The sequence below is a fragment of the Hylaeus volcanicus genome, chromosome 2 (assembly GCF_026283585.1).
Source record: "Hylaeus volcanicus isolate JK05 chromosome 2, UHH_iyHylVolc1.0_haploid, whole genome shotgun sequence".
In the NCBI taxonomy this organism is placed as follows: Eukaryota; Metazoa; Arthropoda; class Insecta; order Hymenoptera; family Colletidae; genus Hylaeus; species Hylaeus volcanicus.
In genome coordinates, this window is record NC_071977.1 from 15198252 (window position 1) to 15253271 (window position 55020).

Sequence of the window (55020 nt, forward strand, 5' to 3'; positions counted from 1 at the left end):
CATTTGATTACAAGTGGTAGTTGTTATTTAAAAAAGTAACGTTTTAAGCATCAGATGATATTTCATTCTTTATCATGTGAGGAACTTTAAAATTCATTATAAACTAATATGTATAAAAATCAAGAATAATAATAAAAAAAAGACAAAATTATTAAAGAAAATGAGAATGAAAATTAACGAAATAGATACAAACAAACGTATTCCATTTTCTTTTTTTTTTCATTCGTATTGTATATTTTGTATGTACTATATTATTTTCATACATAGTTTTAAAACTCCTCACCTGAAGATGGTCATACCATCTGAGAATTAGAACATCATTGAATGAAGAATAATTACCTACTATGTATTATACTTATTACGTAAGATTACCACATAATATAAACTAATCATCAAGTTTGTATTTGAAACTTAAAGCAAAAGATGAATAAATACTACGTAAGTTAACTCATGAAACGATGTTATTTACTGTGATATGTTTGGTTTAAGGATGCCATCCTCGAATGTATTTTGCGCTGTAAACATTGTTATTTAACATATTTTAACAGTCAAAACAAATAAAAAACTAAATAATATTTTATCCACGATTAAAACTCTAATCAGAGGAGTTTGAAAATAAACATGATGGTGCTACAATCACTCGTCAAAATAAGGTTGGAAGTTGTAAGCAATCACATGTGCCGCTTTAAGCAAAGATTAGGTACGTAGCGCACATATATAGAAGTGTAATCATGAATGAAATTTTAGAGAATAATTTCAATGAGAATTTTCTGAAATTGGAAAACGATGTTAAAAATGCATCGTTTATTGCCATCGACGCAGAATTTACGGGAATACAGTCAGGTGAAGATTTCAAGTATAGGTTAGTTTGATTCAATATTTAGAAGTGATTTGTATTATGACCGCACTTATTATCGTTCGTACTATTTCATTTCAGCCTTTTCGATACAGTTGATATCCGATATCAAAATATAAAGAACAACATTCAGCCATTTGTTATAATTCAATGTGGTATTGCAACATTTCAACATGTACCCAGGGAAAATAGATACAACGTACAGTGCTACAATTTCTATTTGATGCCAAGATCTGTACCATACAATAACAGACAATTCTCGTGGCAAGTGGCTGCTCTAGAATTTCTTTCTGCAAATAAGTTTGACTTTGGCAAAGTATGTGGTAAAAATGTTGAAATAACTTAACTCTTTTCACTCCGCTGGCGCTTGTATTAAAAAATGTTTAAATTGCAAGAGGAGAATAATGATATTTCAGTGGTTTCTTTTTCATTTTGTAAAGGAAACTTAAGTAAACAATACAACAAAGTATTCTCCAATTTGTGTAATTATTTAAAAAGATACAGGTGTTTTAATATCGCCAAATTTTTAAAGCAAATTAAGATAGATGAGATAAGTATGCACAATTTGGTACTGGTGGAGCAGAATGTGCGAAGCTCACAGAGTACAAAGGGTTAAATACAATCCAGTAAGTGTGTAGCGCATAAATAATGCAATTCATGTTTCAGTTTGCAAACTCAGGAATATCGTATCTTGATGAGATAGATGAAAAACTACTAAAACAACATTTGGATGAAGGTAATTTGTCCCAAAATATGGAACATTTATCATATGAAGAAGAAGATGACTTCAAAGACTGTAAAAATAAAGTTTTCAATTGGTTAAAACGTTCTCCAAACCAAGTCTCGTTGGAGATAAAAACAGCCTCTCCTATTTTACAATATATGGTACACAGAGAATTGAGGAGTAGGTTTAATAACATTTGGACAGTGTCAGGATGTAAATCAGTATGCAAGAAATATTATTTATTATCAATGTTCTATCTAGATTGGAACAGTGTTTAAGATTGCTTTTATCTTTCAGGTAACAGTTTTAAGAGTATCAAAAGACATTCGTTCAGTTTTAGAAAAAGAAGAAGGTGGTTTACTGGAAAAAGGATTGTTAGATTGCTATATAGGATTCTCTAAAGTATTTAAGCTATTGACTGATGCAAAGAAGCCAATCGTAGGACATAATGTATTTCTGGACTTAATGTTTATACATAAACAGTTCTATAGACCATTGCCAAGTAACTACAAATACAAATACAAATTAAGATGTACATTTAATAGTCAGAAAAAATTTCTAAAAATTTTATAATTAAGAATTACATTTGTTCCAGATAAATATATAGAATTCAAAAATAATATCCATACATTGTTTCCACAAATATATGATACAAAATTCATGAGTATTGAATTGAAGAAAGTATTGAATAAAGATGGTGAGAATATTTTTAAGAGAATTAAATTATAAACAAATGATATTGAAACTAACAGAAATATTTTGTTTTTCAAGCAAATTGGAAAATAAATTCATTGAGCCATATATACGAATATTTTACATTGTATCGTGGGAAATATTGTATAGTCAATTCACCAGCTGTACAGCTTGAAAATGATTCTTTAGGTAATAATTTCTTTATTTCCTTATGATAATGAACATTGCTGTATTTTCCAGGTAGACATTCCTAATTGATTTTAAATTTATTTTCAGACGAACATTTTTATCATAATGCAGGATGGGATGCATACTATGCTGGGTACATATTTATAAAGATGGGATTCTTATTTACCATAGGGAAATATGGAAAGTATGTTTAATTTATGATAAATACATTTCACTATTGATGATATTTCCGATTTTACTCTCCGAACGGTTATGAACTTTTTCTAAACTTAAGGGGTTTAGCAGACAGAACGGTGACACATACTGAATTAATGAGTGCCATAAAAGGTTTTGCAAACTCCATAAATGTAATAAGAGGCAACGAAACGTACTTGGTAAGAAAGAATATTTATTATTATGATTATCATTCTAATTTAGTTTAATTACGGATGTTTCAGAAACTAGATGGAGATGATCCATCGTTAACGAGGTCAGAATGGCTTCACGTGAAGTTAAAATCGCCATCTTTGGATGTAAAAGAGGTAGGATATCACATAATCACTATAATCACATAAGAAATTTTCTCTTAAAATTATTTTTATTACTGTTTTTTCAATCAGAAATTTCTATCTTAGGTAGCCGTACAATTTTCATCTTTTGGACCTGTGGATGTGATGCCTTTCGCTCGGAAACGTGTCTTAGTAGCTGTCGCGAACCATAGGAGGTGAGTCAAATTTCTCGCTTTCTTCATCTGGTGTATTCAAGCCAATTGTGGCGTATATTGTTGAATAAGCATGGTTTATTCATTTAATAATAAGTAGATAAAGCAACATATTAAATAAACAAATTACATTTGTTGAATCCTATTCGATACATGGAATTCAAACATTTTTCAAGAAACCACTCGTGTCACTTTGAGATAGTAAAAACTTCTAACCAGTCGTTCAATGTTGTGTATATCTTCATCCTACGAATTGCAAATATTGGTGCGTCCATAAAGCCTTTCAAACAGATATCTCGTTCAGAGGGAAACAAATTTAAACTCGGTTGTCGTCGGGCACAAATAACCCCGCTGCAGCCTGTCAAACTGACATGAAACATGCTCACAGAAACTCATATTTTACATTTTGCACGCTACAGTATCCGGGTTAACAAAACAATGGAGAGATTAAAGGGAAACGATGGGTACAGCGAATCTCTTAGATGATTCGTAACATATTGAGAGTCTCTAACGGGTACCGTACGAGCGCCAATTGACAAGTCTGGTAATCGTTTTATTTACCCGTTATACTTTACTTCACGCATCGGGCAAATATAATTAGGTATTAAGTACGCAGTTGGTATTTTAGTATGAAGCTGCTTCGAAGTAAGGTGGCGGAACTATTTTGGATCATATCCAAGGGCAATCGCGTATACTCATCGTTGCACTTACAAAGTGTAATATCGGTGCACGTGATTTTATACGACGTAACTGCATTTTCATTTTGCCAAAATTTGCTCGGGTTAGACCTCCCCTGGTATTCCGAAATGATATTGTGCCGAAAGAACTATATGCGAACGCGTGCGATAGAATGTCTCTCTTTATTTAACGCGGAAGACAACTACTTTCAATTACGGAATGGAAAATACGTCCGAATAAAATGACGAGTAATATGTTTTATCGAATGCAAGGAGCTGGATATAAACTTACCGAAAAATGATTAATTATAATCGTACATGATGTCAGTAGAGCATCACCAGGAACGCTATAAATATCAGCGGGAAAGGTAAACGACCTAAGATCCTTTGAAGATTATTTAGACCATTGGAGTTCTTACATAAACGTTTAGTATAAATTAAATTCTTGATACGCATAATGTACGAATGTATCTCATATGTACATATTTATTTTCACATACATATGACAAATAAGGTAGACAAGCAGGATGAAATGTGAATAACTTTTGTGGCATTTACAGCATGATTGTCTATTATTGCTCATTACAACTGTTATTTGAAAATATCATTAAAAATGTTCTATGTGTATTGCTTCCTGGAAAAGAAGAATTCATAACTTCGTTTATGTATTTGTTTTCCTGGCGCATTGATAACGAGTCGAGAATTACAGTTGATGACACACGTGACCATTAATCATAATTCGCTAGACGATTGATTTTAATTTTCCATTTCAGTGTCAGTACAAGGAATAATTCATTTATCAATACTACCTTTATCAAATTTAGATCTAAACGATTTAGCACGGAGAAAGTAATTAATTGTATAAAAATAAAAATATCAATGAACCAAGACTATGTCTCAAGGATCTTGACAAATCTGAAAAGACGTAAAACGTGGTCGACGAGAAGAAATGACCAACGATGAATCTGCTTTATGCGCGGTCTCAAATCATTGTACTCACAAAGTCACAACAATCCTCACATGCAGTTTGTTTCTTCGGGCAACTAGAATGAACAATCGGTCGCGTTTTCTTAATTCAGACAGCTTGGAATCACAAACCGCCGCCAGTTAAATATCGGATTCAAGCGAATCCATTAAAATCGGTTTACTTTTCATTCGACGAGCTGTCGAAACAATGAGCACTTACATAAGAACTATCGGAACTGGAATATCGTTCGGTCTCACTGTTTAAATTGCATCGTAAATTTCGTCTACCCAAGCGTTTATTGTTCCATTAACTGTCTAATAACCATATCTTATCCAAGAAATTCGTATAGTTCGTAACAAAAACTCTTCATATTGTTGCAAAACCAAGAACAATGTGACATTATCCTGACAAAACTCACTTTCAGGTTTCTATTGCAGTCGGCAATTGAGTATATCTTTTGCATTTAAGTCGAATAGCGCTTTTATATTTTTTGAAATATTTAAGAATTCCTTATACATAAATTAAAAGTAAAATTAGTTTAAAGCTATGATTTTGTAGTTTTTGTATGTAATGGGCTGTTTTGGTAGTTAAATATTTGATGGCAGGAGTAAGAAATTATTCTTGAAATATTGATTTCCCAATTTTGTCTTTCCTTCTACTGTATTCGCAGGTAATAGTAATGACCCCAGGTTAAAATTCTATTATAAATAAAAATATAAATAACAATTCGGTAGAAGTATATTAATCAGCTAACGACAAGCATTTATGTTTGTGTATATTAAGAGCTTCGTAAATTTCAAAAGTTGACGATACTTATTCTCTTCTCTTGCGAGGGTAGATGGTGTTCCAAATTGCACCAATAACTTTTGTTAAGAACACAAAGAGAAGGATTCTTCATGAAGGTGACTTCATCATTCCCGAATTAGAACAAAATGAATTACCCGATGCCCCACTATCAAGTATGCATTTTCACGAGCGTGGTGCATTTTCTTTCACGTTCACCGCTATTCTACACAATTCACTCGCGGCGGCCTACCGACGTTCATATATTATAAGCGTCAGATTTTCTTCTCGCCACTGGCGTTGTTCCAAAGTCTCTGTATCGTTTCTAACCAACGAACTTTTGTATTAGTTCGCGCATACCTCGTTCAAGAACTATGCAAATCCCTAACGATTGTTTTCAATGAAATTACACGATTTGTTGATAGGTGCGAGATGAGAGTGAGATTCCACGCTTGATTATATTGTATTTTACTTACCCATCGTCAAGGTCAGGGTCTCATTATTAACAATCTGGCTCTGACTCACATATTACTTTCGTTACATTAAGTTAATTAGTTTGGACTCAAGCGAATTCGAAAACAATAAATTTGAATTACGTGAATGATTTTATTAATCGTGGTTCTTAATATGAATACTGCGGAGCATAACTATAGCACCTTTAAACATTTCAAACTTTTGAATTAGTATGAAATAGAATCGTATGAATTGAACGTATCAAGACATTAATGTTGAATTCTTTAGTCTGAACATTTCTAGAAACCAATAAGAGATGGTCAAAAAAAAAAAAAAAAATCCTAAAAAATACTTCAATGAATAATAAACTTAACTAGCGTTTTTCCAATTTCGATACATGTTTTATCATACTTTAATCTAGCAATTTCATTCTGTGTAAAAAGTTCAGGTGCACTTTCGCTTTTGTTTTACAACGTTAGGAGCTTTTTTAAAGATTTGATGTACAATCCATCGTGAAATATTCAGATTATATTCTCTTGGTTTTGGATTACTAGAATTTATTGAGATGCTGGCAACTTTTATAATTACTCGTTCAGCACATGAACTCAGTTTTTTCTTTGAACCGCCACTGTTGCCATAGTTGGTTGGATTACTTAAAAAGTTTATTACAATATTGCGAGATCTTCCCGGTCTACGGGCAGTTCCTCGGATGCTGACAATAAATTCCACTCGATGTATTAAAATTCACCTTTCTCTTCAGCATTAAGAAAAATGTACCATCTCTCATTTTTTTAATGTATTATATTAACTTTATTAAAAAGGAAATTAGTGAATTCATCCACGCGTGTCGCAATTCTAAATCTAACAAAATTCGTTTATTTATATGGATGCTATAATTATGCAACAATTGAAAATCACTACTTAAATTGTTTCATGTCGTTTTTAAGAGTAACTTCGAAAAGATTAATTTAAAAATCATTATTTATCATATCCTTTCAGTTGTAATTGATCTTTTTTTATTCCTACTCAAAAGCTTGATATATTTAAAATTATCAATGGTGCTATAGTTATGGTTCGCAGTGTATAATCTCTCTCTTTTTTTTTCGTTTTTACATTCAAATAGGCAGATTGCTTTTTGTAGGACGTATTTAAAAGTGCCAAAACGACGTACAAAATAAATTGCATTTAGTAATATTCCCGATGATCCCAATTGTATATTTATGTTGTAAGAAAATCAACTCACCACTGAGTTTTCTTTACGGACAATTTCGACGAGTTACCCAAAAATACAAGAATGGACTGTCAGTTGGACGTCCTGGTCAAATAAAGGTCCACACACACGTTAGACGGTTATTGTTAACTTCATAAACGGCTAAATTATTTTTATCGGAACCAAAAATTGTAATATTGAATTATATTTACAAAAGTTACATAACTAATGAAATAAGTTAATATATGGTTGTCTAACGAGGAACATGAGACTGTTAAGTCCTACAAATTGTTGATAAATAGAATTTCTGATCCATTAACTCTCGATACTGGAACTACCAAACCTATCAATTTGACCTACATAGTCTAAACTTCTTTTGGGATTAATTAATCAAACAATGCTTTTGCTGCAATTTTGTCGCGACTATTACTGAAATAAGGAGTTAATTCGTCACACATTTTAAGAGAGCACATATTGTTATAAGACCAATTGTCGTGTGTATTCCATTACTATGATGGTAATCTAACAAGATCAAACGTGCCACGTTACAAATTGTTATAAATAATTAAGTACTACACCTAGTTAATATAAATTCTACACTTAATATATTCATAAATTGATTTGCTCCCTTAATTTTTAAAACGTAGTAATAAAATAGATAGTAGTTCCAAGACCGATTGTATAATAAAGTAATTGATAAATTAATTCCTCGTCCACCTTTGCGCTACGTGTTGAACGACGGTGCAGGCCAGCGCAATGCTTAACGTAATCGATACAAAATTATTTTTACCTACGTGTTATAATCGTGGCCGCTTTAAAAATTCTGTTTCAGCGCGCTGAACATATTGAACCATTTCAAGAACAACACGGAATTGCAAGTGGCGCGATACAACCCTATAAGGCACGCTCCTCCGAGTAGGGTCTTTTTATGGTACGTATACCGAAAATTTATGTTCTTAATCATCAACACTATTACGTTAATTCGCAGGAAAAATATTTCATTTAGTGAATGATTACCACTTGCACAATAGGTGGCCGCGTGGAACAAAGCTTTCTGACCTAATTTCTCTTAATCCTACAGGCATGAATTAAATATTTTCAGCTTTAATATTGTTAGGCGTAGACATTAATTCGGTGCCTTTCTATTCGAACCAGAATTATAATTAATTATGTAAATGAAGATATACAGAATTAATTTCTCTAGTTGACAATTGTCAATTAAACTGGTATACAGTATTTTGTATATTAGAGGAACAGTGTTACTGAACTTTGAATTCTATAGATAAATTGTAATGGCCGTCAGAGTGGCCGTGAGACTTGATTATGTACAGTTTCATTGTGATTTATATTATATTGTAATTAATTTAAAATCAGATTGAGAACTTAGAAGGTTGATAATTCAACATAATAAAATGATGAGTATTTGTACTTAAACTACAGTTATAAACAAATGAATGTAAAGGTACAGAATTCATTTCTACATCTAATATTTTGATAGTAGGAACTCTCACCTTATGCTTTATTCTTTGAGGTTGCTCAAATTGCGTTACTCGTTGCGAGAATTATGCTGATGTATTTATAAATTTCTCCATTAAGGAAAAATACTTTTTTGTAACATTCGTAAATTACACACAAAGTAGCGTCAATTTAATAATTTCATATAATAAAAAATTTCATACCATCAACGACTACGGCTCTAAACTGCAGTGTTGTGGAAATATCGTTTAAAACCTATTCCTTACCACCCCCAAAACGAAACGCGGAATTGCGGCGCGGCTGGTAGGCAAGTGTGTGGCCCGTCGAAGTGATTTAACGGCCCGGGACATTTATCGCCGCATAATTGACTGCATTATCGTTGATCCTAAAATTATGTAGTCCGTTGGTACGGTAGAATAATTATTTCGCGAAAGCGAACGAGATATTCGTTCTTGGTTGACCCCGAAGACAAAATATTTCACGATTAGAGCCGGCAATTTTCGCGATTTCGCCGGGATTTTCGAACAAATTTTTTGGCCAATCTAATACTTCTTATTTTAATTTTAATTCAAATATGCCCAGGTCTGGCACCAATTCAGTAACATTCTTCACCCGTGACGTAATCGTGATCCCAACGAATGTGCGAGGTACAGATTCGATTCGTGTTTGCGGACGAGACTATCCACGTTACGTCAAACAAATTAATGGGGCCTTCTTACCGAGCCGCAAAACCTGTGCCCGCAAAATCTCTAATTAGCACTAAGATTGCCGTAGATGCACAAGCGTCGATCGCAGTGCCAATTGTTGCGAAGGCAGCGTTACTGCGTGGCACCCATCGCGTTACCCAATACTAAAACCTGAACCGTTGAAGACGCTCCGTTTTCGGTTGCTTCTCCTCGAACCTTACGAAACCCTAATTACATAAAACAGGGATTAGCAGAGACGAATCCATATAGCAATTTTTCTAGACCTTTTTGTGAATTAAGAAAGAAGGTGTTTTTTTACTGAACAGAATTTCTTGCTCCACTTGACACTAGAACTATCAATAGTCATACCTATTATTGTAAAATTTAGGAAAATGAAGAAGTGGTCAAATAATAACGTAAACAAACACGTTCTTTAGTGTTCGAGAAACTTTATTGTGAAAATACAAATAATAAAGAAAATAATGTGATTATGCGATGTCACCCTTAAAAAAGAGAGACATTCCTTTGTAGGCCAGTCATATTAGACAATTTTTTTGAAAAAAATTCCAGTAAATACTGTAACTTTGCTTTTTTGATAGGAACCACTCAGATACTATAAATCTAGATTTGCAACCCTCAAAAATATGAGCCAACCGAGTTACAGTCGAAAAACCGCGAAATTTTCGCCCTTTTTTCAGTTTTTCGCAACAAAGTCACCAAAGAAATATCCTGACGAGAGAAATCATTACAGTTACCTTTTTTTAAGTAGACACAATTGTCTACAATTGTAGATGTGTTGGTGCTTCGTAGCTGTTTAGTTCTAGAGATACTGTGTTCTGCGAAAATTGGCAATTTTTCCGAAAAAGTGGAAGTTTTAACTTTCGACCGATACATTGATATAAATACTCATCCTACACTAAACTTATGAGAAATGAAGTTCCAGCAAATTTAATTGCCTTAATTTTAAGACCACAACAGAACCTGTATGTAGATCAAATTGACTCGCTTGGTAGCTTCCGTGTTAGCCATGCTAAATTTCTACAGTGAAACGTATTGAAATTGTCATTTTGTGTGTCATAATAGCGAGGAGAAATGATTCATAAGCTCCAAATTATTAGTAATATATGCACAAAATTGTCTTCATTTAATACTTGTTTATATAATCACATCACTTAATAATTTATTTATTTATTCAGTTATCAAATTTGTTTTAATCCTATATAGCCCCGTCTAATTTTCAGGTCACACACTAATAGATCGACAGTTTCGTAAATAATTTTAGTTTTTTTTTTTTTCACAAAATGACGTTCACGTCTTAATTATATAATGTTTCTAAGATAATCAATACCGATATTGACGACAATTGGCATCATGATCAATCTGAAAATAAAGTAAATGGCTTGGAAGTTGTCTACAGATTAAAAAAATTCAGTCCATTGATGGTTAAATGTACTTTCATCAATTTCCAATTTCACTGCTTCACATTAGAGATGGCTAGAATTGCTACTTGTGAATCACTCGTGATTCGATCACGTGATGGCAATCACGGTGATTTTTCACAGTGATTCGTGATTTTTCGTGATCGCTTCTGATTAGTGAAGAACATAACCGTTCCTTGCACGCGTTGTTAGAATCTTCAGCCTAAATGCAAATGCACCGTAATGAAAAACTAACCTGTATATTTTACATATATTCTACATAAGTATGTAATTAACGACATCAAAACAAAAATGCGAATTACCTACACCGCATAAAATAAAGTAAACTAAAGAATAGTAAATAAAGGAATGCTTTAATGAGGAATAGTGAAGAGTAATGAATATAAGTCAATAATTATGAATTGCAAGTCTTAGTTTAGTTGTAAGTGTGTTTAGACTTTTACAAAATGTAACACTTTAGAAAATAATATAATTAATACATAAAACATAATACGAATACTATAAATAAAATACAAAGAACAAAATAACAATGGAATAAAATATATATAATAACAAATAAGTAACTATGTATTGCTCTTCAAGAATAATAGCATAGAGAATTTCTCTGCTTGCAATCCGTTTCTTTTTTCCGTTAAAAGTAATCCTGCTTTAGAAAATATTCTTTCGCATGGGACTGAAGTAGCCACCACACAAAATAAATGATCTACTAATTTACTTAATAAAGGAAATTGAAATTGATATTATATGCGGATTTTTTATGCAAACTATGTATATTGAAACATTTTATAAAAAGTAATTTAATTAAGATCGAGAATTGTGATCACGCAATTCTAGCTAGATAAAAGAACCACGATCACGCTCGTGTATGAAATTAAATCACGATCAGCCTTGTGAATGAAATTAAATCACATCCGTGATCGTGATTTTGCGATCACTGTGATAAATAACGGTTAGTGATTTTGCACGCCATCTCTACTCCACATACACCCCAGAACAACGTTGAACCGAGGAAATACGTATCAAACGCCATCAGGATATCACTATTGTAGATCCAAAGATCGTGGGTTCGAATCTCCGTTCCTTAACCACTATTTTCACGAGTCTGATTCGTGATGCAAATTTTATACCAAATTTAAAAATCACGAGTCAGGCTCGTTGTGAAGTTTAAGGGCGATCATTCGGACGCACAGGTTTGGCACAGCTTTTTCCAAGTTTCAGCGTAGTGCAAGGAGTTATTTTTCGTAGAGACTCCTACACTATATATTAGCGCAACCACGTGCAATTGTTCGACACCAATCGCTTTAAATTTCAGGAGCGGAATCGTCTTATCCGGTGGGATGATCGCCTGGATGATGCATCGCATATTCAAGAAGTCCGTGACGCTAAACTAATCGGACAGGGTTGTGCAATACCGTTCGTTCAGGACGTCACGACGGGGCAAGTGTGGATAAATTTTCGATTGCTCTCTATCGGGCGTCAGTAGTATCGATTACATACGTCGAGGGAATAGACAAAGTGGAAAAAAGTCAAGTTGCGAGCGACAGTGAAGTATTAGCGCCGAGATGACGAAACGAACTCGTTTTATCTCGGAATGTTTTTGATACCAGCGTACGATAAGCGAACACACCATTGTAAAGAAAAACGAATGAAAAGGATGAGAAAGAAAAGCAAACTTTGAGTCAGTTCCCGGACGTTGGACACACACCTTCATTTGCGTTCCTTTGAACGGCGAGGTTCTATTTAAATTTTCGATCAAGAAATCATGAGTGGGTATCTTCCGCACGAGGTGTCGTTATTATTATTTCTATACTCGTTGGTGCCTCGTCGAGGGCCAGAGCTTCGCCGCTGCCAAAGCCGTAGTACTCTTTGAAAAATCCAATTATCCCTGCCCCGCGACGACGCACGTCGATCGCCGCGGCGCTCGTCCATCTATCATATCTTTTTTCCGCCTTTCATCGGCCACGTCACGGACCTGCCCGTGCCAAATAACACCAGACGTTCCGTGACGTCACCGGCGTCGAGAATTCCTTGGACACTTTCACGTTGTTGCGTCGTCGAACGATCCTCCTTGCGCTCGATGACGTTCTTTATATTTAGTTCCAGCTGCGAAGGCTGTTGGAGAAAATTTCAGGGACACGGAACAGATTGTACCTTTTTGGATGTTTTGGGGAGAAGAGCGTTTAAAATGATTTTCATTGTTTTGGAAATCATAGCGGGAAGCAGGTTCTCTTCCTCGATAGATCTATTGTAAAACAATTGGAGGACTTTTAATTGCATAATATGATTAGTTGGGGGCACAGAGCAATGCTGGGGAAAATTTGAAAAATATTAGCGCTATGTATCCTATAGGAGACATTTCTAGAGATTCTGTTGCTTGTTGTTTAACATGGAGATTAATTAATTTATGAATGTATACTGGCCAACACAGCATTACATTTAATTTAATCATGAAACACTGTGGATAGTTTTGAAAATCAGAGTGAGGGGCAGGTTCACTCGTTTGATAAATCTATTCTAAAACAATTGGGAGACGATAGAGGACGTTACATAGGAGAAAAGTTTATGAGAAAATCATGTGTAGAATATATGCCGAAGGTCCCCACGATATGTGTACCTGTGAACAATGAAATAAAACTTGTTGGAGAATGTTCTCTGAAAAGTAGTTCCTCTAGAAATGAGTAAATTTACAGCACTGGTAAAGGTGAAACTAATTGTGACAATGATTATTAAAGTGTAAACGTTATACATTCATGTAAACAAGAATTCACTATAGTCACCATGATTTGCAACAGAGTTGTTTGAGGTAAAGAACAGTTAAATTTGAAAGGGAAGATAGAGAACTTTAAGAAACCATTGATTCAATTGAGAAAGGTACATGCAAGAAATGTTTACTTTGTTATGCCTATGTGATATGTTCAATGTGTGTGACATATAGCAGCTGGAATTAGACAGAACAAAGAAAAAATGTCATTATTGTTGACACTTGTTTTACATTACTTTGTATGTGTTGCTTTTCTTGTTGATTATTCCTGATTATGTTCAGAGTATTCACAGATCAATCGTCTGAATTTTGACCACATTTTAAAGCACCTATTCCACAACACAGCGCCGTAGTAAATGGGAACGTGTGGTTGACACGTGACGGTGCACGTCGTAATTTTTGTTGTAATCTTGGCAGACGGTGCAACGATCTACGGTCTACAGGAGAGGACAACAACTGCTGATTTACGGTATGTGAGACACGCCCATTACAATGTCTACGGATGTAGAACTGAAATAAAAGAGTAAGTATAGAGTCGAAGTTGCAAAATCTGTGTCAGATACCGATACATCCGTGGATACTTCTGGAAGAAATTTCGATGCACTTGGAATTTGATAGCCAAACGATGAAAATCTGTACTAATATTATACAGAGGTAAAGTTTTCTTGTTTGTTTGAAATGTTTGCTCTATAAAAGCTTTCCATTGGATTTATTTGAAAAAATTATTTTTGGCCCTTGCATACGGCTAAGCTAAGCAAAAATTTCTTAAACTTCGTTTCCTGCGCTTCATCTTTATAAAACAGTATTATAATGAACGAAGAAAAAAATTGAGTCCTTGGTGCAAAAACTAGAAACTTCAGCTTTAAAATGCATTTTTTTAAATTCTTTTTGCGACCATTTTGCGCAAAGATACAGTCATTTGGAAATGACCAAAATTTTCGGGAAATTATAGTGTTCCCTGAATTTTAACGAGGAGTGTATTGGTTGGGGTATTCGTATATTTAATAATATTTTTCATGGTTTTGATGCAGGTCTTGTAAGCAACATATGCCCCCTGGATGTTGCAGAACATTAGGGTTTCTTGGATTGCAGCTTATTAACCTTAGGATGACTTCTATAAATTTCTACTTCTGGACTCATTTGAGAATCCTGTGCGAATATGACTATTGTGACATTTTAAACAAGTCATATTATAGAAACTGTATAAGAAACTATAACTGTTTTTATTTTTGTATATACCTTACTACTAACTGTGCCCCACGGTTCCAACCGCGTGGAATACAATTCTTATTTTATATTGCGTACTTAAATGTTAAATTTTAAGTTCCTAGATACATTTACGGAAATAAGGCAACCTTAAAGCAAAATAATTGGAAACATTTCTAGCGAACGTTTTCTTATTTTTACGTGTTATATGTCGTTAAATTCGTCTTGTTGAGTACATTACTAATTCCCATGTCATGTTTGCGGAATTTCGTTAATTTGTTGTAAATTTTCTAGAAAAAAGTATGGTTAAATGTCAATTTATAAATAGTAACAAATGTTTATTCATTTGTTAATTATGTGAATGCTACTTTTCAAATTCCTACAGGATTAAATGTTAACTTGGTGATATAGGCATGTTGGGTGGGTAAAGCCCATGGAATTTTGTTGTTATTTAAAAATGTATTGTTCATCTACGAAGATGTGTTTACAACTAGTGATTGAAAGAATTACATTTGACATTTAACCATACTTTGTTTTTGAAAGTTTACAGCAAATTTTACACAAATAAACGAATTTCTGTAAACAATGTAGAAATTAGTACTGTACTCAACAAGACGAATCTAACGACATATAACACGTCAAAATCGGTGAACGGATTGTTTGCTAAGAATATACCATTAATGGTATCAATGAGCATATTAACACTTTATCTACCGGGCTATTTAGAAACAGTCTTTAATTTAAAAAGAATTTTCTACAGTAGCATATGCCAATCTAGGCTGTCGATAATTCCTCCATACTGTTACTGGATACATTGAAAGCCAAGTCTGTTTCCAAACACTGAACAATATAAGTAGACAACCATCAACACAGTAAATAAATTCAAAAAGCTAAATACTGGAATTAAAAAGCCTATAAATAGGCTCCCGGTAAATCAAGTGTTAAGATCAAGTATGAAGTAAATCGGACCACGAACAAAATATGTCTCATACAAACGATGCAACCCCTTTTCCTCTATTAACTTTCGCGGCTCGAGCTCCGTTAGAGCCACGCGCTAGATCAGATTTACGCTTGCGATGCATATAAAAATTCCTACAAAAAAACGTCGTCACTACAGTTGCTCACAATAAAGGTCTAGCTGCCCTCCGCGGTTTCACCCTGTGGAATACTATTTATTTTATATCGTTTGCGTTCGACTGACAGTTCAACCACGTGAATGTATTTTATGTAATTTGCGTGCAACTACGTAAATCTATTTTACGTCATTTGCGTTCAACTGACAGTTCAACCACGGTGAACACCTTCATGAACTAGTCACTTGAGATTTCGAATTTAAACCTTATTTTTATCAAAATAAAATATAGCCTATGTCCTTCCTCAGGATGGAATCTATCTCCTTGGCAAATTTTATCGAAATCTGTTCAGCGGTTTAGGCATGAAAAGGTAACAGACAGACAGAGTTACTTTCGCATTCGTAACATTAGCGTGGATTGTATAAGATGTACAAAATCATGGACTACCGCTATAAGATGATTATTTTTCAAACTAGAACACAATTACAGTTTGATTTTCATTTCGTTCTTCTCTGTAGAGATACGCCTGGAGGTAACTACCTAACACAAATCTAATCCCCTAGGAGGATGGACCACCCGTAAACACCCTGTATGCTCTATGAGAATGTTTATTGGTGTCGAGCTCGGTGCACTCGACTCGTGGACACTTAGTGCTACTCTGTACTTATCTCGAAATCCCGATGGCCGAGAAAGAGCCCAGGCGTTCCCCGATATTTCAAAAGTTTTCTCTGGCCGCCACCCAAGGCTAAAACACTCGAAATAACGCAGTAGCAATTCGTGTGGGCGTTCTGCCGGACGGTCAGCCTGGTCACACTGGTGTCCGATGGCAGGTGGAGGAGCTTTTGAGGTGGATCCCTCTTTATCTCGGTTAGTCCGACCGACAGATGTAAAGGTCGCGTGCGCCGAGTGAACGAGGTCTATGGAACTGGGTTAACCAAATTGACTATTTTCTGATTTACCACTTGACCATCTATATCGCACGAAGCCACGGATATCTTAACAACGGCCATCGACGGTCAACAGGACGATTTGGACAAATTTATTAGTAGACTGCGGATGTTTATATAAATTCATATGTTCAGAGAGACAAAAAAAGAATTGAAACTTAAATACACATTTCTATAGGTTGACCAATATTTTCATTTGCCATAAACGCATAAACATCAGCAGTCTATTTACTGGGAATTATGTTGAATGTTAGGTTCCGAAGATGGTTGTAGAGGGTATCGCAAGGTACATTCAAAATTCCAGATGTAATCGTACAGTTCATTTAAAATTGCATATATAATTGTGGGCTATATTTAAAATTCCAGAAATGATTATTTGTAGGTTGTATTGTAGAATATATTTAGAATTTCATAAGTTTATAATGGTCATCGACAGTCAACACGATCATTGGGCAAATTTATTGAGAATCGTGTTAAATGTTAAGGGGGCATTTCACTGTGAACGCACAAAAAAAGCATATTATCAATAATTTTTTTCTCAGGAATTATTCCATAAAATTGAATGAATGTTTTTTCCCCTTAAAGGTATGATTAAGGAAAGTAAATAACAAATTTTTTTTTTGGTAAAAAATATTTTGTCATTTATTTACAAAATAATATCCATGTGTGCAAAAAAAAAAACAGTTATCCGCTGGCGCAGGTGATTTTGGCTCTCCTGGTAATCTGAAACAGAAAATTGAAAAAATTTTTTTAACTATGTCGTCGCACCTACCGTCAGAACCTCCACTTATTTATTTCATCAAAAATAAACAAAATGGCAGCATTTCTTGTGAAAGAGGAAAAAAACTTTTTTTGTACCGTAAATCAGGTGAAATTGTAAGTAAAAATCAAAATATCAACTACTTGGAGGTTCCGACGATAGGTGTGACGACATAGTTTAATAAACTTTTTCGATTTTCTGTTTCAGATTACCAGAAGAGCCAAAATCACCTGCGCCAGCGAATAACTTTTTTTTTGCACACATGCATATTATTTTGTAAATAAATGACAAAATATATTTTACCAAAAAAAAAATTTGTTATTTACTTTCCTTAATCATACCTTTAAGGGGAAAAAACATTCATTCAATTTTATGCAATAGTTCCTGAGAAAAAAATGATTGAAAATATGCTTTTTTTGTGCGTTCACAGTGAAATGCTCCCTTAAGTTCCAAAGATAATTGTTTATAGACTGTAGTGTACATTATGTATACTGATTCGAATTATAAGTATGACCTACGATCGAGAATCTGTTCCCAGAGCGTTGATGAATGGCGTACGTCACAGGGCGACCACGAGACGCATTTATAACGCAAAACGTGAAAGTAGCTGTGTCAATTTTAAACGGAAAGCTTGAATTGAGAAGTAGGATCATTGTACGATGAATCTATTTTTTTTTTTTTGCGTGGGTTTGTAGATTCAGAATGTCTAATCAATATTATTTCTGAGATTATCTGTTCAAACTAATTAGCCTGCGAGTCTTCGCGACTCAACACATGAAATTACATATTTACAAAATTAGATAATATAGTCAAGTGAGAATACAATACATTTATAAAAACGATGAAAAGTTATTTTAGTTTATGAAAGTAAAACAATTTTCTTATAATATATAAACGATTCATGTTTATTGAATTACATTTAATATTACCATTCTTTAAAAATAAACCTTGAGATTTCAACTGTCAAAATATATAATGATAACACCATTTAGAATGAAATTGGTTGATTAAAAATACATTGGTAAAAATACGAAATTACTTTCCGAACAACCCAATATATCAAATTGCTATCACTGATGATGAGCCAATTATTGACGATGATCCAGAAAGTGAAGGTCGAAAATGTTCGAAGTAAATACATTTAAAATCAGATGATTTCTTACATCGACCAAGCAATTATTAAAATAAGATGAAATTAGGAATTTTACAGAGTCTCGACGGTCAAGCAAATGGAATCCTCGTGCAAGATTGAACTATAAAATTTAAATTTAACTCGTCCGCTAAAAATACCATTGTAGCGATAAATTTAACACTGCAAATTATAAGGTTAAGTGTGTCAGTTATGTGGAAGATAGAGGATATTTTATGCAGAGTAAATCGATTGCAGAATAATAACATAAATAATAGTGCAAATGATAGTTAACCAGAAATTGGGAAGAATAATATTCTAATAATAATTTTATTTCAAAAACACTTCTGTTTATTCAATGTAATATGCAATTTTATTTTATAATTCGAATCATGAGTTGTTCTTTAAATATTCTTTAAGTAATTGATCATGGAATGCTCTTGAAAAAATAAACATCATAATTCATGTTCTTAGTGATCGAGTGTTCCTTCAGTGGATCCTCTTCAATAGTTTTATTCTACAATGACAGTGAACATAGAGAATGGTTCTGTACACAATAAAAATAAAAATAACATACTATTTGTAATAATTTACAAACCTCTTACCTCTCAGTTTTATTTTATTAATTTACGTGCCAGTATGATCACTGTTATTTTCGAATAAAGCTACCACAATGACCAAAACGTTAAGCACACAAATTATACGATGTGTGTTTATCTTTCAGTTTATTCGAAATTTTTACCTGGACAAAGAATTTTCATGATCTCTGCTGTTAACCACGTACCTTTATAACCGAGGCACTGTAGATGGTTCTTGGCAACGTGTCGAACGGAAACTATTTCTTATGTATATATTAAGAACGCACCATATGGGATCATATATCACGATATCAACGATACACACCCTGTACATAGAATACCTTGCCGAATATATCGATCGCGGCACGAGAAAGATCCGTAGAATGTGTCGATTCTGCTAAAAACTTGTTACCAAGGCTTTGAATAATTTATTTCTGATCCGTCGAGGTTGGTCAGGATTCTCAAGATCGCAGGGCTTCTAAGAATATTCCGAGTAGCTCGAAATCGAACAATGACCGAATCGATAACTCGTGAACGGATCACTTGCTCGTCGACACGACAAGCTTAATTTTACTGAGACGAAGCTGAATGAAAGCAACGCGTAACGATTCATTTTAGATTTGAAGTGAATTGAATTTTGTGTATTTTTAAATAGCTGAATAAGTTTGATTATTTCTTTTGATAGGTTAAACTGTTAATCGTCTATTGATCTGTCTTTAACCCTTTGCACTCGAGGCCGTTTTTTCTGATATGTATCAGTAACTCGAGATGCATTCTATTGTCAAAATGAGATCTCTAATTTGAGATTTGAAAATCAGGTCACCTTTGCCTCAACGACAATCATTTTATTGACACTTCGAGTTCCAAAGAAATTAAACCTAAAGGAAACCTAGTGGTGACTGAGAATCACCTCTCGAGTGCAAAGGGTTAATTTATATCTATCAAAGAAGGGAAGACATTATTCTGTAATTATGAAATTCCTAGCTGCGCGGTTTCACCCGCGCAGAATACTATTTATTTTATGTCGTTTGCGTTTTACTGACAGTTCAACCACGTGATCCTTCGTGGATTTCTGATTCTTTATTTACAAATATTGTGATTTCGAACTCAAACCTTTTTTTATCAAAATAAAATATAGCCTATATCTTTCCTCAGGATGCAATCTGTCTCCTTGCCAAATTTTATCGGAAAGTGTTTAAGAATAAAAAGGTAACAGACACACAGAGTTACTTTTGCATTTATAATATTAGTATGGATTAGAAGTTTATATCTAAACTACAATTTTGTGAATCTCTAAATTGAAGTTTGTTGGAATATTTATTATAATTCAACCGTTTATTTTGCTACAAAAGTAAATGTACTGAGAATATACAAACAACATTGTTTTGAATTAATCTATCTTCCATCTGTTTAATTTAGATCTACCAAATAAGAGAACGTTTTCTCAATAATTCTGTATTTCTTGCCACGTGTTCCGTTTGTACACTTCGTACACTGCGGAACATAACTATAGCACCTTAAACATTTCAAACTTTTGAATTAGTACGAAATAGAATCATATGATTGAACGTGTCAGGACATTAATGTTGAATTTTTTCGTCTGAAAATTTCTAGAAATCAATAAAAGATATCCAAATTACTTAAAGTTCTAAAAAATGCTTCAATGTCTAAACTTAACTTGCGTACTTCTAATTTTGATGCATCTTTTATCATACTATAATCTAGCATTTTCATTCCATGTAAAAAGTTCAGGTGCACTTTCGCTTTTGTTTTACAACATTAGGACCTTTTTTAAAGATTTGATGTACAGTCCATCATGAAATATTCAGATTATATTCTTTTGCTTTTGGATTGCTAGATTTTATCGAGATGCTGGCAACTCTTATAATTACTCGTTGAGCACAAGAACTCAGTTTTTTCTTTGAACTGCCACTTTTCCCTAAGTGGGTTGGATTACTTCAAAAGTTTATTAGAATATTGCGAGATCTTCCTGGTCTACGGGCAATTCCTCGAATGCTGACAATAAATTCCACTCGATATATTACAACTCGCTTTTCTCTTCAGCACTAAAAGAAATGTACCACCTGTCATTTTTTAATGTACAATATAATATTTATCTTTATTAAAAACTAACGAAATTCGCTTATTTGTATTGTTGCTATAATTATGAAAACTGAAAATCCCTATTTGATTCGTTCCATGTCGCTTATAAGAGTAATTTCGAGGAGATTAATAAAAATCATTATTTATCATATCCCTTCAACTCATATAACTGATCTTTTTTCAATCCTACTCAAAAGTCTGAAGCATTTAAAATGATCGGTGGTGCTACAGCTATGCTCCGCAGTGTACAAATTTTAAAATTTGTATTGCTGCTATAATTATGCAACAACTGAAAATCCCTATTTGATTCGTTCCATGTCGCTTATAAAAGTAACTTCGAAGAAATTTAAAAAATCATTATTTATCATACCATTTCAGCTTATATAACTAATCTCTTTTCAATCCTACACAAAAGTCTGAAACATTTAAAATGATCGGTGGTGGTACAGTTATGTTCCGCAGTGTATATCATTTCTTAGGCTATATTCTTTGTTTATAGAGCTAAAATTCTATCTATTACGTGTTTGCGGCTGCGGCCCGTATAGGAGCCGCGTGTGCCCGCCAAAAATATGCCAAGAAACAACTGTTCGGGTCGCCTTCACCTATCGGTGCGGCCAGGACGAAGAATTGCTCGAGGGGCAACCGAACGGCACTGCCAGCAAAGAAGACGATTGAAAATACCTCGGGGTTTTCGTCTCAGTTTCGAAATCCGCGCCCGAGGATTCTAGTAACCCGCGGCGGGTCTAAGCCTAGCCCGCTGGCATGGGCTGGCACCTGTCGCGCGTCGCCGACTGTGGAAATAGCTGTTTTCAACGAGGAGAAACGTGCGCTTGCTACCCACTGACAGAGAATAACGCGACTACGTGGGTGCACGCGAGATTAATTGCTTGTACCAATTACTGAAATAATGGTAAATGGCCCAGGAACATTATTACTGCGACGCAGGAATAATTAAACCGAGCGGCGCGATCTTTTCTTTGTTTCATGATGACTCGAGTCTTTCTGTCGGGTTGGACACCTTGGCGAGATTGTTCATGGTTTCAGTGGTAAGACACATCCAAAAGAAGACGGCCTTTATGACTTGGAGAATCGGGAGAGGGGCTAATTATTGCAAGGGTCTCTTAGTTTCTGGTTAAAGGTCATACAGAGCTTCATTCCATGGTGACTCAAATGTTCATGTCGGCGTGAACACCCTGGTGATATTGTTCATGGTTTCAGTAGTAAGACAAATCCTAAAGAAGACGACTTTGATGACTTGGAGAATCGGGAGACGGGCTAGTTATTCCAAGGGTCTCTTAGTTTTTGATTAAAGGTCATGGGAGTCTTTTCGGTATTACAGAGCTTTATTCCATGATGACTCAAGTGTTCATATCGGGTTGGACACTTTGGTGATATTGTTCATGGTTTCAGAGGTAAGACACATCCAAAAGAAGACGACTTTGATGTCTTGGAGAATCGGGAGAGAGTTCAGTTATTGCAGGGGTCTTTCAGTTTTGGAATAGGTGATAAGAAGTGGTATTCAGAGGTTCCTGTATCTTAGGGCATTTTAGGTATTATAGAGCTTCGTTCTACAATGACTCGTCTTTGCATCAGGTTGGACAATTCGGTGAGCTTATTCATGACTTCACTGGGAAGAAAAATCTGACAGAAGACGACCTTGATAACGGACATGTCCTTGATAACTTAGAAAACGTGGAGATGAAGTAGTTATTGCGATAGTCGTATCTCCTGGCTTTGGATTTTGATTGAGTCTTTGAATCTTACGGGGTTATAGATCTTAACACTTGATTTACCGGGAGCCTATTTATAGGCTTTTTAATTCCAGTATTTAGCTTTTTGTATTTATTTACTGTGTTGATGGTTGTCTACTTACAATGTTCAGTGTTTGGAAACAGACTTGGCTTTCAATGTACCCAGTAACAGTATGCAGGAATTATTGTCAGCCTAGATCGGCATATGCTACTGTAGAAAATCCTTTTTAAATTAAAGACTGTTTCTAAATAGCCCGGTAGATAAAGTGTTAACTATTGTAGAGCTTTAGTATCCTCAGAGGCTGTAGTCATGCTTGATCGCAGCTAACGATTCCGAGGTCTCCGAGCTATAGGGAATTTTTGTTTGTATATTTTTATATATTTTTTATATTTCCTGTCTCTAAATAATAATTGAATTTGAATAGTTTGTTTTACGTTAAACGAGATTGAAATAATCAGTTAGAAACGTGTTGACATGTACCTTTATCATGATTTGGTCTCCATCCTCTTATTTATTTAGTTATATCAATTTACAAGAGTTACGGACAATTTTATTTTTAAAACAGATGTGCTTTAATATGTTAAGTAGGTTACATTTTAATTTAGGTATACAACATTGGTGTGTTTACAGACTTAATAGCCAGTTACACCTTGAATACAACGTCGTTATAGTCAAGACTATAAGAATCTTCGTAAACATGTACGAATGATAAACAAATAAATAAAAGTCACGTCTCCAATGGATTACACAATTTGTTCCGAGTTTAGGGCTCCTAAATAAACATAGAATAAATTTTGTAATTTGTCGTGGACACGATTCCGCTCCAAAAGTTACAATTTTGATGGGGCAAGAAAATAATAAATATTTGAACAATAATGTGAGCATAAGAAAACTCCTGAAACAATTCTAATCGAGACATCAATTCTAATCATGACACAATATAACACGACACAACAGTATTCACTGGTAAGGATACTAAAATTCCTGAATTAATTATGTTTAATGGATAAATATAATCCCAACACGGAGTTAAAATTTTACCAACAATTAATATTTCTAAATATCTCTAATTATAACAGTGTCGTAATAATTTTAATAGGCCAGTCATTTTAGACACCAAACATTGCAAAAAATACTGTAAACTTTCTTTTTTGATACATTGTTAGGCCACCTAGATAGTATAAATCTAGATTTGCAATCCTCATAAGCGTGAGCCAGGCGAGTTACAGCTGAAAAAACCTTGAAATTTTCGTACTTTTTTCAGTTTTTAGCAAAAAAGTCACCAAAGGAGTATTCTGATAAGAAAAGTTACTATTACTTCTTTTAAAGTAGATAAAATTTGCTACAATTTCAAATGTGTTGGAGCTTGTTAGCTCCATTAGTTCCAGAGACAAAAAAAGAAAAAAGAAATCTTTTCTTCATCTTAAAGTAACTTAATATTATCCCTAATTAATCAAATGGCTATATACTTATAAAGTAGATAACAGTAAAGATACATAATAACATGAATACAAAATTTCAGTTGAAGTTAAAGATCAAGTAATTGACGAATACATATATTTTTGTGTTACGTAATAGTAAAAGGAGAGCGTGGTAAATTTAAAGAACCGTATGCCAGTACGGTAATTGAAGTATGGAAATCGTCTTTCTCTGGGTAGCGGGGCACAAGAGGTCCCAGCGACTTCTCGTTTGGAAGCTCTCTAGGACTATTTTTGTCCATAAGCTGAATAGCGGAAATAGCCTAGCCTAGCCCCTGGCCTAGAGCGTAGGCTTGACCGGCCATAATAGCGTCTGTTTCAAGGATGTATCGTGACGTCGCAATTTCTTCGGTTAGAAAAAGCCGACGTCAGTGACTGGGCCGAAGTGACGTGTTACGTTACGGAACCAGTGTCTATCTCTAATTACTCGCGAATCGTACTTTCGTAATACTGAGAAATTTCATTTCCCTTTCGAGTCGAAATGTTCTACAGCTGCCCTCGATATTATCCACCCACTCGGTACACCTTTTTCGAAGATAGGGCAGAATTGGTCTTCGAGTTGTGTCCATGTATGGATAGAAGAACGATTATGGTGGCGTACTTTCATAGCCCGATAATCCGCGCACCCTTGACGTCCATGTCCAACGCTCGCCAAGTCCGACCTCGGCGTGTATCCTTGCGACTATTTTCGCGTTACGCGTTTCGACATGATAGATGAGAGTTTTCTGCGTTTCCTCGACGTCGGGTTTGCTCGAAACCTGCCAAAGATTCTCCCCGGTGGCAGGGAACGTTGAATAATTTAGGACCGCGGACAATACCTGTCGTTTGCTCGCACGACGCCCAACCAGAGACAGTCGCCGCGGGCTTACGGCCTATCGTGAACGTTTGCCAACGAATTTTGCTCCACATCTCGACACCAATCGTTCTTGTGATGGTTTTACTGTTTTTTGTTTTCAGAGGGAATCTCCATTCTTCATCAAATTTCAATTGAATTTCAATTTCGATAGTTTTTCAATTTTTGCGTTAATTTTCGATAGAATTTCAGTTTTTAAAATTTCAATAGAACTTCTTGACGTCACTGAAATTTAACAGATTTTTTGCTTGTTAAATCGAGAGGGTTCATGCTGGGCTAGCTTGTATCTGTCTATTGATATTATATTTTTGAATTAGGTTTATATTAGCGTTGGTATGTGGTGTTTCTTAAAACTTTGTTTCTTTTATCCCTTCCTATTCTAAAGAAAATTAGGGGTTTCTTAAATTCTACGTTTCTTCTTTCATTTTCCCTTCTCTAAAGCAATTATTCTTCACTCCTTGTTGGCATAACTAGCAACAGTTCATCGTAAAGTTTATATAATGACAAATCTAGAAGATCTAGTACGATTTTACGGGTTAACAAAAAATTGTGACAGGATTTAAGGTTTCAAGAATTTAAAAATTTCATTTCTATTAATAATACGATTTTTTCAAATTTTTTCGAAGAGGGAACGAATCGATTGACGTCACCGAAATATAGCTACCAGATTTTGTCATCAATGGAGAGGGACTTCAAGCGTGTAGTTGTCCCTTGTATCAGCCATTGACCTCATATTTTTAAATTAGATTTATATAGAGCGTAAAACGACAATTTGCCGAATACTACCCGTTCTGCCTTGTTTTCTCTGCTCGTATATTTGAATTTCCATATAAATTTGAATTTGAGTTTTGATAAATGTAGTTACCAGATCTTTTGTGTTCACGAGGAAAAGATTCAAACAACAGGAATATAAGCGCCACAAGCTAGGATACACGTACGCTGGCATGGTGCGTAAGGTGTATGCGCATTAGTCAACTTTTGCGCATGTAGCTTGCGCACTACCTAGCAATCTATTCTTTAAATAACGATGCTGGTACTCCTTTATGAAGTAGAATAATAATAATTCATATGTAATGCAAGGTATGCACACACATGGTGTTTAATTCTAATTAACTATCAGAAGAGAAATGAATTTTCATCTGTTAAGTAGTTATTACCTATTCATGTTTTTACTTTACATTCTTTCATATCTTTTTATATTTTTTTCCGCTTTTTTTTATATTCTATTAGGTACCGGAAAAAGTTCGTGCGGTTTATTTGTTAATTGTAACTACCGATTATATATCGATTTTCGTGTGGTAATTGGCAACTGTAAGACATGAGTTTGGTGTCATCTTAAAGCTTGATCTTTGTAATTGGTATGCATGCTCTGTGAAGTTCAATTTTGTTGTTGTTGTGTAGCTATAGGAACAGTAAACATGGACAGCGAAAGACCGAGTCTCCATTCGAAGAAGCTGCACGATACACGAGGTATCGTACACGTTGATTTTCTTCCACGTGGCAGACTATTACTGCAGATACTTATTGGAAAGAAATTGATGAAGTCATTGATGAAATTGATGATAAATGGTGATTATTTCGTTGAATAAACCTATGATTTAAAACAGATTTGAGTATTTGTATTTTTCTCTGAAAATCCGCACGAACTTTTTCCGGTACCTAATATTTTCGCCATATCTGATATCCTTGTTATCCTCGATCTCATAAAATTATCATTATCGTATCATTTACCTCTTCCTCTATTTAGATTATTTATTTTATTTATTTTATTATGAGAAAGATTTCAGGAGCATGTTCAAAAACAATTATTATTCACTTCACACTCAGGTTCTACACACGGCTGGGAGAGGTTTGAGGTGCCGAAAAACCAGTTTTTTCCTAATCGGGGAGGTTCGGGAGTGTCCCCCAAAAATACATAAAATCCGATGTCGGGCTAATTTTAAAATGACATATCGATTTTTACCTAAAAACGCACGTCTTTCTGCATTCAAACGTTATTTTCTCCCTAAAATACCATTATAAAATTTTTGTTGACTATACCATTGAAAAGCTGAGACTTCGAGGAAGCTTTTCCTGAGAAATGCCTGTCAATCAACTATGTAATTGAAACCGGAAAACGCATAGAGAAAAAGTCAAATTTTTATAAATTGTTACAATTTAAAGTTTGACCTAATTGTTCACTTCTTAAACCTACGTAATTAATCTTTGGTTGGCATCAGGGAGATTGGAAATTTAACGCTCTTTCAAATGGTGTACTTAGTTTTTACTTTACTCTGTAACTTGATGGACTTATGGTCGTTTAAATAGTGTATAGTCGAAAAGAGAAATTAAATTAAAAGTGAAAATACTCCTTAATAAGGGGTTTTAAGAAAAATGTCTGAGAGTAATTGTTTGTTGGAAATTAGTTGTAAAATTAACTCCCTGAGTTTGTCCGGATTTAACTGTGAACACCCTGTATGTATTTTTATATGTCATACTCGATATCGCTTTTACCCTCGTTCTTATACAATAATCTCCATTATTAAATGATTTATATCTTTTTTATTTACATAATAAATATATTTAATTCGTGAACGTACATGTATTCAGTGTACAGTAAAAAGTCTCTGTTTAAATAATCAACTAAATGTAAGTGTATTTAAAAATAGTTGAAACTTCATATACAGTGTACCTTGATGAATCCATAGTGCATACACGATTTTTGTTTTAAAATGACCTGATGCTGCAAAGCTTTCGTAGAAAGCACCCTGTATACTCGGGAATTTTTCTTCTATCGCTGCTTTGCCTCTGTTCTCTGAAAGACAATGGAAGAAATAAAATTGAGAGATTCTTTCATATTAGAGAACTTGCTTTCACTCCATTCTGGATAATACAGAGAAGAAAGATTTCCCTTCAATTATCACGTTCGCCGTCTGTAGGTGGTTGCATTATCCATTTCTATAAACGTAATTGCTGACTTCTCGCCAACTGCAGTTACGTTGGCTTCATTGGTGACTTTTTCACTTCTTCCGTTTTGCTTCTTCAGTGCTTCGCATCCACTGAGCTTAAACAAACCTTCTGTCGTTGTATTAGAGTCTTAGATATTTATGTTTATTCATTTCTTCTCCTATAAAACTCATTTGCAATCGCATTTTTCATTCTCTATCACAGTACTGAACCTTCAATCTCGTCAACGTGGAAAGTGGCCTTGAGAGTATCCCACTTTAAAAAAAAATTCTTAGCCCAGAAAAGGGACATACATGGGTGTTGTTAATATTGGATTTTCCTTGAAAGCTGACCCTACTTGCTCCCTCGTTACAACCCTTGCGCGATCCCATCGTGCAATGGGTTCCATCTTCTACACGTGGGCAAATTTTATTCGAAATAAAAATGAAATTATGGATAGATAACAAAAAATAAAAATTTTAAAAACGATGTAAGATCTTATTGCCCATTTGGTCATTTTTACTTGCATATAAAATTCAAACAATACAATAGAGGAAATTTATATTTCAATATGCTTCATTATGCTACCTTTGTATAAAATGTTGCAACCATTTAAATATGATGGACATGTTGAATGATAATAAATACATGATTAGAGAAGTAGATGAAAATTATTAGATCTTTGAATTTACTTATAAATAAATCAAAGTAAGTCATCTTGATAGAATTTAATGTAAACATTATAAATATGCTTTGAAGTATCATCATAATCATCATAATTTTCTACCATTTAATGGTGGTCTTTCTACTTTTATAGTCTGATTATTTTCAAAGTTATTTCATAAAGTAAGATGTATGAAGTATAAAATAATGCACTCTGTGATTTTAAATAATAATTTAAATGATATTATTTGCAAAGTGTCCAGATGTGTTGTTGTCAAATGTTTTTCAAGAGGGGGATTAGGATTTTATTTTATAGGAACAATATAAACCTGTCAACGATATAGTTTCATTATTCAAAAATTGATGAACTGAGGTAAAAATTTATGTAAAAGTAGATAGATTCCAGGCCATTTAAATTTTATTGAAAATCAAAATCCTAAAGAACCTTCAACTTTGAACATCTGTCCAATAATCCACCACGAACATCCTCGACGTTAACTTTCTCAATGGTCATCATCGGTTGGCAGCAACGCATAAACAATTGCGAACCTTTTATTTATAAATCCTCCACGTGTTGTCGGTGATTGAATTAAAACAAACATACGACATTGTACGCCACTTGGCACTGATCGTTAGCGAGGTTCCCACTGATGATCGCAGTCGAAACTCGTGGAATCGGAAAATTAAGCTCTTGGCATGGATTCTTTATCGAAAAGATTACAAAATTGATTCCTTGACTCGATATTCTGCTGTAGAGAACAAAATCACAGTCTCAAGAATAATTTTAAAAAATTTATATGCAGAAGTGGAGTCTCTTTCACGTAATTATTGATTGACAATGAGTATCAATAAAACGCAACAGAGGAGACTGTTATCATCAACCTCTAGAATGCCTAGAGATTTTTTTCAGTGTAAAAAATGTTCTTGTGTCTATACATTGATTTATTTTATTTAGGTGTATTTATGTAGTGTCTTGGTATCCGCAGTTCTTTTAATTAAAGAAGAAGAAGAAAGGAAATAAAAATAAAAAATGAAGTAATTGTTACCTGGAGGCAAGAAAATTACTCTAACACTCATAATGAAACTGTTCCTAACATCCGAGCCCTAATAAAGAGGTACAGAAAATTCAGATAACACAAAAACTCCTTGAAGAATAAAAAAAAATCCTAAATAGGAGATTTAATCTAAGTGGCGCACCAGGTGCCCTGTAACTTGCCAAAGCAACTTCAATATCCATAATTAAACTGTTTTTAACATTCTTACTCTGCTCAAGAGACAAAGAAAATTCAAATGCCCCCGAAACACGTTAAAGAACAAAGGAATTCCTAACTTTTATCTAAGTGATGTACCAGGTGTCCTAAAACCTACCAAAGTCACTTTGGTAGAAAATTTAAATACCACCGAAACACCTTCAAAAACAAAAAAATCCTTTCATTACATCTCAGTGGAGTACCAGGTGTCCCGTAATCTACTAAAGCTTCACTCTAAAACTCCTCAAATACCTAAATAGGACATTTCGTCTAAGTAGGCTGCCGGCTGTCCGGGGTAATCGTTGAAATTCGCGGCCAAGTTTCGCGAAGACGAAATCGTGACCAAAATTAGATATGTTGGGATCGAAGGATCGACGCTGGTGATCCAACGATAGGCATGTCATTAGGGAATCGTGGTGACAGCCGCTATTATACTCTCGGTGGTCTTGTACGTTGCTGGCGGATGCCAACTATCGGCAGTCGGCTATGTAGAGATGTCGGACTATATTTGGGACGTTGAGCTACGGTTACTTCACTGGCCCAGTTGGCCGTTGATCGGACCCCACGTATTTTTAGTTTAAGTCGTAAGCACCTAAGAGCAAACTGCATCGCAAATTACTCGGAGCAACGTGTACGTGCAGGTAATGAACGTGTACGGAGCAAGCGGGGCTCTGGCCGTGTTTATAATTAGACACGCCAATGTTACTCGTACGTGATTTTACATAAGTGGCACCGATATTCGCGTTAACCCTGAAAATCAGCCACGACGAAGACGACGGTCTCTGGGCAGCCCGGTGAGCACGCTCCGATCGTTCTTGATTCGTGGCTGTCACCTCCGGCTTGACAGACGCGTTGACTGCGTGTCTCAGACTTCCTCCACGGAGGGAATGTCGACGTGATGCAAGCACCTGAGCCAAAGACCCGTTGTTGTTCTTCAACGGATCCGCAGTAGTCCACACGTGGATGATTATGGACGTGGGTCATTAGGGGTGACCATGATCGTTGTCTTGATTCGAGAAATGGGATAAATTGGGAGAGAAGTTTGAAGGAATTCGGAATTTGTAGGTTTAGGTGCTAGTAGAATTGGTAGATGACGGGGTAGGGTAGTTTTAGTTGGAAAGAAAGTAAAGCATGAGGGGTGGAAGTGATGGAATTATTGTCGTATTTATTGGGACGATGTTTTTAGGAATTGGGGTGGTAGTTGTTTGAGAGGATGAGGTATTTTTATTTGTTTGATGCAATGGAATTTTTTCATTATTTGAATTGATAAAATTGTTTCATCATTTAGAGTAACGGATTTGTTCTATTATTTGGAACAATGGAGTTCATTCATTATTTGGACCAATGAAATTGTTTCATTATTTGGGGGAATTAGAGTTGTTTCAATATAAGAATCAATGAAGTTGTTTCATCATTTAGAGCAATGAAATTGTTTAATTATTTGGATTAATGGATTTGTTCCATTATTTAGAGTAATGAAGTTGTTTCATGATTTAGAGCAAAGTATCGCAAACTTTTTTGTCCTACCGCCCCCTTTTCAGAAAAAATATTACTTAGCGCCCCCCTGGAAATTAAATTTTTAAAAATTTTAATAGCAATTAATACGAAATATATATGTATTAATGTTTTTACCTTTTTCGTAAAATAGTAAAGGAAGGTGTAAATTAGAAATATTGAACTTTGGAATTATGAAACTATTTATTGAACTCAGAATAGAATGTAATACAAAAAAAGTTAAAACATTCGAAATCATCTTAATGAGAAGCGCCCACTTTGGGAATCACTGATTTAGAGCAATGAAATTGCTTCATTATTTGGACGAATGGATTTGTTCCAGTATTTACAGCAATGAATTTATTTATAATAATTACTCGAACCAATGAAGTTGTTATATCATATTAAATAACAATCATTTTCTATTCCAATAAAACATTACAACCACATCATTTACAAAGAATAAAATTAGCGTTTATCAGATGTTCTGGTTACTTTGTCACAACAATTTTATTGTATGAGGATACAAGTTAAAAATTTCGAAAATAACAACATGTATAATACATGTATGCTATAATAATTCTACTGCTTAAGTCGCATTTCGCATTCATTTTTCTGTCTATTCAGAAAGGTTATGCATCATAATTGTCTTCCTTAACTCCCAAAAGAAAATAAACATGTATTTTACGGGCCCATCGCTCAAAGCTACGTTGAATTATGTAGAAACAGTAACGATCTCCTAAGTTAAGGGTTCCAGAGTTATCGCTCGTTATTAGATACATAAATAAATGGGGACATGGTCCTTCCCTTTGAGAGACCTACCGCCTAGCTAACGAAACGTGCAACGCGTGTATCCATCAATGTGCAGTCGAAAACACACTGTCCCCTTTTCTCGATATTTCAAAACGTAACAGGCTCAACAGTTCCTATACAGTCAACCATAACTACACAAGAAACTTTCCTCGACCATTGGTTTAAACTGTTTACTTCTTGGAGAGCCCTCCACCGAAGGTATTTATACAAATGACGTTTCACGTGACCCAATGAAATTAAATTTAAAGAATCATAAAGTGTAGCCCTTTGTGTTTTAAAAAGAATTAGAAAACAGAATTCTAGGGTTTCTTTCGGTGTATTTTTCACCATGTGCGTTACATTTGTACAAAACACGTTCGATATGCCCCACTAAAATTCAATTTAGGGAATTATAAATTATAGTAGCCCTGTAATTAGATTTGCCCCCTTAAAAAAGGTTGTAAAACGAAATCCTGGAATCTCTTTTGGAGAAGCATTTATTAAGTATATTTATTATACAACTTCATTTGTGCAAACGCCATTTACGTGCCCCCAAAAAATTAAATTCCAACAATCACAAATACCCTTAGCCGTGTAATCGAATTTGCCCCTCTTAGGGGGGTCATCCCGTGTGACGGCCGTTTTTTAAGGTTCTTTTGGAATTTTTTATAGCGAAATGAAAAAACATAGAGTTTCCACATTTTTACTATATATTTATTCAGCCTTTAACTGTAAGTTAAACTGTAAGTTTGAATTTTTTTAAGCAAAAATATAATGTACACATGTAAAAAAAAGGTAGGCGAACGGCATCCATGAGTCTGGCAGACTGGCTAATCTGAAATAAAAAAAACAGATTAAATGTTAATCTGTAGATGGATGGCTATCTTGAAAATCTTGAAAATCTTGAAAATTCAATTTTTTATATGCTTTTAAACATTAAGACTCAAAATTTCATGATATTTTACGACTGCTTATTTATGAAAAAAGAAAAACGGTTCAATATTTTTCAAAAATCCTAGTTCGAGCGATAGCCATCCACCTACAGATTAGCATGCAATTTGTTTTTTTTATTTCAGATTAGCCAGTCTGCCGGAATCATGGACGCCGTTCACCTACCTTTTTTTTACATGTGTACCATACGAGCGACAAATCTCGCGATCCACATTATATTTTTGCTTAAAAACATTCAAAGTTACAGTTAAAGGCTGAATAAATATATAGTAAACACTTGGAAATTGTGTTTTTTCATTTCGCTATAAAAAATTCCGAAGAAACCTTATAAAAAAACGGCCGTCACACGGGATGACTCCCTTAAAAAACATCAAAAACAAAGTCCTAAAGCCTGAAATCCCTTTTTAGAACCCTTTACCAAGCACATGTAAGAATCTCATTTGTACAAAGCACATTTCACGTGGGCCAAAAACCCGTTACGGCGTTACGGCACAGATCTCTAGCGATCGTCTGGAGGTTATCGTTCGCGGTTTCCAAAGTGGCGCGTGATGACGGATCGGACAGCCGCTGAAGAGTTCCTGCTTCCTCGTTAAAAAGTGAACGTACCCAGACGTAACCCGCGCGTCCCGCGCATATTTTTAGGCAGCCGACAGGATAATACAGAATTAGATCAAGCAGCCTTTGTACGTAGCGCGTCATTAGTTGTTCGCGGGAGTTCGGGTGCGCGTTACGCCCGATCCACTCGGCTGTCCCTGGGAGGCATTATTGTTGCCAGAATCCAGAATAGACGTGTCCCGGCACGCTCTGCCCCTCGTAACCCCCATCTGTCATCCCGAAATCTCAACTTTGATCCGAGTGTTCGCCTCTACGTTTACAGAGGGCCGTCTCTCACGCATTCTCACGAGATGATGGTGATTTGTTGAAGGTAGAAGTTAGAGGTGCCAGGCGTGACATTTCTCTAGCAACGTGTTTTGGGCAATACTAACGACCCCTGATGAGACTTGTACGAGCATTTGAATTTACGTTAAGGGGGTATTCTAGTCCAGAGCGTCAATTTTTAGTTCTTTTTGAGGATTTTTTTCTTTGAATCTATGTATAAGGAATTTTTATAAAAGTTCTGCACACATATTTATTCACATTTTAAGAACACACACAATTTTTTGCAGGTAAAAATAATAAAAATTGTAATACATATACTGCGGTGCATAACTATAGCACCACTGATATTATTAAGATTTTTTAAACTTAAAAGAAAAATTCAAAGAAAGTAGTTGGATAATATGAAAAAGCGATGTAAATAATTAATTTCAGAGAAAATATACTGAAGTAGTCTATCGAGATAAAGTCGAAAAACATTATAGAATCGGTGCAAAACTATAGCACCACCTTCATTTTCATCACACTTCAAGCGTGTTTGTCACAAAATTTTCATCTAATTCAGAGTTTTATTTATTAATTAATACAATGCCACGCGGTAAGTATCTTACTGAGAAAGAGCAAGGTGAAATTTTAGCTTATAACAAGCTAGAACTGAGGATTAGGGGAATTGCACGCAAACTTGGACGATCCCCTAAAGTAATATCAAATTTTGTACGCAATTTGTCGAAATATGGGCAAAATAAGAAAGGAGGACCTAAGAAGAAACTGTCCCCACGTGCTGAGAGACAGATTATTAAAATTCGGAGCAAAAGTTTGAAATCCTGTCAGGAAATTGCAGCGGAATGTAGACTCGAAGTGTCACGTTGGACCATTCAACGTGTCTTTAGAAGGAATTCAATTTCAGCACCTGTTCTTTTTAAACGCCACAAAATAGCAAGAATGGAATACGCCCGCGAAAACATGAATAAAAACTAGGATCATGTAAGTTTAATGTCAATTGACAAATTAAGAGGTGATATTATTTTCTTCGACTTAACGTTCTTTGTTAGATAATATTTTCCGATAAGAAAAAGTTTAATCTCGATGGCCCAGATGGGTTCAATTGTTACTGGAGAGACTTACGAAAAGACCCAAAATATTTCTCTAAACGCAATTTTGGAGGGGGAACGATAATGGTATGGGCTGCGTTTTGCTCGAGTGGCAAGCTGGAATTAGCGTTTCCTTCATCCAGAATGAATAGTTTAAAGTACATTGAAATATTGGAGAACAATTTGTTGCCGCTTATTCATTCGAAGAACCACATTACTTGGACATATCAACAAGATAATGTCCCAATACACAAAAGTCGAGCAACACTAAGGTGGTATCAACAACTTGTAAATTTATTAAAGTGGCCAGCATGGTTCCCAGATCAAAATCCGATGGAAAATTTATGGGGTATGATGGTACGGCATATTTATGCAACAACCAACAATTTTCGAACATTTCGCAGTTAAAAGAAGCTGTACTAAAATTCTGGAATGAAATTAACGATGAAATTTTGAAAAAACTAGTTGGGAGTATGGCAAGTCGCATTTTTGAGTTAATCGAGAAGAAAGGATGTCCTACTCTGTTAATTAATGAATCTTCCGCACTTCGGAAATACCTGCAAGAAAGAGATGGATGAGGTGGAATCGGCGTCACCGGTAGTAAATGAATTAGAATCGGTTTGTTTCAAGTCAAAGCAGCTAATTTTATTTACTTTAACGTTAAAATATCTTCTACTCTATAGGGCACCGGCAGTAAAAAACCCCAGTCTAAAGTAGGGAAAAAGACTGGTCCCTTATCAAATAAAAGTTAACGACTCTACCTTTAAAATTAAGATAAAAATAAAATATAACGTCATATAAACACGTTTAAAAATGTGCGAATCGAATGATCATTCAAGATTAAACATAACATACGCGAGAGAGCTCTCTTACCGCAGCCGTAGCCGAATGACGCTTCGCCGACGTGAAATATCGCGGTCCTTCTCCAAACGTCCTGGTCACAGGACCCTGCTGGAGTTTCCTGATCACAGTGATGGGCAAAACCCTAGGCTTCGAATAAATCTGAAGTTTGCTGATATGTTTGTCTCGTTTCCTCTTTTGAAAATTTTCCAAAGAAGGAACGAGACAAACATATCGGCAAACTTCAGATTTATTCGAAGCCTAGGGTTTTGCCCATCTCTGCCTGATCACAGGAATCTCTCAAAGCACACACCCTGCTCACAGGGATCTCTTCAACTCCTGATCACAGGAAAACTAATGCACCGCCTGATCACAGGCAACTTCCTCGACACCTGGTCACAGGTAAAAACTGCGGAGCCACGCGCAAATACAAGCACGCCCGACACAGAATCATCACCCGACCAGGCTTCACCTCGATGAAACAATTAAGACAGAATCACAAGACAAAAAGCACGCTCCGCTCGCTATACCGAAATCGGTTTGAATGCGTGGGCCTCGCCTCGGTTCTGATCTTTCCCTCCACGATGGGAAAGCAGCATTTTCCGTGGGCCCTTTCCCGCGCGGCGCCCAATTCAAATCAAGCCGCTCGAGCAGCACATGCGATCGCACGCGCCGAGGGCAAATAAAACAATATATTTGTGTGACTAAAACTTATATCTACAACACACATAAATTATGCTATTGAACCGCGAACATACTCATTATTAAATCATTCCCTTTTATTCGTTGAAATTATAATTTAATCATTATATTATAATTTAATATTGTTATTATGTTGTAATTCCATTGGTGCTATAGTTGTGCACCCATGAAATATATATAGTATTATTATTAGTTGTCTTAAATAAATGTTATGTTCGCCGTTTTATCATTGCTATAATATATTTCTTTCACATGATACTATTAAAAATTAGAAATTATTAATTAAATCTACAAAACGCACGAAAATTGTAGCGGTGCTATAGTTATGCACCGTAGTATAGTACAAACAGATAGTACAAGTGATCTTGTACAGTTCCTCCTGAAAAAATTATGTTCGTGGTTGCCAGGATTTCGGTCGTATTGCTTACCTGAAATGAAAAAATCGAAAAACATCTTCGTTAACCCTCTATCGACCGAATTTGTTTTTTCTGGAGACAACTTGCAAGGCATTTACTTTGATATATCAGGTTGATGGCGCTGCCAAGGATCATCAATATTGTTATTGGTTATCGGTAGAGTGCGGATTATACAGGGTGTAGCAGGACGGGTGGTACAACCCAACAAAATAACATTTTTTCGTTTGACGCTTCGTTTTCGAGAAAATCGAGCTTGAAAATTCTATGCAGTACGCGTGGCACTGGACTGTCTCCCCAAGTCATTGTTCGCTACAAGTTCATGACTCACTAATAAGGCGAGCAATGATATGTACGCGTCAACATGGACAGCACTTTGAATAGTTTATTCAATAATGTTATGTAATTATCGTTAGTAATGACAATAAAACTAATAAACATTAACATTTCTTATTTATAATACATATCTAAGCCTACAGGCGGTCCAGTGCCACGCGTACTGCATAGAATTTTCAAACTCGATTTTCTCGAAAACGAAGCGTCAAACGAAAAAATGTTGTTCCTTTTTTTCGACTTATTTTTACATGTAGTATCACCCACTGTTGGGTTATACCACCCGTCCTGCTATACCCTGTATGTATTCATGTTATGAACTAATATAATAAACACATACTAAATATAACCAAAAGATATATACACTTATGCAAAATGAAATAGCAATATCATTATAATAACTATACTGCGGATCTTTATACATTTATAGGAAATTTGAATGTACAAGAACCTACAAAATGCAAACAATATGCAAGAATATAAAAAAGATTGAAAGTAAAGTTCATGTTATAATATTTACAGAATAAAATAAATTCCTATTTAGGTTCAATTTTTGTAGGCACGTTCGCGAAGACTTTAGTTTGTATAAACATCCGCAGTCTAATAATAACTGTAAAATATTTTCAACATATATTATGTACATTTTCTATATTATTGCACGTTATAATTCCATATAATCCGTAGTCTAATTATTAGAGACGTTATACAATTAAGATGTATATGTCATCTTGTAAAAAATAAAAATAGAATTATTAACTGAAATGTCGATATATTAGCATATGATCTGTAGGTTACACGAGCCCCTGGAGGGTTAATACGTATTAGTGTCGCTATGGCCCGAGCCAGAATAATTATGATATATTGAAAATTCAAAAAATGGCAGCACTTTAAAGTTTGAATATCGATATTTTGTATCCTTTATGTCTCTAGTATATTAAAAGAAATATTTAGAATAATCAGATTTTGACAACCGTGGTTCGGGCGATAAAGGCACATGTGCTGCAGATTCACTCCGAAGTCATTCGGTCAACTAAAATTCGAGATACTGTGGCAATCATTTCAAAAAATATGGTTGTGAGAAAACCGCGCTTGTAGCCATGGTTAAGGAATCAAGGAAAAGAATTCTGGACAGACAAAGGTTTATTGTGAGGAACATGGTTATACAGAGGATTGGGAATGGATAATTGTAACAGGAATTCAGAATGAACGGAATGATATAAAAGAGCATAATACTATTTCTCATTTTACAATATTTTACAATTTTCAATCTTTGAAGTAGAAGAATCATTCTGTACTCTCCCGCTCGTAATTGGCGTCCAGGTATTATCGCCGAACTCTCCAAAAACGAACGGGCGTCCAGGAATAACCTCCCCCTAGCTCTAACTGGGATGTCCACGAGTAGCTCTGTTCTCTCCTACTCAACAGGCGTGCAGGTATTATCGCTGAACTCTCCTTGTCGAGCAGGCGACCAGGAACATACTCCCGTCCTCTCTCTGGGATGGCCACAAGGAGCTCTGTTCTCTCCCATTCGACAGGCGTCCAGGTGTTATCGCCGAACTCTCCTTGTCGAATGGGCGACCAGGAACATACTCCCGTCCTCTCCCTTCTCCAGCAGGCGTCCAGGTATTATCGCCGAACTCTCCTGCCGGAGTCCCTAAGCCGAATTCCGAGAGCGGCCGATGGTCTTACCTCGTCCTCTCTCCCGGAATGGCAAATAGGCCGAATGCCTCTACGAGCCCTCAATTTATATCGCATGGTTGCTAATCCGCGGCCGCGGTTGTCAACAGTCGCGTCGTTAGGCGAGAAGGTTCGCGAGTTCGCGGTTCGCGCCTCGCGTCTCGCACCGCGCTGCGGCCACCCTCCTATGTTCTAGAAGTTTCGTACGCTCGCTTTTCGTATTTCTTGAATTTCGTATGCTACACGTTTAAAATATTTCATACCAAATACGTATACTTACAATTACGATCAAAACCCAATTCTCAATAACTTGCTTATTGAAAATGAATGTCACTTTTGCACATTTTACACATTACCAACGAACAAATTGTATTAAAAACTGCAAAGAGCTTCGTTAATTTTCTAAATTCAATAAAATCCTTTGTCAGATATATCTTTAAAGGTTTATATTTTGAAGAAATTGTAAAAACAAAAATATTATTTTGAAAATTCTAGACTAGAATATTCCCTTAATTCTACACCAACCACGACTGGTCAAATGACCTTTTTCAAGCTTTTGTATACACATTTTATATATATATACAATATATAAATGATATACAAATGTTTCATGAATCCATTGTTCAATTTAGTACCACGTGAAATACTTTTGCATTCAGTTAAAAAAAGTATCTTTAAGACTAGTTATTTTTTCGATCACACTAGAAATAGATACTGGTCCAGAAAGAAGACTATTTTTCATCTCGCGATACTTTTGGGAAATACTTGGATTTTCCCTTTTTCGAATGGAAAATTTAATTCTCTGGGTGATGGAAGGTGAAAAAAGAGGCTAATACTCTGGGTAGGTAACGTTGCATCAGGATGATTCGCATTGGTTAGCCCTTGGGGGCTGTTATTATGTTTGATTGTAATGAGTATGCCAGAGGATGAAGAGAATGTGAAGCAATAAATGAGAATGTAAAGAAAGAAATTAATGAATATTGTAAAAAAGAACTAAGTAAAGTATTTTAATGTACGAATAATACAAAAGTGTTATAGTCGCATAGACAACTCTGCACCCTTATAAATAAATGACAAAAGTAAATAAATGACTCATTTTTTTGGCCCTCAGGGGCGGTAGCTCAGTCAATGTTTCATTGTAACTGCAGTACGGGTTTAGCAATGCTGAGGTACCCGAGTTATAAGGGGTCAGTATAAACTACTAGAATTCTCAATGGGAATGATTAATCTTTTGACCGCAGGACGATTTTTGCTGGAAATTCCAAGAGGCGTAGAGGTGTTAATTTAAAAAAAATATCAGCTTATGGGGAATGATAAGACAAAACTTTTTTATATATACTGGATACTTATAGAACGTTTAGTTTCAAAAATAAACATAAAAAACTTAAAAGACCTTTTTCCTGATATCTCGTAATGGTCTTGACCTGTTGCTGTTTTCTTAAAGAAAAAATACAACAGTCGAACAATCGAATTTAAACAAAATATCACCTTATAGAGAATAGCAAAACAAAACTTTTTTATATGTATAGTTTATTCATACGACGTTTACGACATTTTGAATTTCTCCTGAAATTCAATTTTTGCAACGAACTTCTAACTATTCAATGTTTATTTTCGAAACAAAGCATCCTATGAATGAACTGTAAATATAAAAAGGTATCGTCATCCACTGTAAGCTGATATTTTTTAAAAATTGATTTAACGAATACTAACATTTCTATGAGCTCATTTATCAAAGGCGTCCTTCACAATCAAAGGGTTAAGGATGAAGATTAGAATTTTAACTTTATAAGTACAGTTGAAAGTTAAATAATTTAACATTTGTTCTAATATTTAATTCACAAATCTTATTCAAATTTATTTTAATTATCGTCTCACTTTTGGAATTAACTTATTTGGTTCCTTACTAAAAAGTCTTGTTATTCTGTTACCCATTTCTGGATGACGTGGCGACCAACGTGTTAAGTAGCTCTCCAATAAAGTATTGCGTACGCAATGTTTTCATACAAAAGTTACCATGGTATCATTGAAGAGGAAGCTATCATGTATTATAGATGAAATCACTTTTTCTCTTATCTTGTTTTTTATAGAGTCACGAGAGCCATCTTTGTTTCGTTTTTATTTTTATTATTAATAGAATGGCTAACCTTCTTTTTTAGATAGAATTTCGAATAGAAAAGTATTAAAGTACAGATGGGCCGCGAGTAACATTCACTAAGTCGTTAATAAACGAGGCTTTAATGTTGCAAACACTTGAAGAAACGATAGTTGGAGTACGATAAACAACATGAACAAATTTATCTTCCGTCCAGAATACAATAAAACTGTGTTTTAGGAGTGATTTAGCACGTCATCTATCTCGAAGATAAATTTGTTCGCGTACGTTGATTTTACCCCAACCTAAGCCATCGTGACTTTGAGTGCATAATGTGTAACAGTTCCTGAAGAATCGACCACCTGTTATTTCGAGTGAATGTTAATTCATTCAGGGATTCTGAGCGAATCATTTCTTTGCTGAAAGATAAAATAAAATTGATGGAATAGGTGCGTATAATATATAGACATAAAAAAAATTCCATTAATTCGTTTAGTTTTTGTTTGGTTTGAATGCATATAATTGCATGAATTGATAAATGATTAGGAAATTATTTCTTTCATCAGATATAAAAAAAAATTCATCCAACCAATATTATTAATAAACGAGTAAGAAACAATTTCTGAACATCTAACACGGAGACATCTCAAAGTTCTACAAATTCATTTAGTTATTCTTTAGTCTGAGTGTATATAATTGTATGAATTGATAATTAATTAGGAAATTATTTTTTTCTTCAGATATAAAAGAAAATTTATGCAACCAGTATTATTAATAAACGAGTAAGAAATAATTTCCTTTCTCAAATAGTAAAATTAAATGCACACAATAGAAGGATGTCTAGTATAGAAACATTTAACAAAACTAAAGATCTTGTCATATTAATCAATGTATAAATTTGTAAATCATCAAAGAACAATGTATTTCAGAGCAATACAAATATATCAATAGCTCTCCATGTTGAATCCCTCGTCCTTCAGTTTTAATATTAATTAAAACAAATGTGTAATTGTATAAATTACAAGGAAATAACTTACTTCTGCACAAATGACATAAACAGTATACAACATGTGAATATCTAATAATAACTCTGCAAACTTCATTCCTCCATCCTGTATCTTAAAAATTAACAAGACCAGCCAGTATAAATTTAAAGAAAACAATTTCTCCCACCGAAGACAAAAAATATTCGTGCCACAGAGGAACAAGATCAGGCTTGCGAGCACTACGTACTCTAAGCTGAAACGGTGTTCCTTATCACCAGGAGAAAAAAATCCAGTTCCGAACGTGTTACGTCCTGTCGATCACTCGACCTGACACGCTGTCTCATCGTGGATGTTTAGCACTTCATTTAGAGAAAAAGGTCCATAAATAAACAGGATTCGGTCTGCCTCGCGGCACGAGCTGCTCGAAGAAGCTCGCTAGCTCGTTGCTCTATTTTCAGGGTCTACCCGATGAAATTCGCGTCAGCGTGGAATCAAACTCGCCGGGACACGTGTTCTACTTAATAAAACATGATTCAAGGAATGAAAACTGGCCAAAGAAGGCACGTCAGGCGTATTAAAAATGGATCGAGCGAAAACGATCGAGAGCTAACGATATAAGCAATTGATTCGCCTGTAATAAGTGTTCGAAATGATCATATCGTGTTTTAAATCCCTCACGTCTACTAATTTACAAAAAGAAAAAATTCTATAAACCAGGAAACACTTTCCAGCAATGAATTTACGAGGGAGTACCGAAAGCCTGGTCATAACTTGTAAAGCGTGGAGAACAAACATGGTTCGCCTAATGATGTCCCGCAACGTCGGTACACCGGCCGACTTTTACGTAACACTTTATGTTTTACCTAAAAATAACGTCACGCTTTGAACCGCGACTACGTGTAAGCGACGAAATAACGATGTCTATTTTCGTTCACCGTAATGAGAGAATACCGAGAATGCCGCGTACCTTTCACGGAGAAACGAAAACAATTTTTCAATCAGGCAATAGATTGTCATTATTGGTTAAGTCAGTCACGTCAAATAAAAGACGTTAAACAGTGAAATCGTTAAGAATTTGCAGGTTGGGGTTTCTTGAAGGGATTAAATAGAGTGAGTGGCCTGTTTTCTTTCTTCTGAGTCTAGGAATTAGGGTGCTTCTTAGCTATGGATGTAAGGGGAATAAGGGTATACTTCTACCATCTGGTAGGCGATCGAAATTCAACCGCAATACTTTGGAGTCATTAGAGAACCGAGTCCAACTAACAATTTAACCAAAAGATAATGAATTGTAGTTATCGGTTAAGTCAATCGCGTCAAGAAAATGCTATTGATTAATAATCGTTAAGAATCTGCAAGTTGGAATTTCGAAAAGAGATTAAAAAGGGTAGGTAGCCTGTCCTCTTGCTCCTGAGGCTGAGAATAACCGTGCTTCGTAGCTGTTAATGCAAAAAAACAATAGATTGGCATTATTAGTTAGGTAAGTCACGTGAAATAAATCTAGTTGAATAGTATAATCGTAAATAATCTGCAGGTTAGGATTTTTAGAAGAGATTAAACAGGAATAGCCTGTCCTCTTCCTCCCGAGGTTGGAAATTAGGATTCTTCTCGGCAGTGTATGTATGTATAGTATATCAGAAAAGTCTATAAAAGGAGCCATAGAAATTGTCTCGTACAGTCATCAGTAATAAAATTTCAACAGTTCGCGATGAAGAGAATTTCTCCAGAATTAACTAACAATATATTAGATTACACGAAAAAAGCTACCACAACAAGTACATAGATTAGGGCAAGTAACATAGCTTAAGACTTTCTCAGCGACTTAGGCATGCTTTCTAGTTAATAACAGAGCCTATATACTACTAGATTCTTCGACAGTCTGCAAGATTTCTCGAACTAAAGTACACTGAAACAAATAGTTGGTTTGGAGGACAAGTAATGCAGTCTAATACTTTCCCAACGAATCTTGACTTAAACACAGCTTCCAGTTGATAACACAGGATATATAACAATGGATTAACCCTCCATTTACACAGGAGATAACTGCTTTCAAACCGGTAAACAACAAATCGAACCAAATATCCCTAAAAATCAAATACACAGTACTTACAGAGGCGCGAAACGAGAAGCACAACAAAGAAAAACCCTGGCGTGAACGTAATGTTACCTCGGCAACTGGGGATCCTTATACAAAGCCCCAATAATAAGCAAACTACCAGGAACATTATTCATAAATAGGAGCAGAAAAGAACCATCAGCCTCCCACGCGACGGGCGCTTGAACGCTTCGAGCGCAAGAGCGAGCGAGGAACAGTCACGGGGGCCCGAGGGCGACGAAGAGAACAGCCACGGTCAACGTTCTTCAGCTTCTTGCAACGGATTCTAAATACATTTAATATACGGCCGCGTCTCACCCTGTCTTGTCGTCCAACGAAGACGTCCGGGCGTTTCGCGTTAAATCCGTTCCATCCGAAGCGACTGATTCGCACTTTTCCGGCCGAGTTTATTACAAGGGGAGGAATAAATCGGAAGTAAATATATTAGCGGCCGATTAAAAATAAACACGACGAAGTTAACGCAAATTATTCCTACCGAAACACCGGTGATGCGTATTCTCAGAAACGATGAGGCGCAATGCGGATGGAACAGGAGAGGTAACCGCGATTTCTGGACAAACTTTTGAAACTATATGCCATTTTATATTCTATTTTCATTTTATTTCAATTAATTCATTTTATTTCATTCTATTTCATTCTACTTCATTCTACTTCATTCTACTTCATTATACTTCATTATACTTCATTCTACTTCATTCCATTTAATTTAATTTTATTACACATATATAAATATTTTTTTCTATTTTATATGTTCTTAAATTAATTAACCCTTCGGCTGCGAGACGATTTTTGCTGAAAATTTTACGAGGCGTAGAGGTGTGAATTTAAAACAAATATTAGCTTATAGGGAATGATAAGACGGAACTTTTTTATATGTACAGTTTATCCATAGGACGTTTAGTTTCAGAGATAAAAATTAAAAATTTAAAACACCTTTTTTCTGAAATTCAGTTTTTGCGACGAACTTCTAACTTTCCAATTTTTATTTTCGAAACAAAGCATTCTATGAATAAACTGTAAATATAATAAAGTTTCGTCTCATCATTCCCTATAAGCTGATATTTTTTAAAAATTGATTTAACGAATACTAACATTTCTCTGAGCTCATTTCTCGAGGACGTATATATACGCCCTTCGCAGTCAAAGAGATAACATATAAAATAAAGGATGAGAGGTCTAAAAAACATGCACGACTGTTAGGTGATTAATATATTAAACGTCTGAGTGTTAAATGGATATATATCCTATTTCACATCTTCATACATTACTTAATACAGAAAATAAAGGACGAGAGGTCTAAATTTTACACTTACTAATTATTATTCATTTATTAATACTCAAAAGGAATCCAATCAGGTAAACAAACTAAACATTCTTAAATTGATACAGCTGTTCATTCGTTCTCACTAGCCCAAACGTATAAAATAACGTCTAAATAAACGTCTAATAAAAATATTTCTAGCTACGACGAAGTAATACAAAAATATTCCAATTATATTTGTTTTAACTGCACGCAATCAGCACAAGCTTCGCATACATTTTATCCTGCTCGCGTGTCCCGTAAATTAATTAAACCGGCGTTCTAATTATAAGCCACTCAGGGAATCTCGGTTTTGATAGAAACAGAGATAGCATGGACTTATTTTCAGTTTTACGTTGGACCACACGACGCAGAAGGAACGAAAATTATGTAACAAGGTGTAGTTTCCACAAGACAATCAAGGTTCGTCATTGCATGTTTGTGCGTAGAATAAAAAGAGGAAACGATGCTGTTGCGCGTTGAACCGTGGTTGCGCCGTGTTAAGGCGTGATGATACAAATGATGACTGTCGATCGGGGTGAAATAACAAATTTCTTGGACAAGTTAGGTCGTTGGGGGTCTCCGTCGATGGATTGTCTTTGAGGTTGTAGCTGATATCCCATTTGGACGAGCGCCAAGCGGACTATTTTCGTTCTTAAGAAAAATGTGTACCTTGAACGTTTCTAGTAACACCGTTCTATTGAAAAAATAGGTAATCCAATCTTACGTCGATGGTTTCTTTGATGGATCATTATTAAAACGATCATGATACAGTTCCATTCATTATTTGAGGCCAATAAAAGAGAAAAATAAGTAAATATGTATAAATTCAAAAAATAGAATAATAATTATCGCGATGCCATACTGCGTATTGTATGCTCACACTTTGTTAAATTTTCGTTTCAATTGCTACAAATAGATATTTACTGTCTATTTATGCTGCGTAAATGTCACAGCTTCGTCTATTGAATAAATTTATTGTAACAAGTATTTTTGTTCAATGTACGCGTCTGAATTCAATAATCTACTTGCACAAACATTGTATACTGGTGCCAAGGAACACAGCATTCGCGGAAGATTGCTGAGCCTATAAACGTAGCATTATCTGTATGAAGTAGTATAAAATCAAAAGTAATTTTTTTTCAAAGTAAGCACATAATGTATTTATATACTATAATCCATCGATATTTTAATTAACCATGATGCACTCTTAATGTGATGCTTCACTTTTGCTATATTTCTTTAGTTTATGAATGTGAAACCTTAATTACTGAAAGAGATGAGAAAGAGATTGGAAAAGAAAAAATTATAAAGAGATATATCCCTAAATATAAATTAATCCTAGAAAGGATACGTAATGTACACACTGGTCAAAATCGATTCTTCATCGCAATACGAATCAAAAAGTCCTTTGCCATTTTGCAATTCAAAGCCTCCTTTTCGAGATATAAGTAGTTCAAAATTCAATCACATGTTTCTCGCGAGTCATTGCGCGTGCATAACTGTTCGATCAGCTGAGTGGGATACAAAATTGAGTCGGATGTGCTAACCTTTAATTGTTCATATCAGGTTATCGACTGAAAAAGTAAATTAAGAAAATAGATATTCTGTCATTTTCCGACAAAAATAAAGAAAAATAAGATGTTTTGATTTAATAGTAGAAAATTAACGAATTTGAAGAAGTTAAAATGATCCGATTTCCGCATTCAGTTTACTTGAATGAAAGCGTTTATAAACAAAGAGTGGGCTCGTAAAAAGACAGACATAAATTAAGTAAATGGCAGGAGAAGATTAATGTTTGCCCAACATTGGGTTTTTTAATAATAATACCTGAAGAACGAGGCTACTACCCCACACCTAAGGAAGACATGAAAACGCAAGATCGCGCGGCTTGGGTATAAATATGTCAAAGGATGTTGTCAGACTTTAGGCAAGAATTTTATTGCACGAACTGGTAAATGTTTACAAATACGCTGACAGACCATTTTGAATATTTCATGGAGTGACTTATGGCTTGCAATTAATTGGGGTCAATGTACTCGATTATTATGTCAATGTCTGTCATACTTCTCAATGTTCGTCATATTTTTAACCGACTTCGAAAAGGAGGTTACTCAATTCGACATGTATATTTTTTATTTTTTTATTTTTAGGTATGGTCGGTATGTTAGATATGTTAGATAATCAGGATGAAACCTCTTGCATCTGGTAGAGCACCACTGTCACTTGGTGCATACAAAATTTGGCCTTGTTTTATTTTTTACCACTTTATGTCACTTTTATCGCAAAAAGCGTATTACTTCACGTATGTGTAGCCTGAAATCGACGAAATTCCTTATATTTTACTGCCGGACAGGTTTTCGCGATGGCCACATTTGCAAAAATTTATGAATTTTTTATTGCATATAACAATTGTTTTTGCAAAATTCCTATTCTTTGATGTATCTCGGCAAGAAATTAACTGATTGCGATGAATCCTTTTACATTTAGTTGCACATATATTTCAGATGACCCCATTTGCAACTATGTATTGTTCATAACTTTTGTTACTGCAGCCTATTGGTTATAGATTGCCACTAAAAAGTGTGAAATAAAATAATTTTTGGAAAAAAAATAGAACCGACTCCGAAAAACATTAAAACTGCATTAAAAAGTATGGAATAATTCCTATTTCCTTTATGTTAAATTATATTAAACAATGTATTAAATTTCTATTTCCTCTACATTAAATTATATTAATTGCTCCTTTTTGAAGGCGGCGCAAAATTAAAAATTTTTAATTCTTGTTTAAGTTAGTTTTTGGTGGGGGCGGCAATATTGATTGCTGTTAATGTATACATTTATAGTGTGTACGTGGAAATACTGTCTGAGAGTGTTTGATGTACTTGTTTTGGCGATGGGGAGGGGGGCAATATTGCATATAGTTAACGTATATACTGGAAATACTGATTGAATAGGTTTGGGACATTTTTTGCGGAGGGTGGGGGTGGCAATATTGATTACTGCTAAATATATGTATTCTCTCCATGGAAATACTGTATGCGTAGATTTGTGATAGTATTTAGTGGGCTTCGCCGATATTGAATAGTATTAATATATATGATGTCTAAAGTAGATGCAATGATAGCAATAATTAAAAGTCATATTTTTTGTTCCTACAACAGAAAGTTAAACCCAGTTTGGTAATTTTGAATGTGGGTAATTTTAAATTTTGCGCCGTCTCCGAAAAGGTTGCATTTCATTTAGTATGCTGTATTTAATAGTTTAACTAAATTCGTTCATACTTTTCACTGCATTTTGTCAATACTTTTAAACGATTATATCTCAAGCTGGCGAGTATTCATATAAATTAACTACAAATTATTTCGTACTTTTAAGTGCAGTTTTAATATTTTATCTAAATCGGTTATATTTTTTTCCAAAAATTATTTTATGCCAACTATGTAGGATATGATCTTAAAGTAAATATTGCTTGGTGGTTGAAATTGATGTTTATGAGGTTTATTCAAGGACATCTCATATATCGTATAAGAGGGATCATGAAACCTTACAACAATAAAAAATCTATACAAAAAAATGTATAGCTATGAGTATTATTTAAGAAAATTAGACAAGAATTAAGTCCATCCAGTGAAGATACAATAAATCAGTTGGATTACAGAAAAAAAGGCTTGATGATCATTACACAGTAATTTCAATTTTTTTTGTATTATTGCATACTGTATGCATTTTGTAGTTTCTTGCACATTCAAATTTCCTATGACTGCATAAAACCCGTAGACTGCTGATAAGCAAAAACAAATTTATACGTATTATTCATTTCACAAAATAATTATTATATAATTATATATTTACAATATAATTATATGCTTACATATTACATACAATAATTACTTATTACATATTTAGACAAGCCTTTAATCTTTTAACGAGAGATTAATTTTTATTTTATAATTCTATTTGTAACGTTTATTGAAGGAATAATAGATCACAAATTTTTTTGTATATCAGTTGTATAATCAGTTCCTATAATAGTAGCATATCACAAAAAAAGAACTAACCATTTATTCCCTGCTCTCCATATAAAACTTCCACTATGAATTCCAAAATAAAATAGTTCACTCCATTCATCATTTAAATTAAACTTTTTTCATCTCTAAAATACCATCCTCTCGAAATATTATTACAAATCACTACAAGGAGGTTCAAACTAATCTAAAAATGTAATTTCCTGCGCGAAAGAAGTTTCGGTTCACCCAACGCGACGTTTACAATGGCAACATGCTGGTTCCGGAAGTCCACCTGGATAACGCTCGCAAGCAGCTTCCCGGTCGCGAAACGGTGTAGGAAAGCGCGGCCATATATTCCTCCGCGGCGTTTGGAATCTACCGACGAGCGTCATCTCGACGAAATTCGAAGGTTAAATTGAAAAAAGTGCGACGACAGTCACGGGGAGGCTGTGCCGCCGTCGCCGGGACCACTGGCTTCCGGCCAGAGTTTTCCCTCGTTCGGTGTCTCGCCGCCAGGTAGCGACGCCTACGGACTATTTAAAGGAATTTCGGCGACGATTCGTTGCTTCGTTTCGTTCAGCAGCGCAGGCGTTGCCCTTTGAATGTTTGTTTGTTTGTTTTCCGCCCTGACCCTTCATGTAAAGAGTAAATAGTTCATGCCAACCGCGTCTCGAGCGATGTTCAGGGAGGAGTAGCCGAATTCGGAGTCTCCAGCAATATCACAGTGTGACGAAAATCGAATTACGTTTGTTTCGTTTTTTTTTTTTACACAACAAAACGTATACGAGTATACGTAAATACGTGCGCTGATCAGTGCGAGAGGCCGGGACCTACGGTGCCGGGGTTCGTCGTTTAAAGTCGACACGAAATAGATGAAAAAAAATTAAACGAGCCTGGTGAAAAAGAAGCATTGGTAAGTCAGCAACTGGGGTGACACCGTTCGAGAGTTAGTGTTTTGTGATTTGGTACACGCCGAGACAAGTGTGGGAACCGCCTGGAAGGACGGAGAGCGGCGGTGACAATTACACATGGGACACCGAGAGCAAAGTGTTGTGCGACCGAGAAAAGCTAAAAGGGACTAGCCGCACTGTGGAACCTAGTGTGGATTTTTGACGATGGCGTGAGGGAAAGAGGTCCTATGAGACGACTGATAACGTTCTTCGAGCTCGTTTCGTGATCCTGCGTGTGTTGGTCGGGTTTCGTGGCCAATGTCACTTTGCTGACTATGGTGGACAGGCCAAGTATCAATAGAGGATAGATTCTCTCGATCTCCTCGATTACGAATCCGAGTGTCCTTCGATGATAACTTTTAGAGTTTCGATCACGCGCATTAGGCGTAGAAATTAATTCTGTGCATTGCATTAGTTCAAGTAAAAATATTCACTCGTCATTTTGTAATGTCGAATTGTCAACCCTCTAAGTTCTCAACCTGGTCTTAATTACAATGATGGACATTACAATTTCGGTAGCCAAGAAATTTTTCTTATACAAGTATGCTTGACAATAGTAATAACTGAAGAATAACGATAAGCAGAATTTCATGAGTAATAAAATCCATTGCAGTGACCATCAGGTTGAGACTTGAGTCGAATTCAACGGAATCCATTAGCATCAAAAGATCTGCATTTTAAGAAAATGGCAACAAAATAGACTTTTTGAATGTTCTAGACTCTAGCTTTTAGCTCTCAACTCTAAACATTAAATTTCTAACGTTACAGTATCTCATAAATACATACAGATCACTTCGACTTTTTTTTATTACTTCGAATGGTTTTTCTTTGTAATTAAATCTTAAGTTTACCTTAGAATTAATTTCTACACCCAATACCATGGAACACGAATTAGATCTTAATCGATGGTTAGGTTAGGAATGGTAACTTTGTTTCTGGAGAGGATTCTTCCACGGGGGAGATAAATATAGTAACTTGTTGTTCTTGCAGTATCCAAGTATCCAAAGTTATTTCTGTCGCTAAATTCTACATTGCCGACAGGTTGTATTGTTACACGCGTATTAAAAGTTTTGTTGCTCGGTATCGGTAGTTTTTAGCCCCAAGTAGCAGCCAGACTAACATAGCGTATTGCTTCATCGGACGTGTCGATGTGAGGCTCACGTTACATATAAACACGACCTCTACTTGTTTGCCAACAAACGTACTACATTTCCTATCTTTATAGCCCGTCCACCATGTTGCATCTCATCTTCAAATAGAAACCGTTCCGCCACCACGCTACGATTCGAATATTATATCACCGCCCGTCGGTTACCTAACAATATTTTTGCACTAACGTATTCGCTCCTTTTACTTTAAATGACTCATGCCCAGCGATTGCGTGCATGCCAGCGTTATTTTTGAGCATAATGTGTGTGTTTCTCGCTAATCGGAGCCATAAAATATTGTTCTCGAGGAAATTAACAAGTTTTAATCGAGGAAATCGTGTTGAGGTCGAGCGTGTAGCTTGGAGGAAATTTGTAATCTATTTAGTCACTGGAAGAAACTAGAAGTATCAAAGTTTCGGATCTCTAGGTTTAGATTGTGATATATAGAACCTGGCCAAAATATAATTCAGCATTACATAAGAAAGTGGTTAAAAACCTACGTGAAAATGAAATATATATAATATTGTTTGATGGCGTTCTCGAGGAAATTAATAAATTTGAATTAAAAAAACCTCTTGAGGTACGTGGCCTGAAATGAAACTATGATCAACTTGGTAGTAACTAGAAGTACCTATGATTTGGATCCCTGGGTCCTCCTGATATATAGAAGCTGCTCAAAATACAATTCATTATATAAAAAAGTAGCAAAAAACTTAAATTTTAGTCCCGAAGAAGTTCCCAAAAAATCGTGCATAATTCTAGAGTTAATTAAAATCCCAAGAACACAAAACTCTTATCCATTACATGTCCATTACCATCGCCCTCCGACAGAGCTTTTCAACGAAATCAAAATACCAGACACCAGTCGCGTCCATTTTTGCAAGAACACTCCCGCGATACTCGTTCTTCTTCTTTTCTCTTCTTTTAAACAAAGAATAATATTTACCTAGGCTCGCATAGCCCTCTGACACTAAGTAAACAGATTGAGAAAAAATGAGGAATCGACGAGGCCCGAGGCGGTGTTATTATTTTTTTTTAAAGTAGGCATCTAGATAGGCGGGTTCGGGAAAAACTGGTGTATAAGGATGAGACAGTGGAGCGAGAAGGACAGCTGAACTGGGCTATGGGCGAGTGAGAGAGGGAGGGAGAGGAATCGGAGTGCCTCCTGGCCATCTCTGCCAAAATAATTAGGAAGTCGTCGTCAGAGACGTGCTAAAATCGTCCGCTAGGGCACGCGCGTTTTGGCCTGCTAGTCGCTTCCCGGGCGTTCGAGCGAGCTGGTCGTCCGGACAGGTTTCGGACCGGTTCCCCAAGTGCTTCCACCAGTCCCGTGCGACCGACCGCCTATTTGGCCACAGTCGTCTTACTCTTCTAGCCCGCGCTTCGTTGAAAGTTTACCCCAATCGACACCTTGATATGATCGTTTGGACATTTTCCTCGGTACAACAGGACAGCTCGCACTAGCGTCGATAAAGGGTTAGTTGGCGCGAGTTTTTCATAACTTGTTTGGAACGGGCTCGATCCGGAGATGGGCAAACTTCTAAATACAAATTTCGAATTGCGGAATAAGACACAAACAAGGATTCGTTTACTTGGCCATTGGGCATTTGCTATATAAGCAGGACTAGAATGTTGTTGATTGTGGATTGTCTGGAGTGGTTTGATTAGTGATTGAGGACGTATTTGTATGAAGTATGAGTAGGAAGGACAATGTTGAATTAAAGGGGAAAAATTAGGAGAAAGGCTTGGTTCTTTTTTTATTGTTTGTGTAAATATTTTGTGTTTGATATGGTTTGTAGAGTGAAGTTTCTGAGGAAGACGTAACTAATGTTGAAAGCTCGATTTTTTTTTTTATTGTTTGTATAAATATTTCATGTTTGATATGGTTTATAACCACCAGTGGGGGCACAATTGATATTGAGTGAAATCCATTTTTTATACTGTTTATATAAGTAATCCGTGTTTGATATCGTTTGTAGAGTAAAACCTCCAAAAAGAACTCAATTAATATTGATAATTTTTTAATTGTTTATATAAATATTCCATGTTTGATATAATTTGTAGAGTACAGCTACCAATAAAGGCACAATTGATATTGATTGAATTCTATTTTTTCTATTATTCATATAAATATTTCATGATTCCTATTGTTCGACGAGTAAAGCCACAAATAAAGGCGCAATTAATATTGAATGCTAATTCTTTTCTATTATTTACATAAACACTTCATGTTTGCTATTGTTTGAAGAGTAAAGCCTCCACGGAGAACACAGTCAATATTGAATATAACGAAACGTAAATTACGACGTCTATTTTTACCAGCTTATTCAATGGTCAAGTATTAAAACAATGAACAATTTTGGTTCCCTCCGTGCATGATGCACACTAAAATGGAAAACATACGGAAAGTATGCATACCATACATACAATACAATCTATCAATGAATATATTATAATAATATAAATATTTCATTTTGCATTAATGCATACACCTGTTCGTTATATTTAACACATAATTGTCATATTCTCTTGTATTATAAATATATAGGACCCTCAGTTATGACCACTATTTTTCAAACCACTCTTGATCGAATACTGAAAAATTACCAATCTTACATTTATGCTACAATTAATACCAAATACATTCCAAGTATCTAAGAACCCAAACTATGACCCATATTTTTGAAATCACTAACTGATACAAAATTCTACAAAAATGAACAATCTAGTATCTCTAATTAATTGAATAAAATGTATAATCTCAATGATCGAATGAGACACGTTCACTCTCAAAATTTGTCTCGATTGTCGTTCAGCGACGTCGAATGGAATTGTGCCCATCTTCGGCTAGAGAAAGGAGGAAGGGGAATCTTTTTTTGGGGGGGGCTAATTAATTGAATAAAATGTATAAACTAAAA

The 55020-nt window shown here is 35.1% G+C and overlaps 2 protein-coding genes across 8 annotated transcripts in view; both read left to right on the forward strand.

The window, feature by feature from the left end:
- The first annotated feature begins 669 nt into the window (after positions 1 to 669).
- On the forward strand, positions 670 to 16868 carry LOC128884821 (pre-piRNA 3'-exonuclease trimmer-like). 5 transcript variants are annotated; one of them, XR_008459491.1, is made up of 14 exons: positions 670 to 862; positions 938 to 1172; positions 1523 to 1801; positions 1878 to 2082; positions 2176 to 2277; positions 2352 to 2462; positions 2550 to 2646; positions 2737 to 2836; positions 2900 to 2983; positions 3077 to 3165; positions 8085 to 8183; positions 12166 to 14083; positions 14174 to 14268; positions 14646 to 16868. XR_008459491.1 is itself a non-coding variant. In XM_054138461.1 (12 exons), the coding sequence occupies exons 1-12, from the start codon at positions 732 to 734 to the stop codon at positions 12242 to 12244; spliced, it is 1611 nt and encodes a 536-aa protein (XP_053994436.1). In that variant the 5' UTR covers positions 670 to 731; the 3' UTR covers positions 12245 to 16868. The 5 variants fall into 5 exon arrangements, 1 of the variants encoding a protein (XP_053994436.1); XR_008459489.1 differs by having other exon boundaries at positions 12166 to 14268; XR_008459490.1 differs by having other exon boundaries at positions 14174 to 16868.
- Positions 16869 to 50622: 33754 nt separating this feature from the next.
- The window catches only part of LOC128884968 (calcium-transporting ATPase sarcoplasmic/endoplasmic reticulum type), an 87227-nt gene continuing 82829 nt past the window's right edge, over positions 50623 to 55020 (forward strand). The window contains exon 1 of one of the 3 annotated variants that reach the window (XM_054138693.1): positions 50623 to 50917. The gene's annotated coding sequence lies outside the window, so the exon portion shown is untranslated. Of the gene's footprint in view, positions 50918 to 53361; positions 53579 to 55020 lie in introns of those variants that run through there. The other 2 variants (XM_054138697.1, XM_054138694.1) reach the window with 2 other exon arrangements.

Excerpts from the sequence above, each read along its gene's own strand:
- LOC128884821 (XM_054138461.1), top strand. The coding sequence starts at position 732 with ATGAATGAAATTTTAGAGAATAATTTCAATGAGAATTTTCTGAAATTG. Across the intron at positions 3,166-8,084 it reads GCTGTCGCGAACCATAGGAG|CGCGCTGAACATATTGAACC; the intron begins GTGAGTCAAATT and ends ATTCTGTTTCAG. Across the intron at positions 8,184-12,165 it reads CCGAGTAGGGTCTTTTTATG|GAGCGGAATCGTCTTATCCG; the intron begins GTACGTATACCG and ends TTTAAATTTCAG.